Source organism: Nicotiana tabacum, chromosome 13 (assembly GCF_000715075.1).
Source record: "Nicotiana tabacum cultivar K326 chromosome 13, ASM71507v2, whole genome shotgun sequence".
In the NCBI taxonomy this organism is placed as follows: Eukaryota; Viridiplantae; Streptophyta; class Magnoliopsida; order Solanales; family Solanaceae; genus Nicotiana; species Nicotiana tabacum.
In genome coordinates this window covers 101,184,556-101,256,644 of record NC_134092.1, presented here as the reverse complement: position 1 = coordinate 101,256,644, position 72,089 = coordinate 101,184,556, and the positions used below count along the sequence as shown (strand labels likewise).

The window sequence follows — 72,089 nt, the reverse complement described above, 5'->3', positions numbered from 1 at the left end:
GCCATTCTACCAGCAGGGTTCTTTCTTATATGAAGGTTCGACACATGGTCGAGAAGGGGTATCTATCATATTTGGCCTATGTTCGTGACTCTAGCGTGGAGGTTCCTTCCATGGATTCAGTACCTGTTGTGCGTGAGTTTCCAGAGGTCTTTCCTACAGATCTGTCGGGGATGCCACCCGACAGAGATATTGACTTCTGTATTGATTTAGCTCCGGGCACTCAACCCATTTCTATTCCACCATATCGTATGGCCCAGTCGGAGTTAAAAGAATTGAAGGAGCAATTACAAGATTTTCTTCAAAAGGGATTCATTAGACCTAGTGTCTTACCCTGGGGTGCGCCCGTGTTGTTCGTGAAGAAGAAAGGTGGTTTGATGAGGATGTGTATAGACTATCGGCAGTTGAACAAAGTCACTATCAAGAACAAGTATTCGTTGCCAAGGATTGATGACTTATTTGATTAACTTAAGGGTGCCAAGGTACTTTCAAAGATTGATTTGAGGTCTGGCTACCATCAGTTGAAGATCGGGGCATTGGATGTCCCTAAGACAACTTTTCGGACTCAGTATGGACATTATGAGTTCCTAGTGATGTCATTTGGGTTGACAAATGTCCCGGCAACATTTATGGATTTTATGAATCGGGTATTTAAGCCATATTTGGATTCTTTTGTGATCGTATTCATTGATGATATCTTGATCTACTCCCGCAGTTGAGAGGAGCATGAACAACATCTTCGGATTGTACTGCAGACTCTGAGAGATAGTCAGTTATATGCCAAGTTATCAAAGTGTGAGTTTTGGTTAGACTCGGTTGCCTTTTTGTGGCATGTTGTATCGGCCGAGTGCATAAAAGTGGATCCTAAGAAGATTGAGGTAGTTCAGAACTGGCCTAGAACTACTTCAGCTATAGAGATTCGGAGTTTCCTGGGTTTGGCGGGTTATTATTGCTGGTTCGTGGAGGGGTTTTCATCCATATCAGCCTCATTGAAGATTGACCCAGAAGGGTGCTTCATTCAGGTGGCCAGATGAGTGTGAGTTGAGCTTTCAGGAGTTCAATACTGCTTTGACTACGACGCCAGTGTTGGTGTTGCCCACAGGTTCAGGATCTTACACGGTGTATTGTGATGCAGTGTAGTATTGATATAGGATGGCAGGGTGATTGCATACGCGTCGTGGCAATTGAAGGTTCATGAGAAGAATTACCATGTTCATGACCTAGAGTTGACAGTCATTGTTCATGCGCTAAAGATTTGGAGGCATTACCTCTACGACGTGTCATGTGAGGTGTTCACGGATCATTAGAGTCTACCGTATTTGTTCAAGCAAAAGGATCTCAACTTGAGGCAGAGGAGGTGGTTGGAGCTATTGAAAGACTATGATATTACCATGTTGTATCACCTCGGGAAGGCCAATGTGGTGGCTAATGCCTTGAGTAGAAAGGTTGTGAGTATGGGTAGCCTTGCGTATATTCTAGATGGTGAGAGACCACTAGCATAATATGTTCAGGCCTTGGCCAATCAGCTCGTGAGGTTAGATGTTTTAGAGCCCAGTCGTGTTCTAGCTTGCACGGTCTCTCGGTCTTCTTTGTATGAGCGCATCAGAGAGCGTCAATATGATGAACCCTATTTGCTTGTACTTAAGGACATGTTGTGGCATGGTGGTGCCAAGTAGGTTACTGTTGGAGATTATGGGGTGTTGTGGATGCAGGGTCAGATTTGTGTGCCCAATGTGGATGGGCTTCATGAGTTGATTCTTGAGGAGGCCCATGGTTCTTGGTATTCCATCCATCTGGGTGCCACCAAGATGTATCAGGACTTGCGGCAGCATTATTGGTGGAGGAGAATGAAGAAGGATATAGTTGCCTATGTAGTTCGGTGTTTGAATTGTTATCAAGTAAAGTATGAGCATCAGAGGCTTGAGATTCCTGAGTGGAAGTGGGAGCGTATTACCATGGATTTCGTTATTGGGCTACCACGGACTCAGAAGCAGTTGGACGCAGTATGAGTCATTGTGGACAGGTTGACCAAGTCAGCACATTTCATTCCAGTGGTAGTTACCTATTCTTTAGAGCAGTTAGTTGAGATCTATATCCGCAAGATCGTCCGTCTTCACGGTGTGCCCGTGTCCATCATTTCTGATCGAGGTAAGCAATTCACCTCGCACTTCTGGAGGGCCGTACAATGTGAGATAGGCACACAGGTTGAGTTGAGTACAACATTTCACCCCTAGACGGACGAACAATCCGAGCCCACCATTCAGATATTGGAAAGAAGGGCAAGTTGAGCCATAGGTATATCGGACCCTTTGAGATTCTTGAGAGAGTGGGTGAGATGGCCTATAGACTAGCATTGCCACCTAGTTTATCAGCATTCCATCCGGTGTTCCATGTGTCCATGCTCTGGAAGTATCACGGTGATCCGTCCCATGTGTTTGATTTTAGCTCAGTCCAATTGGACAAGGATTTGACTTATGAGGAGGAGCCGGTGGCCATTCTAGCCCGGTAGGTCCGGAAGTTAAGGTCTAAGAGTTATCCTTCAGTTCGAGTTCAGTAGAGAGGTCATCCCGTCGAGGCAGCTACGTGGGAATCTAGCATGCGGAGTAGATACCCGCACCTTTTCACCAGTCCAGGTTCTTTTCTATGTCCGTTCGAGGACGAACGTTTATTTTAGAGGTGGAAAATGTGATGACCCGATAGGTCATTTTGATATTTAGCTTCTATTTCCGTGTTCCGAGACCTCGATTAGCTTCGTTTAGCATTCCTCGACTTGTGTGCGCAGTCCGAGTCTTTTTCCAAAAATTTAAGAAAATGTGAACTTTTGTCTTTAAAATGACTTAAGTTTACTACGGTCAACATTTTTGTAAACATATCCATATCGGTGTTTTGACGGTCTCGATGGGTCTGTATCATGATTTGGGACTTGGGCGTATGCTCGGAATTGAATACGGAAGTCCCCAACTTGTTTTGACTGATTTTACCGAAAACTAGCATTTTTGAAAGTTGAAGAATTATTAAGTTTGACCGTAAAGTTGACTTCTTAGACAACGGGTTCGGATTTTGATGTTAAAACTTGGAATAGTTCCGTATTGCTATTTGAAACTTGTCTATAAAATTTGGTCCAATTTGGAATTGATTTGACATGATTAGAACACTTAAACGTGATTCTAGTGTTCTTTTTGAGGATTGATTTGTAGATTTAAATATTATTTTGGTGATTTGATTGTGTGAGCAAGTTCGTATGATGTTATTACACTTGTGTGCATGTTTGTCTTAGAGCCCGAGGGGCTCGAGTGAGTTTCGGATGTGTTTAAGATGCGTTTGGTTAAGGTTAGAACAGCTGGTGCTGGTGCTGGTGCTCTGCTGCAGATCTCGCATTTGCAAGGCCTGGCTCGCAAATGCGAGCGTCGCTTTTGTGAACAATGATTTGCATTTGCAAGCATGGTCTGGATTGGGTGAAACTCGCATTTGCGAGATTTTGTTTGCATTTGCGGACCTTCACATTTGCGAAAGAGGTGGTCGCAATTGTGTTCATTGACCACTGTTGACTGCTTCGCTTTTGCGAAGAGCTTGGTCGCATTTGCGACGACTGTTTTTCTGAGATAGGGTTCACATTTGCGACCCCCTTCTCGCATTTGCGATGTTCGTAATTGCGAACATCATATTGCAATTACGAAATCCGTAGCTCGGTAATAGAGGGAAAAACGGGATTTAGCTCATTCTCATAAACTCTCAACCCTAAACACCCTAGAGGCGATTTCCAAGAGATTTTCTACCTAAATTCATTGGTAAGTGACTTTAATCCATTTTTTTTTTCAATTACTCATTACATTTCATGAGATTTCAATATCAAAATTAGGATTTTCATGGTAGAAATTAGGGATTTGGGTAGAATTGGAGGTTTTTGTAAAAATTGAGATTTAGACCTCGAATTGAGGTCGGATTTCGAAACAAATCACATACCCGGGCTCGGGGGTCAATGGGTAGTCGAGTTTTGGTCCGAATCTCGATTTTGACCAAGCGGGACCAGGGTTAACTTTATCAAAAATGATCTAAATTGAACCTCTTTCATTTGTGGGTAGTATCTAAAGCTTATTTTGAATCATCAATAACTTGCTAGATTTGGTTGGTTTGGAGGCTTGTTCAAAAGGCAAGGTCGTGGTTGATTGATTTCTTGAGCTACGGAGTGAGGTAAGTGTTGGGTTTAACCTTGATTTGAGGGAACTAGGACCCTTGAATTATATGTTATGTGAATTACGTGCGTAGCAGTGTATATGCAAGGTGACGAGGGTATGTACGCTGTCAAAATAATTATTTCCATATCTTTTTCGTATTTCATGAATTAACTCACTCTATGCCTTAACTGTTACATGTTTTAATTGCCTTCTATGTCGTAATTTGTTACTTGTCATTAATTATTCTTGTATTACATTGTTCGTTCCCTCCATGACTCCGTGATTAACTGCTACTTGTCTTAATTGTCTTACTTGCACACCTTAACTGTCATTACTTGGCTTGTCTTGTTGCTTTTGTATTAATTGTAGCATTCTTTTGATTAGTACGGGGTTCCTTTATTGTTTTGATTTCATTTTCCTTAATTGTAGAGGTTCTTTTAATTTTTTTATAGCAAATTATATTACTAGGCGGGCTGCCTAGTAGCTATTTTTATTAATAATAAAAAAGAAAAACCACAAAGGAAGAGTACAAGTAAGGGGAGAAAAAACTACAGCAATGTTGCCTCTATTGCCTTGGCTATATAATTATTCATGTGCACCTCCATTGCCTTATGATGGCAGCCTCATGAAATCTCATGGTGTGGTTGTCGGCAAAGTCTCACGAGGGTGAATGATCTCATAGCCGTTTGGATTATTCCCAAAGGCATAGGATATATAGCAAATACTTACTGAGCTAGACCTTACCTTACAATTCCTATTGAGGCATGAACAACCTCATCTACTAGCAAGCCTATAAGAAATAAGAACTAGATATTGTATGATCATCACAGAGTTTATAACATACTCTGTGATGATATTACATAAGATGATACCAATAAAATGGTAAAATAAGATGATGTAGAAATTAGAATCTTGCCCCTTTTTCTTCAAGCTTGTGAGTTCTTCAACTTGTAGATCATTGCCTTCTTCTTCAACTACCTTAAAAAATTCTTCAAACTTCGCCATTTCTTCTTGGATCGATTGAACCTTGTAGATGTGGTAGGGGCAGCCCCTTTTTGCTTTGCAACTCTCATTGGGAGTTGCCTAATTGTAACTCCTTCATTCACCTTGATATCCCAACTTTTCTTCCTCATGTGTGCCTTCTTCTCTTTCTACTATGCATAGGAGATAAATCTCCACTTCTAGCCACCTCTGCCCGACAAAACTCAAGCAATTCTTCCTCCTCTCCTTCTTCATAAATGTCAATACTTAAGTTTCCATCTTGGTGTTGATTTGCAAGTTCTTGTTTAACCATTCCACTCGGTTCATGCCTCTTTGCAACTATACTAATTGGTTTAACTACTGTGGCTTGGAATTGAGCATTTTTCTTGAGAGACTTACCTGAAATTTGCTGCTCATGTGCAATCAAAATTGAGCCTGCCGAAGATGCACCTTTGTGAAATTTTGGACTCTCCAAAGCATTAAGAAGTGCTCTATCATAATCTGAAAATTTCCCAGCCTTATTTGAAGAGATATCCACAAGCCGTTTGGTACTTTGATCACTCATACTTGCAACCAAACCTGGAGAATTTCTCGGAACAAAAATAGGAGCTTTTGAGTTGAGTTTTCTCTTAGTACTTGTATCTGGAGAGCTTTTGTTAGATTGTATTGTTGGTGTTTCAGTTGCTCACAAGATTTCATCCTCAAATTCTTCACCATCAGCGGAGTTTAGACCATCCTCCTCAACTTGGCCAGCCCAAGTTTTAAGACTTGGCAAAATTCGATCACCAACTTGATCCTCTTGTCGACTTGTTTTTTCATTGATCACCTCCCTCAAGCCTTGAATTCTCTCTTTAACCACTTCATTGTCATTACCTGTAGATAGTAGAGGCTGCCCAGAACCACCACTATGCTCACCAAAAGACTCCATAATTTGGGAAGGAACTTCTTGTGCCAATGTGTTCAAAGTGACCAAAGGTTGTTTGATCATGGGATTGACATTCATCATCATAGCAATCTGTGTATCCTTGATTATTCTCTCCACTTGTGGACTGGAGAAATGCATCTTAGGCATGCTGGAAAACATTACTTGATCACCCTTTAAAATCCCAGCTAAATTGTTCTCTGAAGCATTACGTCGAACACTCAAATCCTTAGAAAAAGACAGACTGCCTCGTTTGTTGTTGTCACTAGTAGTAGTTGGAATTATTTGCTGCAACAATTTAGGATCATTTAGAGTCGATGAGTTTATATCAACACCCTTCTCTTTTGGTAGGATTTCAAATCCGTTTGGACTGTTGACAGTTTGTAGAGCATATCGTCGATCATCTGAACCCCTCATCTTTTGCTGTTGTATCTTCGCACTTGTAGGTGTGTTCTGCCTAGTAGAATCTCTCATTACCACAGTCCAATCATTCCCAGTTGTGCTCTTATTAATTCCATCTTCATTAGAGGAAGTTGAAATATGTTCATGTCACTCCAAATTAACAGATGTAGCATTCAAAAGAGCTGTTTGTGCACCAGCGTTGGCCTGAACATCTACAAGTTTTTGAGCGTGCTTATCCTCTTTAGTCACTGCCTTTACACATGTAGTAGCTGTACTATCCAAAGCATCACCACCTTATTGTTTTTTCCCATCTTCATTCACCATTGCAGCTCCAACACCTGCTGATTTTTCAGTTCCAACGAGTGCAACAATAGGTCGATCATGTACTCCAGCACTCTTTTTAGCACATCTTTGCTTTCTGCTTATTGGACTGACCCTGGCCATCTCGATCAGCTGTAGCTCGATCCTCTTGCCTTTGAACAACACCAGATGAATTCCCATACAAATCAGTTGAACTCGCATAACCACTAGCATTCAATGCCCCAGTAGTAGCATTGTTTATTTGTGCAGTCCTCAATGCACCAGTAGTAGCTGTGTACATCCTTGCAAAAACTGTAGCAACAGGGATATCCTTCAACCTTCTATCCTCTCCAGTTGGCTTTTTCTTGACCTGCTCCTGCATCAACACCTCCACGACCTAATGCAACACCTGTATTAGTCACAATCTGCTCAGCACCAACAACTGCAACTGGAACTGTTACAACACCAGTAACAACTGGTATATGTTGGGCCTTACTAGCATCTGAACCTCGACCTTCACCGTGTGTTTTTTCTACTGATTTTTCTCCTTTGCCATCAGCTAACTGCTGTAATTTTTTAATTGTGTCTGGATGATCATTAACATTGGGTAAAATAGCTCTTTGATCACCAGTAACGAGGCCTCTTTTTCATTCAAAATCCGCTTTGAGTCCCCCCGAAACTTATCTCCTACAGATTCAACTTCATGTACCTCCATCTGATTTTCTTTTGGATATTTTATCAAAAGTAAATGACAAACCTCCTCTTCATGACCTTGGTGCTTGCAAACATTGCAATATGCAGGTAAGTTATCATATATAATCTCCTGGAAAACCTCCAAAACCTTACCAGTTGAATTATCAATATGCTACAATTGTACCCTCTTAGGCAACTTATCAGAAAGGTCAAGAATTACCTTAACCCTAGCAGTGCTAGGTCTTGATCTTGTTTGAGTAGCTTTATCAATTGCAATAGGAATACCAACTGCTGAAGCTATAGATAATAGAACCCTCTTCGCAAACAGATCCGGCGCAAGGTTTGGCAGTGATATCCACACAACTGCCTTTGTTGTTTCTTCCTTGGGATTAAATCCAATAGACCATGGGAAGATTCTACATTGATGCTCCTCTCTCTTGTGCACAAAATATATTACTGATCGCATCAAAGATATTACAAAATCTTCAAACTGATCAAACCTAAGTAAAACTTGTCTTGGCGCTAATAATCCAATCAAACAATGTCCCTTAACTCCAAGTTGTTTGGGCAGTAGAGTTCGAAGCTCCTTCAAGTCTGGTGCTCGTGCAGATACTTTAACCATGATTGCCTGGTGCAATCCTTTTTCTTTTGCAAATTATTTCCGCTCCTCCATGTCAAACCTCAGCGTTGGTTCTCCATGAACAAAGTCGACTATTTTTATTTGTCTTTGATTCAAAATACATATTGGTTTGGATTGAACAAGGCATCCATCATATGTAGTTGTATTTGTAGGGTTTATGGTTCTCTCTTTAGGGTTTAAACATGTCTCTCCCACAACCAAAGGCTGGGGAGAGATAGGCGCAACCATGGCTGCCTTAGAGCTTCATGAGATTACACAAGCTATTGAATTGATTGCTTTTATTGGCAAAATTTATGGATGGGGTTGCACGCTGCAACTGTTGTGATATGGAGGAATAAGGGAGGATTTTGATATTGATTATAACAATACGGTGGGATCGTGTTGCGCGCTGTAACGGTTGTGAATGTGATAGTTGATATTAATAAATTATGATACGGTGTAATAAAGGAGGAATATGACATTGATTATGATGATATGGTGGGATCGGGTTGCACACCGCAATAGATTTTATATGTGATTCTTGACATTGATAAAACATATTATGGTGGAATAAAGGAGGATTGTGTATGTACGGTGGGATCGGGTTGTGCGCTGCAATGGATTTTATATGTGATTCTTGACATTGATAAAAGAAATTATGATGGAATAAGGGAGGATTATGTATGTATGGTGGGATCAGGTTGCGCGCCGCAACGGATTGTATATGTTGTACTCATTATGTTATTGTGTTAGTTTTCAGCCTTTTTATATGATATTTTGAGGTGTGATATTCTGGGTTCTTTGGTTGCGAGGATTGAGCTCATTTTCATAACTTAATGTTGTACCGTCATTTCCTGTTTCCTTCCCTGTTATTATTATTATTATTACTGCATACAGGTTATTGTAAATGGCCCGCCTTAGCCTCGTCACTACTTCATTGAGGTTAGGATGGACACTTACAGAGTACATGTGGTCAGTTATACTCATACTACACTCTGCATTTCTTGTCCATATTTTGGAGTCGGTCTTAGCGGCGGTCAGTAGATTGCTCAGATCCGGTGCTTGACAGAGACTTGAGGTACAACTGCACAACGTTTGCAGCCCTGAAGTCCCCTTCTACATTACTCTAGCTGTTTATTTCAATTCAGACAGTTATGCTTTCATTCAGACTATTATTTATAGTACACTAGACGCTCGTATATTCGTGATACTAGTTCTAGGATTTGTATTTGGATATCGCCGTTTATCAGATTTATCTATCTTATTTCAGCTTATTAGTTTTTTTTTGAATTGAATTGTTAAAAATGGTTAATAATTACATCTAACGTTGGCTTTCTTAGCAAGTGAAATATTAGGCGCTATCACGGTCCTGAGGGTGGGAATTCCGGGTCGTAACAGTGTTAGTTTAGGCATTCTACTAGCGTGCTTATTTGTTTTCTTGATTACGGTCTTGTAGTAGCAACTTTTTTTCTTACACTTTAGCCCTTGGTATACCATAGGTTATAGCGGTTGTGGTTGATGATGGTAGCTTAAGGACATGTCCTCGGGTGGGAGAGGGGGGCAGGGGTTGGCAGGGGGCAAGGATTGTAAGGGGCACAAAGGAGACATTAGGTTGAAAATTGGATCTTGGAACATATGGACTTTAATAGGGAAGTCTATTGAATTGACTAGGTTTCTCCAGAAGATGAAGGTCAATATAGCTTGTGTCCAAGAGGATAGGTGGGTGGGGACTAAGGCGCGGGAGGCGGACGAGTTTAAACTGTGGTACTCCGGAGGCATGAGGGGTAAGAACGGAGTTGGCATCTTGGTGGATAGGGAACTCAATGAGCTAGTAGTAAAGGTTAGGCGGGTGAATGATAGGTGGATGACTATTAAGTTAGTGATTAGATGGTGTACTTTGAATGTTATTAGCGCTTACGCATCCCAAGTAGGGCTGGATGAGGAGGTTAAAAGGCGCTTTTGGGAGGGTTTGGATGAGGTTGTGCGTGGTATTTTTCCCACTGAGAGAATATAGGAGGGGATTTTAATGGGCATACCGGGAAGACTGCTGAGGGTTATAATGAAGTGCACGATGGCTTCAATTTTGGGGATAGAAATGAAGGTGGTACTTCGCTGCTGGATTTAGCTAAGGCATTCGATTTAATGATAGCGAACTCGAGTTTTTAGAAGAGGGAAGAGCACTTGGTTACCTTCCAGAGTACGACGACCAGGACCCAAATTGATGATCTCTTTCTTAGGAGCTATGATAAAGGTCTCTGCACAAATTGCAAGGTTAGCTTGAGTGAGAACCTCGTGACCCAGTATAGGCTTTTGGTAATGGACTTAGACATCGTGATAATGAGGAAGAAACGGGTTTGGTGGGTCGATCAAAGATCAGGTGGGGAGTCTTGACTAAGGACAAGGCTCAGGAATTATAGGAGAAGTTGTTGGCTTTGGGGGCTTGGAGGAGTAGTAGGGACGCAAGTGGTATATGGATGATGACAACGAACTACACTAAGGAGGCTGCGAGAGAGGTGTTAGGGGTTTCGAAGGGTTATGTTGATGGCCAATACGGGGACTGGTGGTGGAATGAAGATGTCCAAAGGAAAGTAGAAGCTAAGAAAGTGGCATATTTGAAGCTAGTAGAGAGCACGAACGAGGAGGAGAAGAGGACCAACAGAGAAGGGTATAAAAAAGATAAGAAGAGGTGAAGCTAGCGGTCACGGAGGCTAAGGCTGCAGCATTTGCTCATCTATATAATGAACTAGGGGACAAAAAGGTATTTCGGCTGGACAAGGTGAGAGAAATGAAGGCTCGTGATCTGTACCAAGTGAGGTGCATCAAAGACGAGGAAGGCAGAGTTTTAATGGAAGTGGCACAGATCAAGTGAAAGTGGCAAACTTACTTCTATGAACTCCTGAATAAAGATGGGGGCAAAAATATTGTGCTGGGCGATTTGGAGCACTCAGAGAGTCGTCGTGATTTTCAATATTGTAGGCGCTTTAGTATTGAGGATATCACTAAAGCTGTGCGTAAGATGAGTTAGGGCAGAGCGACTGGGCCAGATAAGATCCCAATTGAATTTTGGAGGTATGCGGGTAGGGATGGCTTGGAGTGGTCGATTGGGTTATTTAATGTTATTTTTAGGACGAAGTAGATGCCTGAGGAGAAGAAGTGAGTATGATAATCCCATTGTACAAGAATAAAGGTAATATCCAAAATTATAAGAAATATAAGGGTATCAAGTTGCTTAGTCATACTATGAAAGTTTAGGAGAGGATGGTAGATTCGAAGGTAAGGAGGACTGTGCCTATTTTCGGGAATTAGTTCGGTTTCATACCGAAACATTCGACTACGGAAGCCATCCATCTTGTTAGGATATTATTGGGACAGTACAGGGATAGGAAAAAGGATTTGTATATAGTATTTATTGACGTAGAGAAAGCATACGACAAGGTCCCTAGGGAGGCCCATTGGAGATGCTTGGAGGCTAAATGTGTTCTTGTAGCATACATTAGAATGATTAAGGACATGTATGATGGAGCTAAGAATCGGGTGAGAACAGTGGGAGGAGACTCGTATTCTGGTTAAGATAGGGTTACACCAAGGATTTACGCTCAACCCGTTCTTATTTGCATTAGCGATGGACGCACTGACACATCATATTCAAGGGGAGATTCGATGGTGTATGTTATTCGCTGATGATATAGTACTGATTGATAAGACATAAAGCTGCGTAAACGAGAAGTTGGAGGTTTGGAGATAGACCTTAGAATCTAAATGTTTCAAGTTGAGCAGGGCTAAGACAGAGTACTTGGATTGCAAGTTCAGCGGCGAGACGGGGGCAGCGGACATGGATGTGAGGCTTGACTCGCAAGTCATCTCCAAGAAAGGAAGTTTCAAGTATCTTTGTCAGTTATCCAAGAGAATAGGGAGATTGAGGAGGATGTCACACACCGCATAAAGGCAGAGTGGATGAAATAGAGGTTAACATCCGATGACCTGTGTGTCAAGAGTGTATCGCCAAAACTTAAAGGTCAGTTCTACAAAGTGGTGGTTAGACCGACTATGTTGTATGAGGCAGAGTGCTGGCGAGTCAAGAAATCCCATATCCAAAAGATGAACGTAGCTGAAATGAGGATGTTGAGATGGATGTGCAGGCACACTAGGTTAGATAAGATTAGGAACGAGGATATTCAAGAGAAGGTGCACGTGGCCCCCATAGAGGATAAAATGCGAGAAGCGAGGCTTCGATGGTTCGGGCATGTGAGAAGGAGAAGCCTAGATGCTCTAGTAAGGAGGTAGTGGGTATGGGAAGAGCTAGAGGGCGCCCTAAGAAGTATTTGGAGAGGTGATTAGGCAGGACATGGCGCGACTTCAGCTTACCGAGGACATGACCCTTGATAGGAGGGTATGGAGGTCGAGGATTAGAGTAGAAGGGTAATAAATCACCATGTATTTTTCTCGGGTTTATTATGGCTAGTCTGTTAGTATCTTGTCGTTGTTCTTAGATTTCTAGTATTATGTCTGTTTTCGTACTATCTTCTGCTTTGATTTTCTAGTACATTGTCGTTGTTACTGATTGTTGCTATTGCTATTATTTTCCTCCATCTATTTTTTTGGTTCATACATTGTTGGTATCATTTTTCTGGCTTTTATTGTTAATAATTGCTTGTTTCTATTCCTTCTTTCGAGCCTCACTATCGGTACTGTCACAGGGCCAAATTTTTTGCAATAAGGCACTGCGCGGCAGCAGCCTGACACTCAAGCTACTCAGCCTTTTCCAACACTTAGCCAACTTTTTAGCAAGTTTGGCCTTTTCCAAAATTTGGCAGCAACATAAAGAGAACACAATCAAGTACGGTAAAATCCCAACCTTTGTATTAATATCAAAATATGCAATGGAACCCTCACTTTGCTATGAATACAAGTCGTTCACAGCCCACTTCGACTAGCCAAGATCACAAGTCGATCTTGTCACACTAAAACCTGCCCAATGCCCAGCCTTAGCCCCTTTTTAAAATATTTAGAAACCCTCATGTTTCTCTCTTGTTTCCCACTTTACTATGAGCACAAGTCGTTCACAGCCCACTTCGTCTAGCAAAGATCACAAGTCGATCTTGTACACTAAAACCTGCCCAATGCCCAGCCTTAGCCCCTTTTTGAAACACTTAGAAACCCTCACGTTTCTCTCTTGTTTCCCACTTTACTATGAACACAAGTCGTTCACAGCCCACTTCGTCTAGCAAAGATCACAAGTCGATCTTGCATACTAATACCTGCCCAATGCTCAGCCTTAGCCCCTTTTTGAAACACTTAGAAGCCCTCATGTTTCTCTTTTGTTTCCCACTTGGAAGTCTCACAACTAAACTCCCTTTTCTTTGAAGACACTTTTCTTCTTTGAAGACCCTCTTCTTGCCTCTCCCCTTAATTCCACACGAAATTCCCACCTATTTATAAGTATAGATGCTGCCACTGGTAGATTTGAAGGGGCAAATTCCATCCTAGTGCTTTTCTCAGTCAAAGCACTAAATAAGCAATTAACCATTTAATGGGGCATTACCCACGAAATAGCCCTCTTCAGCACTTAGTTCTGTTTTGTGGAGCACTCAGCCTTGTTGGTAGAGCACTTAGCCCTTTGGTGGAGCACTGGTCCCACCTCCCACTGAAACATACTTTGCACACAGCTTTGCTAAATCTGTCCTAACTTGTAGTTGACATCCCCAGCTACTTAGGCCTTTTTCCACATGAAATGACCTTAGATACAAGCACTAAACAGACATGGGTATAAGTCATTACAAAAATACAACGCCCCACTGCTTTGGCATGTGCACTGCATGTGTCCTTTTTCTTGGTCAGCTATTGCACGTCCAAGGCTGGTATTGCACCCAGCCTTGGCTGATTTTGACATTGCTCCACGGCAATGCCTTGTCCGCAATCTGTTGTCCATAATTTTGCCGCACACGCCCGACACTCCTGTCGCTCGCACATTGCCTTAGCCGCGTTTCTGCCTTGTCCTTGTCAACACTTGTTTCACCCGTGCCATTGCTTGTCTTTTGCCTCACATAGCCTTGCCTTAGCTATTGAGACCCTTTGCCATCATTCCGCGCTGTCGTGATTTAGCTTAGCCTGTACTTGGCGCTCCCACAACTTGAATTGTCCGTACCTTTATCTTTGACGCGCATGTCATGTCATGCCATGCCGCCCTAACTTGCCCACAGAGCCTTATCAAGTCTTTGCCAAGCTTGTCTTGCATGCCCCAAGACCTTGGCCAATACTTGTTTGCATGAATCAAGCCCTAATAGGTACAACCCCATATCCATCTTGTGGGACTTTTGTTGTTATTGTTACTTTACAATAATTAGTTACTCAACTAATCACATTTTTTAGTCAACCGCTAACTCCAGTTATCTAACCTGAGGTTACTCCATCCTCAATATTCGACATATCCTTTTCTGCAAATTATCTTGACAGTGATCACAAAATCTATGGCTCATTTACTAGGAGGATTAGCTACTCCCCTTCTCTGCAAACCCATTAATGCTTCTTCTTCTTTCAACAACAATTACACTTCCGCTTCCTCTTCCTCTCTCCACGCGCTTGATTCTCTATACATCAAACGCGCCGCCGAGCTAGCTGACAAATCGGCGGGATTCACCGCTCCTCATCCTAACTTCGGCTGCGTAATCGCCCATCCCAATAATGGTGGAGGTACGGTGGTCGGAGAAGGTTACTTGTACGCCGAAGGGACAATTCCGGCGGAGGTGCAGGCTGTTGAAGCCGCCGGCGAGCGGTGTCGAGGTGCCACTGCTTATCTCAATATGGAACCTGGAGATTGTCACAGCAATAGCAGTGCTGTCTCAGCCCTGATCAAGGTATATTTACTTAGTTGACTTTCTCTCCTTCAATATAATCTGTATCTTTACTCAAATAGTGCCAGCATATAGAAGAAGGGTATCGCAAATGATATTTCCTTACACATATAAGGCAGTTACTAGATTAGTTTGCTGTATTTTACTAAACAAGATTGAGAAAGCAATAGATTACTTCAATTGATCCTGGTCGCGTCTCTTACTTTTCGGAACATATGTGTTTCATGCATTTGGGACTGTCCAGATTCTCATCCTTTTGCTGCTTGACTGACTGCACCTCCGTTTTTAATGGAAGATGGACCATGATGCTATGATGAATAGATAATAGTTCAATTCTTGGCTTCAACGGAAGTCCATGCTTGTCCACCCAGCCAACAGTGGTGGAGGTAAATAATGGAAAAGGGATTCAAATTATACTGTAAAAATAGGGTAAAAATGTATTTTTATGGTTATGTATAAGCTATTGAATCCCCTTGATATAAGGGAAAAATCTAATGGAGTCACAAAGCGACTCAAAAATTGTTTTAGGTCGCAGCTTCAAATCCTAGGTGTGACATTCTATTGTTTTTAATCCCTTTGTATAAATTCTTGGCTCTGCAACTGCTAGTCAATAGTTAATTCTGCAGTTAACAACTTGTGTTTTAATTGGAATGCATCCAGCTGGCGTTAACCTTTTCACTTTTTATAGTTTTAAGGAGCATGGTACCGTAAATGCAAAGTTGCTGAGGGGAGAAGTTCATGTAACACTTAAAAGTTCATCTGTTTATTACCACCTTATTAGCCAGGAAGACTGATTGCAAAAGTTGATTATATGCATGCTTTTGTGTTAAAGTTTAGCTGGAAATGCGATTGATACATTTTTGTTAGGCAGGAATTAGTAGAGTTGTTATTGGAATACGGAATCCATTGCAACACCTTCGTGGCAATGCCATTCACGCGTTGAGAAGTGAAGGCCTTCAAGTTGATGTGCTTGGGGAAGATACACAGAATAAGATTATTGAGGTAAAATTTAATATGTAGTACATCCAGGACAATGCACTTGATGAGCTTCTGTGTGGAAATTTAATTCTTTGTTAGTTCTCAATTCTTAGTGTCTGGAGTAATTAAAACATTCTACATGATACAAGGAAACCATAGCACTGACTGCACTTCTGATTTTATTCATCATATGTGTCCTTGTTTTTTTACCTTGCAGTTATGGTGAATATCTATCTGCTTTTCACATTTTGATGAGATTAGAAGTCTCTAGAAAAGAAAAAAAGAGAGTACCACATTAATTGTATGATGCTAAATGTTTTTGTAAAATCAGACCATATACTCAGTTTGCTACCTCTAGAAGAAATCTTTTGACAAATTACTTATGATTCCCCAGAATTCAAAATATTCATGATAATTCTCAGAAGTGGAGGCATGCATTTTCTCTCCTTAGTTCTCCCAATCAAAAGTTGCAGGATATCGTCTTCGAAAAGAATCATACATCATGTTCACTTCAGATTATTAGCATTTATATTCTATCACCATACTCAATTATATACTAAATTCCACTTCTCCGATTCAGACTCCTCCTTACCAAGAATTTTCACTACTAAAATTGCAAAACAAACTAAGATATTTAAATATGGCGAAGAATTAATTCAAGTAAAATAATTCTCGTCAGTCGTCACTGTGTAACATAGGTCACACCCGAAATTTAGCAAATTGCATAAGCTTTTCATCCCCCTAAGTTTATACCTTCTTCAATTGTGGAATTATCAGTGTCAAAGGTTTGGATTATCTGGGATAAAGAAGCTTGCGAAGGAACAAAAGCTCTTAGAGGCCAACATTCTATCTCAGTGCACCTCAGGAATCTCTTCACTTGTTTTGAATGGGTGCTTTCAGTGATTTAAGCCCCCACAAACAGAACTGAAGGTCTAAAACTTGGCTCGAGTTATCTGCAGTTAAGGTCCTCATCACCGAGCCATGGGTAATCTGTGGTGACTTTAGCCATGGGTACTCACTGGTGGTCAATTCACTTGGTTTGAAATATGAGGTTTTTGAGGAATTGGTGAACAATGGTGGAATTACTTTTACATTTATGGCAGCCCGGACTTCATTTTTGCTAAAAATTTGCAGCAACTAAAAGCAAAGCTAAAGGAGTGGAATCATCTCATCTTTGGAAGGTTGGAACATAGGAAATCTGAAATTTTGAGAGAAGTGCAGTGGTTTGGCAAGGAAGCAAAAACCAGGAAACTCACTGAAGATGAAAAACTCCTCAAAGATGATCTTCCATGGAGTTGGAGGGAAGTGCAAGATTAGAGGAAATGTCATGGAGACAAATGTCCAGGTGCTTATGCGGTTCTACCTTGAATTAGGAGACAAAAATACAGTTTTCACAAGATGGTGAGTGCTCATTGGATATACAATCACAATAATCGATTAGAATCAAATGGGATGTTAGTGGAAGATGAAGAGCACATAAGCGGTGAAATATTGAATTTCTATGAGCCTCTATACAAATCCTCAATCCATTGAAGGCTTTCATGGTACAAGACAACACTCCAACCATTTCAGATTAAAAAAATCAGCTGATGCAAAGACCCTTTGATGAAGAGATTCAGGGGTTATTAAGACAGCAGTGGGGATAAGGCACCTGCCTGGATGGTTTTACAATGGAATTTTACAAGAAATGCTGGGCCATCATCAAGTCTGATCTTATCATGGCCATCAACCATTTTCACACTCGTGATAGGTTTGAGAAAAGTTTTAATGCTTCTTACGTTGCCCTAATCCCTAAGGAGAATGGTGCTATGGAATTACGGGGTTTCGGGCCAATAAGTCTAATTGTTACTTTGTACAAGGTGCTTTCTGAGTTACTTGCTAACAGACTTAGAGCAGTTATGGATCAGTTGGAGACACAATCTCAAATGGCTTTCATCCTAAGAAGACAAATAACGGATGCTTCCCTCATTGCTTATGAGTGCCTTGACTCCAGAATGAGGAAGAAAGAAGCTGGAATTGTTTGTAAGGTGGACTTGGAAAAGGTGTATGATCATGTGAACTGCCAATTTTTACTAGAGGCACTAAAATTATGGAGATAGGCATTAAATGGATGAACTGGATAAAAGCTTATATTTCCATAGCCTACTTTTCAGTCAGTAAAGGGTAGTCCATAGTGATTCTTTCCATCCCCTAGAGAAATGAGGTGTCGTTTCTATTCAGTAGAGGTGGTTTGAGGCAGGGAAATCCTCTTTCTCCTTTTCTCTTCCGTATAGTTATGGAAGCTTTCAATTGAATGCTAAATAATGCCATGGACAGGGGATGGTTAAAAGGGTTCACTGTGCTAGAAGAGAACAATTGGAAGGTGAAGATATCTCACATTTTCTACGCAGATAACACATTGCCTCTATATGGGGCAGAGAAGCAGCAAATCATGTATCTGAGAGCAATGCTACTAATATTCGAGGCTGTTTTTGGATTACTGATCTGTCTAAGAGCTCCATGTTTGTGGTGAATGAAGGCAGAAACATACAGGCATTGGCCAGCATCCTGGAATGCAAAGTAAGAGCACTATAAATTTCTTTTACAATCATGTGACAAAATTCTGATACTTAGCAAACCAAGATGCTCCTACTTTGGATCCCAAGATACATGCCAATGCCTCTGTTTTCCTTGCCATCTTCCACAACAGGCTAAAGTGTTTAATTGGATTGGTCCAAGCTTTATTACAGAGGATCATCAGAAACCTGGTAGTCTGCTGTCTTCCTGACGTCTGTATTTGAGGTTGGGGGATTGGAAACTTGTTCCTTTTTTTTTTGCTCAAAATTACTTGTGGCTGTTTGATATTGGTTGACTTTCAGATGCATTAATCTTCAGACATATATCTAAGAAATATAAGTCGTGAGTGAAAATATTGCTGTGGACAGCAATATTTTTGCCTGAGGCTTCTTTCTGTAACCTTCACCTCCCCTGTAGTTTTTAGATATTACAGTAACCTTCCTTATTTTAGGTTTTGAGTACCCAAACTTGTTTTTGTATGTCGATCATCCTGCTTGCCCTTTATAATATAATAGTACTTTCTCAAAAAGTTGTGTGTGCGTGTGCGCATCGCTATGAAGTGTTTAAAGCTTTATTTTTATTCTAGAGACGCTTCAAAATATGATATCCTGAAGGGAAAGTTGATCAGATAAATAAACTGAGTTTGATTGCTTACTGAAAAAATAGGTTTTATCACTATCAAAGCTTCGAAGAAGGTGACTGCTATGTGGATAAACTTTGGGGGAAATCTTTTGTAATTTAACCCTTGTTTAGATGCATAATATTTGACATAACATTAGAAACTAAAACCGCTAATTTCAAGACACAGCAAATGGTTTAGTATTTGCATTAGTATGATCAGTTCTAGATCTTTGTTGAAGATAATTGAGTATTTGTTTTATAAGACTCAAAAAAGAAAAAAGAAGAAACGTAAACCCAATACACTATTAATGTCTTGCTTTAATAAATCATGGGAGTTTTTTTCCTTTTAGAGCTAATTCATACATTCTATAATTTCTGCTCTGTGTAGAGTTAATACTTATGGTCTATAATTTCCAGGAGGCTGTGAAATCCTGCCTTTTTGTCAATGCTCCTTTGCTATATAGAGCTGCGTGTCAAGTTCCGTTCTCTGTTCTCAAGTATGCAATGACACTTGATGGTGAGCGCTATGATGTTGTTGCAGCAGTGTTATGGTAACAAATCACAATTTTCATTAACAAATTGGACAATGACCCGTTGTCACATTATGGTGTATACAGGGAAAATTTCTGCTAGTAGTGGTCATGCATCATGGATCAGTAGCAAAAAGTCAAGAACTCGTGTTTTTGAAATGAGGGGTAGAAGTGATGCTGTTATTGTTGGAGGAAATACTGTGCGCAGAGACAGTACGACTCTTCCCAGTCCTATATAAATGTCCGAATGTTGTTAATATACTGTCAGCTTTATTAGAGATGCTGTAAATGGCTTTATGCTGCTTAACTTTGATGAGATGCCCCAGATATTTTACTGTTACTATACTTTTGATTTTGGTTCCCAGATCCACGTTTGACGGTTAGACATGGTGGTAGCCATCTTCCCCGACGTATTGTATTATCTCAAACTCTTGATCTTCCAGAAGAAGCGCATATTTGGAATGTTTCTGAGGTCCCCACTATAGTTGCTACACAAAGAGGTGCAAGGAGGAGTTTTCAAAAATTGCTTGCATCCAAAGGCGTTGAAGTGGTTGAATTTGATATTTTAGATCCTAGAGATGTTATGGGGTATTTATATGATCGTGGTTACCTCTCAATTCTGTGGGAGTGTGGAGGGACACTGGCTGCATCTGCTATTTCTTCTGGGGTCATACACAAGGTTTGCTCTCATAGTCTCATATTTTTGACTCTCCTGCTGAGCTTTTATTATTTGTAAGGAAGATAAATATTTATCCTCTTTAATTCTTAAATGGAGAGTATACAACTGAAAGGCTAATTTTGATTTTCTATTTAAACCGTTTTAGAAGTTTTTGTTCTTTTACACCAGTGAATGACAGCGAGCTGCCTGATTCAGGGGCCTTTTGCATCAGATCAGTCCAATGCAAGGATATATCTCATTGTGTTTTAACTAAATAAGAGCGTCAGTGTGACTTGTCTAGTGCATGGATTCCTTTTGGTTCATTTTTTATTATTCATTGTACTATCAAAAGTTTCTGTCAATGCTCAGAGCATAGTCTATCAAACTCCAGCAGTTTGTGTATCTTCCTTTGCTTTGCTTACAGTTCAGCCTTTAAGGTCGTCTTCGTCTTATTAATAATTCATCAGTCCTGTTTGTTGGCAGCTCTTCTAGTTGACTGAGTTATTAAACACTTTTTTCTGCTCTGCTAAAGGAAATTTCAGATAGTTTGCATATGGATAGGAATTTTTAGTTTTGTTTTGCAGTTATATATTTCAAACCTTACTGCAGGTACATGCATTTGTTGCTCCCAAAATTATAGGTGGGAAGAATGCACCGTCTCCAGTTGGTGAACTTGGAATGGTAGAGATGACCCAGGCTCTGGAACTAATTGATGTTTGCTATGAGCAGGTCGATATGCTTCTCCTTTAAAATCTCTGATGATGTGCATAATAGATGCATGTATTGCTGTCACTTATCCGCAAACCCCCCCCCCCTCTCCCCCTTCCCCCCCCCCCCCACCCCCACACACACAAAACAAAAAAAATTAAAAAAATAAGGGAAATGCATGTTATGCTGTCTGGTCTGGCTTAATCCTTAATTATGTATCATGTGCTATTGCACGAGTTACAACTTGCGCGTTTTCCTTGTTTTGGCCTTGTCCAAACTTCTGGCAGGAATGGCAATGGGGCGGGGTAGGTGCGAGTTGGAGCTTAATCCGCAAAATTTCAACCCGCCCCGGCCCGCATTTTTTTCGTTTCATTTTGTTATTTTTGCTAAGAAAACACAAGTTTAATATCTCAGTTTTTTTCGAGTTTCTCAAATCCCTCATATGAATTCAAATATTATATTTCTATTTTCAGAGATTGTAATAGAAAATAAATAAATTGAAACGCGTAAGAACTAAAAAATTAAATGAATTGAAAAGCATAAAAACTAGAAAATAAATGAATTGAAAAGAATAACATTAGCTTATCGTATACCTAAATTTACGTAGTAACTTATACTTAATAAATTACCATATAATAAATATTAATTTTTTTATAACTAGTTTATAAATATAATATGTAAGCTCATATATGTTTGCTGATACTTTAAGTGAAATATGATATAACAGTAGTGGACAATGTCCTTGGCACGAATAGGTGAATGTCTTGTATATTTAACAGTAATAATTGCATAGTCATATTCTCTAGTCACTCTATATTATTGCTTGCCTTATTTTGTACGATCTATAGTGATTTCCATGGTGTAAACCCGCAAGGAAACCTGCAACCGCCCCACATTAGATTTTGGAAAAACAGTTTCAACCCACCCCGCCAGATTTGAGGTGTTTGGTCAACAAGAAAAAGTATTTTTAGGTAGCAGCAGAAGAAATAATCTCTTTCTTTGAGAAAGAAGCTACAAATTTCTGCTTCTTAAGCAGAAGTAGAAAATTATTTTTTTCAAGATATAATATCGTTATAAAAAACTTATATTTACCAAACTATCCCTCATTATATTAGCCCATCTATCTCTAAATTATAAATACAACCATCTTCTCCTTTTTTTTTGGTTTTACTATATTTATATTGTTTTTAAATCATTTTTCTTATTAAATAATACTCCCTCCGTTTCAATTTATGTGAACCCATTTGACTGGGCACAGAGTTTAAGAAAAGAGAGAAGACTTTTGAACTTGTGGTGTACAATGAGACACATATTTTGTGTGGTTATAAACAAAAGATTGGTCAAACACAATATGTTTATCAAATATTGAACAAAGTACTTCTCGAATAAATTGGCCAAACACAAGTTGTTACTTTGCAACAATATTTCTCATATTTTGACAAAGTGCTTCTCAAAGTAGACAATTTCTGGGAGTTTGACCAAACAGGCTCTAAAAGCCATGACTTTAAGCGCTTTATCGCTTAACGCAATGAAGCTATGTGAAGCCAGGGCTTATCGATTAAAGCGATAAATGGTAAATGCTAAGAGTTATGTTGCCTTTTCAATTGCTCTACTTTGATGGATTTTCAACGTCAATTCTCTGGTATTATTTCTTTGGTGAAGCTGCAGGTAGGGTTTGCTATTCACCATTTTCAAAAAATGACAAAGATATACTTTGATCGCCGAGGATGCCCGAGTTTTCTCTCCCCCCCCCCCCCCAAAAAAAGTGTTTTTCTTTCGACTTACCTTTCAACACTAGTTCTCTTTTAGTTAAATTTTAAATTCTGAAGCCGTATGAATGTCCAGATTGGACCCGACATACTTGTTAGTGGGTTTCTTCAGCCAGTTCCTGATCTGACACCTACAATTCCATCGATAGAAGAAACTTCGGCCATTGATCCTACCATTTCTCCTTATGAATCAAGCATCATATTCTTTTACAAGACATGGGATCCATATGGTGGCTTCTCAAACTTCTCTCTCCATCCATTTCAAATGCCTAATGAAAATGGAGAACTTGTCATCTGGTCCAGTGTAGAGCATTATTACCAGGTCATTTTCTTGAAAAGCATAAAGATAAGACTTTATTATTTGCAGCACCTTTCAGACATTTGATAACTAGTTCTTTAATTGCAGGCACAAAAGTTTGTTGGGGCATCTGATCCTGTAGCTAAAAGCTGCATGGAAGAAATACAATGTGCAAAGAGCCCTGAGGAAGCAGCACGAATAGGAAGGAGAATACAGAGGCAGCAACCTAATCTGGTATTCTTTACATTCTTCTTACAACATATTCCTATTGCTTCTCCATATACTATCATTTTCCCGGTAATTCTTTCTTTCTAGGCTGCTTTATTCATGTGTTCCAGAAAGCATAAGCATGCCACTTCAAACTGGTGGAACAACATGATCAATTGTATTGTAAATACTTGACCGAAAATTGGGTGAGGTCAGAAGCTACCTACCCCCTATTAGATAGTATCTCCAAAGTGGCTTACTGAGCCAAAATAAATAAATTTAAACCCAACAGAAAGTGTTTTGTTTGTCGTTACGAGGTAAAGCTAATTAATTCAAACAATGAAGTTTTATAAAATAAAAAAAGGAGTTTTGGAAAGATCGCTGGCAGACAGCAGATCCCCAGTAGTACTGGTGTACTATCCACAATCCCAGGGTCTAGGACGCAGTAGGTCAGATTTCGGAGAAAGATGCTTCAAAAAAGTAGTGACGCTGATACGTGGTGGCAGTACTATGCAGAGGACAATTTGTAACATGGAAGTATTGCCAGTGTGCAACGAAGAGTTGTAGTTCAGTAGCAAACATTACCTTGGGATTCCACACTTTAAAGTTTGGCAGAATACCTAAAGACCCCCTTGAACTTGGCGCGTTTTGTTCAGGTCCCCCTTCAACTTTACCTAGTCCTAATTACCCCCTTGTACTTGGTTTTTTCATCGTCTTTACCCCCTCAAATGGCCACCTGGCAGAGAAAGTGGTTTTACTCGTCCTTTGACGCGTGAGAATGAAAAATAACAGCCACATTTATTGTTCAATTGGGAGAATACAGATTAAAATACCATTCCTTTACTTTTTAACCATTTCAACGGCCATTTCTTTATATTCTTCAATATAACTTCTTTCATCCTCCACTAAAGTACTGTTTTTTCTTCTTTTCTCATTTTTCTTTTTTTTCTCATCCTCCACCAATATTGTCTCCCTTTGCTTTGCATCTTTCTTCTGGATTTCATGGTGTTCCTATTTATCCTATGATTGTTATTGTGATACTAATATTGTCTCCTTTTTATCATTTTGTCTTTTTATTTTTTTGAGCCGAGGGTTTTTCGGAAACAGTCTTTCTACTCCTTCGGGGTAGGGGTAAGGTCTGCGTACACACTATCCTCCCCAAACCCCATTAGTGGGATTTTAATGGGTTGTTGTTGTTGTTGTTGTCTTTTTTTTTATTTCTTTCTTTATTAGATACTTTTTATTCACTCGCTTCCATTACTTATTATATTATTGCCTGTTGCTTTATTTTTACCATTCCTTAAGCCGGGGGTCTATTGGAAACAACCTCTCTGCTTTTATAGGGTAGGGGTAAGGCTGCGTACACACTATCCTCCCCTGACCCCACGTATGAGATTAAGCTGGGTTTGTTGATGTTGTTGTTGTTTGTTAGTCTTATTTATTGGTTGCCTCTGTTAGTGGGTTACTATTGTTTATAAAGAGAGTTACAGTGATGAATTGATTGGAATTTTTACTTTTGAGAGCAAGAAACTCAGATTTTCCAACTCCCTAAACCCAAACCGAAAGTCAACAGAGATGGGTCGGAAGTACGAGCTTGGGAAATCGTCTGAGGAAAGCCCTAAAATTTCTCTAACAGATATAAGAGAGTGTCTCTTTTGAAACTTAGAAAAGAAAAATATCGATGCTTTGTAATTTTTAGTTTGGATTTTTTTTTTTTTTGAACTTTAGACTAAATTATTTAAGTTCAGGTAATTAAAAAGTTATTTTTTTGCCAATGTGGACAGCCACATCAGCTATTATTCCAATCTGGTAGGCGTGTGATTACACGCTTATAAGCTTGTATGGGTTAAGGAGGTAGGGACTATGAAAAGAGTACAAGAGGGTAATTAGGACTAGGTAAAGTTTAAGGGGGACCTGGATAAATAAAACACGCCAAGTTTAGGGGGTCTTTAGGTATTCTGCCGTTTGTTTCTAAATTCCTTTTCTATTTCGAGCATATTTAAGAAATTTGGACATGGATGATCCATCTTAACGTAATCTTTCTGATGTACGCAAGAAATACTTGGTCTTTACGATTTAGGCTATTGGTTTGCACCATACTCTTTTTTGCTGCATCCCAATGGGACATTTTATACCTTTATTAATGGTCCGTAGTGTATAATGCAGTTAAGCTCTAACTTCTATTCATTCCCCTCTTCTCTTCCTGTGTATTCCAGGTAAGACCAGACTGGGAATCTGTCAAGATTGACGCCATGTATAAAGCCTTAAAATGCAAGTTCGCAACATACCCCTATTTAAACTCTTTGTTGCTCTCAACTGCGGGCTCTGTTCTTGTGGAGGGTTCACCACATGATCTATTCTGGGGAGGAGGTCGAGATGGAGAAGGCCTAAACTATCTTGGAAGGTTGCTGATGAAGTTGAGATCAGAGTTCCTAGGTGACTCTTCAACAAGTCAAAATTCTTTGCTTCATCAAACATCAGAAAATAAATACTAGTGAAATTTCCATCCTAATAATGTTAGACTAATGTTGTAATCTAGCAAGAAAAGTGATCCTTTTGATCATCGTTTATTTATGTATCCTTGAGAATCTTTTCATTCTTGAACATTGAGAAAGCTCCTACTATTGGTCCTATTTGTGTGTAATAAATCCTATTTTGGTTCTCGTGGAATATTACTGTATTTTGAGTTTGTGGCTCATTAATGTAATAAGAGGATGAGTTTTGATTATTTTAAGTTATATGCTGATACTTACTAATTTGACATTATAAAGAAGTATTAGAGTAATTGCACCACAAATATTGCAAGTTAAAGCAAATATGCATTTTTTGATTTCCACAAGGGAACTGCTATTTTCATTTGAAAGTAAGCTTATCCACGCCCTCTTTAATTATCATCCATCGTACTAAACCAAAAAATGCCCTTGTTAAAGCCTAGTTAAGAGGTTACTTTATGGTATTATCTCAAAATGATTTTCACTTTTCATTTCGTGAAAGGCAAATTTAAGTGAACTTGAGTAAAAGCTTGATCCAATTCTCTTTCCTATTATGTATTTCGAACCCATACTACAATCTTATGTTCTGTGAAATTAAACCTAATAAAAGCAAACTGGAACACTATTCAGCCTAATTTGTGTGACACAAGAATTAAGCTTTGATGGAAAATGTCAAATATTGGATGATAAGATAAAATAATATGTCAAAAAAAAAAAAAAAACTGGAAATGTAGTCATTAAGGTAGATAGGATGTTTATTATAGTTTCAATTACTGAATAATTACTTTCTAAATACTCCCTCAATTCACTTTTACTTGTCCAGTATTCTAAGAATAAATCTTTACTTTTACTTGTCACTTTTAGCATATCAAGAGAAGACAATTTTTTTTTCCATGTTATACCCACAGTATTAATTACTCATTTCAAATTATTTTCTCAAATCCATTAAAAATATGCATCAATTAATATGGGTATCATGGTAAATTATGCACTTCATTTATTATTTCTTAAGGGGCGTGCAAAATCCATAGTGGACATGTAAAAGTGAACGGATGGAGTATCTAATGATGGATAATTTTGACCTTAAAAATCAAACAGTACTAAATAAAACGAGATGGATAAAGATAGTGATTAAAAAGTGAAACTTTAATTTAATAGGAGTACTAAACAACATGTTTTTGGCAATTATAAATTTTGAACTTGTACCTAATAAATATGCTACATATTTTAATAAGTAAAAGCTTTAATATCTAGGGGACAAGAATCTGTCAGCTTAAGTGGCAATTTTCTTGCCGTGTTCTAATTAATTGGTAATAAACTCTATTTTGTTCCACAAAGCTATAACAACACGCAATCGTTAAACCTTAGAAATAATGTTTAAAGGAAAAATCTGAAACTAGTTGAATGAGAATTAAGGGGATGAAAGAAATCTTCTACTGCTAATAATTTGAGTTTAGTGTTCAGATTCTACAGTATATATAGCACTAAACGATCCTTTTATTGCTGGATAAAATTTGAGTTGATTAATGTTCAGATTCTACTATTTAGCACCAGAAATAAGCTTACATCAAAATGTTGGAATGTGATTATGCTATTCGTTTTGGAGTCTTTTTCATGGAAACTTTACAAATTTAACTTGTTTTATTCTCAACCACAAGGGATTTTTAAAAAAAATTATATATATACTTAAACCACTCATTAATTGGTTAAACAAAAGCATCCAGTGTGATTTCATTATTATTTATTCACCGTTCAAAATAGTTTGACAATTACGTATTTACATATTTACTAACTCAAAAGCAAAAGAAACCTTATTATATTTGAAACATCAGAGAAACAGTAAGAACCAAATCATTTTATAAGAAAGCTAGCTCATTAATTGATCATTCTAACTCTTTTTCACTTAAGTATTACTATAATTATGGTCTAAACACGTATAACATGTGGGAAAAAGTTTAAATTAGAATTTGCTAATCGAATTGACAGGGATTAAACACAATGATCAATAATGATGTTTTTCCCTTAAGGTCAAAATCATGTCGTGTGATAAGAAGTGCTTTTGGACAAGTCGGTTTTATTTTGCTTTTTGTTTTTTTTGTTTCTAACAATGTATATAAAACGTGAATAATGAGGTTTGTGAATTCATGAAAGCTGACATAGGTTACTTTTTTTCTTCCTTTATTTTATAAATTCTTCAATTATTTTTTTGGAAGTACATATATCTTTCAGCTCCACCTCAACTTTTAGGTGATTAGCTTTCCGTCATTTATTTGCAGGTTTGGGAATTTAAACAGTAATCGTAGGAGGAGAGATCAAGGGTTACAACAATTTGCAATAACTGAAATTTTATTGAATTTCTATCCTTTAAGTTATTATATACATAGAAGGTGTAAAATAAATTATATATTAGCGTAGTTTAACTTATTATAACATGTTACTTATCATTTATTCTACTACTAATCAATGGTACACTTCTTCTCTTCTTCCCTAACATCTAAAAGAAAATAAAAAGTCTCTTCGATTTGGCGAAGAACTTATGTGAAATATTCCTAAGAATATTCATTCGAGAAAAAAATAAATTCTCTGTAACTCAAATATGATCATAGACGGTGAACTTTTCATTACAATCCGTATTTATATACATGTGATTATGATGAGTTTAGAATAGAATGTTCGCAGTGTGAAATTAAGATGTTTGTTTTAAGTCCTTTTCGTGGGAACTTCATAAACCACTTGAATTATTCTCAAATCACATCCCTGGATTTATTTTTTAAATGAAAAAAATGAATTGATTAATTAAACAAAAGAATCGATTAAATTAATAATATTTTAGTCAATACTTAAACTAGCTAGTTTGACAATTAGATATTCACATATTGACCGTATGTTATTATTATTTGTTTAATATTTTGTTTAGTCATGTTGCTTAAAAGCAACAGAAACCTTATTATATTCGAAATCCACAAACTACTTCTTGATTACTGAAATGGGTAATGATAGAACCTGATCATTTTAAAAGAATTGCAAGCTCATTAGTCATTGCAACTCCTTTTCACTTAATATTAATATTAATCCTATGGTCCAATCAAGTATAACATGCTAGAACAAGTATAAATTAAAATCGATATAATCCAATCGACAAGTCTATATAGTTTAAACAACATGATCAATAATGCTGTTTTTGTTTTACAAGATCAAATCATGTCGATTGTCTACAACTTCATCAAGCTTTTTGACAAATTAGTTTTGTTTTGGTTATTATTTTTTATTTTTAAGAGTGTAGCGTGAATCATGAGGTTGTCTTAGAAGTATAATGGATCTTTCAGCGACAGTTCTAACAATTTGATGGCGTTTTAAAAATTCCAAATCCAAATAGAAAATATGTGATGTAATCATATGATCTCCCTGCAATTAAAACACCGTCCAACTCTAGTTTAATATTTATCTTTAAACTTTCACAATTAGATTTTTGCACTAGTTATGTGTTTATTATTAATGCTAAAAATAAAAATGTAAGCAAGCGGGTTGACGAGGACAAGTCAAGGAGAAATATTTGACAAATTTATGGGTAGCAAGCTTCCAAAGAAGGATGCATATGACACCTTAGACAAATTCTAGATTGAAAATCAAAAGGAGAGGAAAGTGAAATGCCATAAAAGAAAGGGGAACTTTCAGAAATGACTATTGTTTGGAGGCTTATTGTTGGGTGTAGCTATAATTTAGCTAATTATATTTCATAGCTACTAATTGCTTGTCATGTGATGTATGTCTCTGTATTCAATTCAGTTGTATACACTGTATTCAATTCGGATGTATTCGTTCTTATATAGTTTACATTCTATTTAATTTCACTGTATTGAATTCAGTTGAATTCAAACAACAAAAAATCAAGAAGTAAGGTGTATAGAGCTCTATTCAATTCGGCTATATTTATTATTAACTATTTTACATTGTATTCAATTCGACAAAAGACTAGAAAAATAATGATATTCGTCTGTATTCAATTCACTGTATTTATTCGTAGCTGCTTTTACATTGTATTCAATTCGCTGTATTTATTTGTAGCTGCTTTACATTGTATTCAATTCACTATATTTAATTCGGCTATTTACAAAAAACTAAAATTCAAAAAATAGAGGGATATGCCATAGAAAATGATGTGTGTCTATAATTCATGGTTTCGCACATTATTCGCCTTGCATTTTATACGCTTTAATGATAAATTACACTTTACTTGCTCGTAATGAAGTCCATTTTATGTGTAGGTGAATTGGAGATGAAAGTAGAGCAAAAGGAATACTTAAAAGTCGAAAGCGTGCTCGGGAGCAGTTGAAAAGGAGAAGCTGGCAAAGCCAGGCCTACACCAGGTGTTATACCTGGCTAAGCCAGGCCTAGAGCAGGCCTTATACCTGGCGACGCCAAGCTTGTAGCTGGCGAGAGACCTGGCGAGGCGGGGCAGAAGGTGAGCTTGACCAGGCAGTATACCTGGCGACGCCAGGCTTGGGGCGAGGTCCACCAGGAGTTAGGCCCCACGAGGCCAGGTCTGGGCGTGTACAGTCCAAGTTTTGAAGACTTATTTCGTCTCCGGGTTTGACTAGGACTTTGCTTACACGTTTAGGTCTTTTCCTACACATATAAATAGACCTAAAATGCCACTTTTGGAGGACTTTTGCAACCGGAGGCAAGAATAGCTTGTGGAATCACCCTTTGGGAGTTAGAATCATCGATTTCTACATCCTTTCATCTTTACTTTGTAATTCAATTATGCAAAATATTTGGGATATTGTTACTATGAGTATAAGTAGCTAAACTCCTAATCTAGGGTTTTGATGGAACCTATTGAAGGATGATTTTCTTGTTACGTTAATATAAATTTGCCGTAGTATTTTCTCTATTTGTTCAACTATATTATTCATGTAGTTGATTGAAGGGCCCTCAATTAGCTGTGCCTATTTAGTATGTATTACTCGGGAGAGAGTGCATATTTAGGTAGTTGTTGAATGACATCAGTCTTAACGTATATGAGGGATCAATACAAAGGGTTTAAAGGTGGGATTAGGGATAACGAAATCTTGGTGCGATCTGAGTGAGCAGTACTTAATGTCATCTAGCGTAATTCGGGAGAATATGTCTAGTAAATTGTGGTAATTACTCAGGAAAGAGTTACGACAGTCATAGTGCTCATGATCGATAGAGAAGACTTAGGCGAATTTATAGAAAATATAGCAGAAAAGATTTCAACAATTGGGGAAATCACAACCTTAGATCATTCCAATTCTTGTTTACAAACCATTCGTAGTTAGTTATTTATTATTGCATTTTTATTACGTAATATTTAGTTAATAAACATCCAAAGTGTTATTTAAATATTTTTGAAGATTGATTGCGTGAATTTGTGTGAGTCTAGCAGCTGTAGTTGATAGGTTAATTCTCTGTGGGATTCGACTCCGGACTTATAAGCCAGGATATATTTGCGACGACCGCTTGTCCTTTTATAAGGCATAGTTAGGCGTGATCAAATTTTGGCGCCGTTGTCGTGGAGTTAACGGTGTTATTAATTGCAGCTAAAAGAAGTGCTAGAATTCTTAGTGTAGTCAATTTTCTTCATTCTAAATCAAATACATTGAAATTCTAACGTTTGTAGTTTTGGGTATTACAGGTTCATGCCTAGGAACTCCTTAAGAACTGGTGAACTGCTAGTTTTGGGTGTTACATGTTCATGCCTAGGAACTCCTCAAAAACTGGTGAACTGCTCGAAGCGTTATCAGATCCTGAGAAAGTTTTCAAGGCACTAAATCGTGCAAAACAAGAAAAGCAAACAGCAACAAAACTTAACAGAACAAATCAAACCAGACATGGATGACGGAATAGAAAATCCAATCAACAACAAAAACAATGCGAATGAACCAAACAATCAGGGTGTGGTGCCTCTTGTACCAGAAGCAGAATTATATGATTGGGTACAACACACTGCCGACAATCTGGCAACCGCAATTGCAGTCTCTCAAATACAAGCGAAATCATTTCAAATCACAAACAACATGCTACATTTGTTGCAGAACAAGGGACTGTTTTCAGGGTCTTACATTGAAGATCCTCAGCAACATCTAAAATAATTTCCTGTCGATATGTGTCACAGAAAGGCAACCTAATGTGACACCGGAAGCAATAAAGTTATTATTGTTTCCATTCTCGGTGATGGGAGAGGCTCAGACGTGGCTTAATTCACTCCCCATAAACTCCATCACTACTTGGGAGGAATTAGTCAAGCAATTCGTAAACAAGTTCTACCCACCCAATAAGACTGCCAAACAAATTGATGAAATATTGAGCTTCAGACAGAGACCAACAAAAACACTACAAGAAACATGGGAGAGGTTAAAGGGTATGCTTGTTAAGTGTCCACATCATGGAATTTCAGAGCAAATGTTGGGGCAGAGGTTCTACATGGGATTGGTAGACAGCTTAAAGTCCAATGTTGATGCTTCAGCAGGTGGAGCATTTTTGAGCAAAACATTCAGAGAATGCAAGATCCTACTTGATAAGATGGCCCAAAACTCAGGATAGATAACAAGAGACTTTACAATCACTCATGTAGTTCATTTAGTAGCTTTGGACCCAAACAACTCCATAGCTGAAAATATGGCTACTCTAATGACGCAAATGAGTATTCTTACCCAAAACATTGATGAATCAGGCCAGAAGCAGCAGGTACACATAGTAGAGGTAGCTAATAGGGGCTTATGTACACCATGCATTAACCAACCATATGTTTGCTCGTGGAGTGCGGAAGGTGACAACCAGCACTATCAGGAAGATATGAACTATGTAGCCAACTATGGGGGACAAAGGCAAGGTGGTCAGAATTGGGGGCAACAGAATCAACAATATAGACCAACATAGCAGCAGTACAATAACAACAACAATCCTGGAGCTATGCGACCACAGAGTCAAGTGGTGCCTTACCAAAGGCAACAAGGTTACAACCAGCAAAATCAGCAGCCGGCTTATCAACAACCTCAACAACAACAGATTGTGAGACAAGATGATGGGTTCACAGAACTTAAGGGAATGCTGGACAACAACAATTGAATGTTTCAACAACTGATTGGGTCCTCTGAAAAAATGCAAGAGAGAGTAGACTCACATGAATCAGCGATAAAGGGTATTGAGGTTCAATTAGGACAGATTTCTATGGCTCTAAACAATCGTCCCCAAAGGACGTTACCTGCATACACACAAATCAATCCAAAAGATCAGAGCCTGAAACAACTTATGGTAGTGAGTCTACGAAATGGTAGAGACCTAGATCTGGAGCAAGAGATTGCTCGCGAAAGCCGACCTACTGAAACACTTGTGCCAGTACCCATTGAGATCAATGATTCAATAGGGTTAACTGAGGTGACGGTACAACAGGCACAAGAGAGCACAAGTAAAGAAAAAGAGGTTGCAAAGGAGACTGAGGTAGCACAAGAAACGACAGTAGAAGTAGTGCATAAGCAAGATAAAACTTAAATCACAGGAAAGAAGCAACCTCCAGCACCATTCCTGCAGAGATTAGCAAAATATCATAAGGATGAGCAATATAAGAAATTCATGGAGATGTTGAAACAAATACAGGTGAACATTCCACTGATTGATGCGTTGTGAGAGATGCATGGGTATGCCAAAATGATGAAAGATTTAATGTCTCAGAAATTCGACTTCCAAAACCTATCCACTGTTACATTGACACAGACCTGTAGTGCTATTGTGACAAGACCCATAGCTGAGAAGTTATCTGATCCAGGGAGTTTCACAATCCCATGCACAATAAGCAACTATGCATTTGCCAAGGCACTTTGTGATTTGGGGGCAAGCATAAACTTGATGCCCTTGGCTATCTACAAAAGGTTAGGCATTGGAAGAGCTAGACCCACGTCCATGTTACTACAGCTGGCCTACCGAAAAATGAAGAGGCCCTCTGGTATCCTTGATGATGTATTAGTACAGGTTGGGAAGTTTGTGTTCCCAACAAATTTTGTCATTCTAGACTGTCGGATTGACGAGGAGAATCCCATAATTTTGGGAAGACAATTCTTAGCCACTGGGAGAGCTTTAATTGACTGTGAGACTGGAGAGCTCAAAATGAGACTAAATGATGAAGAAATAACATTCAACGTGCAAAAATCTATGCGGCGACCAAGTGAATTTGCTAACTACTCTCTAATAGAAGCCGTGGATGTAATTTTGGAGGAGGAAGTTGAAACCTTGAACGCTAAAGACCCTCTATCAGCTTGTCTCATGAACTTAGATGAAGTAAATAGAGAGGATTTGGAGGAATGGGTGCTGGCTCTTGAAGGCCAAGGGTTTTGGAAAAGAGAGCTCGAATTTGAGCCTTTGCACTTAGAAGAAAAAAAAATTCCTCCAGCTAAGCCATCGATAGAAGAGCCACCAAAGTTAGAGCTGAAGCCGCTACCACCTCACCTCAGGTATGCTTTCTTGTGACCTAACTCAACTTTACCTGTTATTATCTCATCTGGTTTGTTAGATGTGCAGAAAGAATAGCTTTTGCAGGTATTGAGTGAGTGCAAAACTGCAATTGGTTGGACCATCGCAGACATTAAGGGTATCAGCCCGGCCTTCTGTATGCATAAGATTCTACTGGAATATGGACACAAACCTTCCAAAGAACATCAAAGAAGGCTGAACCCCAACATGAAGGACGTTGTGAAAATGGAGGTGATAAAGTGGTTAGATGCGGGAATCATTTTCCCATCTCCGACAACAACTGGATCAGCCCAGTCCAATGTGTGCCTAAGAAAGGTGGGATGACTGTAGTGCAAAACGAGAATAATGAGTTGATATCAACAAGAATAGTCACGGTATGGCGAATTTGTATGGACTACAAAAGATTGAACAAGGCCACCCAAAAAGACCATTTTCCCTTGCCGTTCATTGATCAAATGCTAGATAGATTGGCGGGGAAGTCCCACTTTTGCTTTCTAGATGGATACTCGGGGTATAATCAAATCTCCATTGCCCCGGAAGATAGAGAGAAAACATCATTCACTTGTCCTTATGGCGTCTACGCCTTTCAGAGGATGCCGTTCAGCCTATGTAATGCACCCGCCACATTTCAAAGGTGCATGATAGCCATCTTCACTAATATGGTTGAGGACATCATGAAGGTCTTTATGGATGATTTCTTGGTGGTGGGAGACTCATTCGATGATTGCCTAAGGAATTTGAAAAAGAGTGCTGAAAAGTTGTGTCGAGACGAATCTGGTACTCAATTGGGAAAAATGCTATTTCATGGTACATGAAGGTATAGTCTTGGGGCACCTAGTGTCGAGTAAGGGCATTGAGGTAGATCGTACCAAGGTTGATGTGATCGAAAAGCTTCCACCACCCACGTCCGTCAAAGCAATAAGAAGTTTCCTGGGCCACGCCGGCTTCTATAGAAGATTTATAAAAGATTTTTTCAAAATTGCTAACCCCTTGTGTAAATTACTTGAAAAGGATCACCCTTTTGTGTTTTCTGATGATTGCAGGGTAGCTTTTGAGGAATTGAAAGAAGAGGCTGGTGGCAGCACCCATCATAGTTGCACTTGACTGGGAGCAACCGTTTGAGCTAATGTGTGAAGCAAGCGACTATGCTGTGGGAGCAGTGCTTGGACAGCGCAAATACAAAGTCATGCATCCAATATACTACGCTAGTAGAACTTTGAGTGGTGCCCAACTAAATTACACGGTGACCGAGAAGGAGATGCTAGCATTGGTGTTTGACAACTTCAGGTCATACCTGATAGGCTCTAAGGTAATTATTTATACTGACCATGTTGCTCTCAGGTACTTAATTGATAAGAAGGATTCAAAGTCGTGCCTGATTCGATGGGTGCTACTACTGCAAGAATTTGACTTGGAAATCCGTGATCAAAAGGGAACCGAGAACCAAGTAGTTGATCACTTGTCCAGGCTGGAAGGAGCCAATAAGAAGGTTGACGTGGAAGAGATTGTGGAGACCTTCCCGGATGAACAACTACTAGCCACGAGTCTTGAGGTAGCGCCATGGTATGCAAACATTGCAAACTACCTGGCAAGCAGTATTGTCCCCTATGACCTTTCTTCTGTTCAAAAGAAAAAGTTCTTTCGCGACTGTCGCATGTATTATTGGGATGAGCCTTATCTGTTCAGGATTTGTGTTTATAACATGATCCAGAGGTGTATCCCCGAGATAGAACAATCTTCTATTTTGCAGGCGTGTCATGCGTCACCATATGGTGGCCATTTTGGGGGAGTAAGGACAACAATGAAAGTCTTGGAGTCAGGCTTCTACTGGCCGACATTGTTCAAAGATGCATACTTATGGGTGAAAGGTTGTAATGCATGTCAACGAACCGGGAATATTTCCCGCCGACATGAAATGGCTATGAACCCAATTCAGGAGGTAGAAGTGTTTGATGTATGGGGAATCGATTTCATGGGGCCTTTCGTTAGCTCATATGGCAACAAGTACATACTTGTAGTTGTGGACTACGTGTCCAAATGGGTGGAGGCTGTAGCACTCCCTACAAATGATGCAAAGGGGGTAATTGGTTTTTGAGAAAGAATATATTCACCCGATTTGGCACTCTAAGGGCAATAACCAGTGACGGAGGCACTCACTTCTGTAATCGAGCCTTTGTAAAGTTGTTAGAAATGTATGATGTACTCCACAAGGTCGCCACCCCATATCATCCACAAACGAGTGGGCAAGTAAAAGTTTCGAACAGAGAGATAAAGAGCGTTTTAACAAAGACTATGAATGCTACAAGAACGGATTGGGCGAGAAAGTTAGATGATGCACTCTGCGCCTATCGTACCGCTTTCAAAACTTCGATTGGCATGTCGCCATATAAATTGGTGTTTGGGAAGGCGTGTCACTTACCGGTGGAGTTGGAGCATAGAGCTTTGTGGGCATTGAGGCAGTTGAATCTCGATATAGAAGCTGCGGGTACAAGTAGAGTCACAGAGTTGCACGAGCTTGATGAGTTTCATTACCACGCTTTTGAGAGAACAAGATTATACAAAGAGAGAATGAAAATGATGCATGATAAAAATATTCTTGAGCGGAGTTTTAAACCCGGAGATATGGTATTGCTATACAATTCAAGATTGAGGTTATTTCCGGGTAAATTAAAGTCAAGATGGTCAGGACCATTTAGTGTGGTAGAGATTCACCCGACCGGAGCTGTAGAGATTGCTGCAGTAAATGACTCTCGCACGTTTAGAGTCAATGGGCACAGGTTAAAACATTATTTGGGCATGGAAGATGCGAAAGTAGTGTCGGTGACTCATTTGCTCGAGCCACCAAGGTTAAGCGAGCCTTAAGTGCAATTATATGCAGCAAGCCTCCAAGCTGGCGAGGCGAGGTATTACGCGAGGTTATGCACTAGGCGACGCCGGGTAAGTTTTTTTTTCTGGCCTCTTTTAATTTTTCTCCCCTTATTTTATTCTAACCTCCTCACTTACGCGCCCAAAACACTGAACAAAATACAAAAACCCTAACCTAACATAGACCAAACACACAGCAAAAGAAAAAAGTCTCAAACGCCCTTCACCCTTCACCAGTTTTGCTCTCACTACTGCATAACACTGCACAAATCTTCCCTTGTCTCACCAGCAATTTTCAGGCAACTCCTTCCCCTCAAAAGCTTCTAAGGTATGATTTTTCTCTCTTTCCCTTGCAATTTTGAGTTGGGTAAAGGTATGCAATTAGACACAAAAATTTGGTGGTTGTTCTTCATTGTAGTATTATATTCGTGTGTCCCAACCCCATGAACCCCATAGGAATGGTGCTGCGATTGTATGAACATGTGGTAGTACAGAACCCCGAAGTCGATTTGGGAGGGTGAGGTAATCCCTCACACCTATAAGCACTCCTATGGCACTAGTTGCATGCTAAGTGTTTGCTATAATGCCTCAATGGCATTCTTTGTCCCCATTGGAGCCCGAGTCTCCGGGATTAATAAACTAGTGTTATGTAGTCATGCATCACATTAAAATCTTAAGTGTGGGGTGGCTCAGGGTAGCCCATATGTTGTTGTTTGACTCTAATGTTAAGAAAATACGAGGTAAAGTCTGAGTAACCTCGGAAAGTTGGGCAAGACTATGTGTGTAATGTGTAATACAGTTTTAATTGATTAATGATTAATTGTGTAGGAATGAAGATGCCTCCGAGAAAAGACACAGGCAAAGGAAAGGCTACTTCCACTGCTCTGGCTAAAACAAAGGCTACCTCCGCACCTCCCCAAAGAAGAGAAAAGGGGGAGAAGCTACCTCCAGTCTGAGTGAAGCACACACTGTGGAAGCTGTAGCAGCCATGCGTCCATAAGCCCAAGGCCAACGGGAGTTTGGAATCAATAGCATACCCCCGCATGCTAAGGATTGGTATAGGCGCTGTAGGCCTAAACATGTATACCCGGAAGTAGCTATCCATGAACGCAACTTTAAAGCAAAGTATCAGGCAATTTGGAGGGGCATCCAGGATTTGGGGTTGAGCTATGTATTCAAGAACACAAGGGATATTAATCTCAATCTAGTCTGGGAATTCTATGTAGGGTTTAATCCACAGGATACTGAACAGCCGGTTTCGATTCGTGGACGATTGATAGATTTTTCAGCCACAGCCATATGTAACTTTTTAGGTGCTCCGGATGGTCCTGTGGAGCCATTGGACCACTTCATTTGCCGGCCTACATATAGAGAGCTGAGACACACGCTTTGTGGTGTCGATTCTACGGCAGCATGGGTCCGGGATAAGAAAACAAATCGGCACAAGAGGTTCCCCAAGAAGAAGATGAGGGCAGAAGCTCAAGTGTGGCTTAAACTGATAAATGCACGGCTCCTACCGTGCAATCATGACACTCTCATTAGCCGTGAGAGGACATGTGCGCTCTACTTCCTCATGACGAGTCAAAAGGTGAATGTGGGTCATCTGATCCGCTACCAGATATCTTTAGTCAGAACGAGTAAGAAGGTCGATCGAATGCCATTTGCCAATTTTTTAACTCAGTTCTTAAGACACGAGGAGGTTGCGGAGGAGCCAGAGTTTGACCACACCATTGATCAGCTCCTATGACAAACGGACATCATTAGTCTACGGCTGAAAGATGAGACTGCTATGACATCTTTGACAGGTGCTGAGCGCAATGCTCATGATGATAGTTTTATGGCCCATCTCTATGGGATGATGGATTTGCAGCTGAGGATAGGGGGTCGACCGGCTACATCTAAGGAGAGGACCTTATTGGAGCAGCGGTACCCTCTCAATGCTCATGCCCAACAGCTGGTTGGGATAGGTGATGGCTACAGATTCCCCGATGATGAGGATATTAACACACCTGAGTAATCTGAGGCCGAGCCGGAGTAGTCTGATGATGAGGACAATGATGATGATGAGGAAGAAGCATAGGATGAAAAGTGGAGAGCCTCAGAGGATGAGGACGCAGTTTGATCAGGGAGTTTCCTTGCACCCTACTCATTTTTCTTGTTTTGTCAATTTGTGCATGCACTGAGGACAATGCATGATCTAAGTGTGGAGTGGGGACTTGTAGAAATTACTTATAATTGCTTGTTTTTGTTGTTTTAGTAAGTGTCGTTTTCGTTAGATAATTATGTTAGGTAGTGTAGCAATTCCCCCTTGGTTTTTCTTTGGGCCGTGGTTCTTTTCCAAGGGTTCTTAGTTAAACCGGGTGTAGTTAGTTTTAATTTTTTGGAGTAGGAACTATGGGGCTATGCATGTAATTGCAGCAATATCTCTTAGCTTTGTTATGCCTTGAGAATAGTTAGTACTATGGCTGTGACGCTTAGGATCGATTTTTTACTCTAGTATAAGTACCTTAAATCATAGATTCTTAATTTTTCTTAACTGCTTGGACTGGAGTGTCGCGATGAAACCAATCCTAAGTGAGTTATGTTCCATGTCTGTGTGAGTTTTTGTATGTATTTTGTGCATTGCATTTGATGTCTAGAACTTGTCCTGTGTGTGTGCAAAGAGAAAAAGTAGTCTTGTTCAATCTAGGAAGTGATATAGGCATTTCTTTTTAAGCCGGATATATATAGTTTACCCACCTAAAAGTTATGAATCGTAGTTAAACCCTTTGAGCCTATAATCCTATTTCTTTGATAACCACATTACAAGTCGTACCCCTTTGTTTGAATTGACCATATATTTGAACCTTATCACCTCTCATGAGCACTTGAATTGTGATGAATTATGAAAAGGTTAAAGTGTGGGGTGGCTTTTGAGTGGAACAATTGAAATAAGGAGAAAGGTGCACCGTTTGAAAAACAAATGTCAATAAAAGCCACTTGGATTAAGAGAAAAGAAAAGAAAATATAAATAGTTGTATTGTAAGAAAAACAATTCTTGATGTTGGTGGCTAGTGATATACTGGTGCTTAAAGAAGTAGGGGCTAATATAAAGTGAAGTTAAGGTGGAGTTTTGGTTTGACATAAGTATGGGCTTGAATGTTAAAGTTTATGTATTAAAGTGCTCAAGGGAGGTATAGTCACTTATATCCAAATGTATCCTACCCGATCCGTAGCCTACATTACAACCAATCAAAGTCCTATTTGATCTTAGACTGAATAAGCTCGATTAGTAGAGTATTACACTACGGGCAAGCATATGATGCATCATTTGTGGCATATGAATGTTATTTCTGAGAGCAAGTGAATTTTTCCTATCTTGAGTTCCTACGTTCTTAAAATTCATTGTGTGTGGAACTGAGCTCTTTGTTGGGTGAGGGCACGTGATTCATAAAGGATAGGTAATGTCGTTGACCTCCATGTTAGAGTAAGTAAGCGAATTGTGAATAAGTCATGGTATTTGTGAGTCAAATATTGAGGCGAGGATGTTACACCTTGGTGCTTAGACTATTTTAAAGATTCTTGGTATAATGAGTTAAGGGAATTGCTTAATAGGTTGTGTCTATAAGTGTAGTTTGATTGCTCAAGAACGAGCAATGTTTAAGTGTGGGGTATTGATGTGTGGCTATAATTCATGGTTTAGCACATTATTCGCCTTGCATTTTATACGCTTTAATGATAAATTACACTTTATTTGCTCGTAATGAAGTCCATTTTATGTGTAGGTGAATTGGAGATGAAAGTAGAGCAAAAAGGATACTTAAAAGTCGAAAGCGTGCTCGGGAGAAGTTGAAAAGGAGAAGCTGGCAAAGCCAGGCCTACACAAGGCGTTATACCTGGCGAAGGCAGGCCTAGAGTAGGCCTTATACCTGGTGACGCCAGGCTTGTAGCTGGAGAGAGACCTGGTGAGGCAGGGCAGAAGGCGAGCTTGACCAGGCCGTATACCTGGCTACGCCAGGCCTGGGCCGAGGTCCACCAAGCGTTAGGACCCACGAGGCCAGGTCTGGGCATGCACAGTTCGAGTTTTGAAGACTTATTTCATCTCCGGGTTTGACTAGGACTTTGACTACACGTTTAGGTCTTTTCCTACACATATAAATAGACCTTAAAACGCCACTTTTGGAGTACTTTTGCAACCGGAGGCAAGAATAGCATGTGGAATCACCCGTTGGGAGTTAGATTTATCGATTTCTACATCCTTTCATCTTTACTTTGTAATTGAATTATGCAAAATATTTGGAATATTGTTACTATGAGTATGAGTAGCTAAACTCCTAATCTAGGGTTTTGATAGAACCTATTGAAGGATGATTTTCTTGTTACGTTAATATAAATTTGCCATAGTATTTTCTCTATTTGTTCAACTATATATTATTCATGTGATTGATTGAAGGGCCCTCAATTAGCTGTTCCTATTTAGTATGTATTACTCGGGAGAGAGTGCATATTTAGGTAGTTGTTGAACAACATCACTCCTAACATATATGAGGGATCAATACAAAGGGTTTAAAGGTGGGATTAGGGATAACGAAACCTTGATGCGATCTGAGTGAGCCGTACTTAATGCCAGCTAGCGTAATTCGGGAGAATATATCTAGTAAATTATGGTAATTACTCGGGAGAGAGTTACGACAGTCATAGTGCTCATGATCGATAGAGAAGACTTAGGCGAATTTATTGAAAACATAGCGGAAAAGATTCTGACAATAGGGGAAATCACAACCTTAGATCATTCCAATTCTTGTTTACAAACTATTCGTAGTTAGTTATTTATTATTGCATTTTCATTACACAATATTTAGTTAATAAACATCCAAAGTGTTATTTAAATATTTCTGAAGATTGATTGCATGAATTTGTGAGAGTCTAGCAGCTGTGGTTGATAGGTTAATTTCTTGTGGGATTCGACTCCGGACTTATTAGCCGGGATATATTTGCGACGACCGCTTGTCCTTTTTATAAGGCGTAGTTGGGCGTGATCAGAAAATAACCTTCGGAATACATAAATACATGCAAAAATACAAAAAACGTAAACTCTATTTGCATTGAAAAATACAGAATACACTCAAATTTGAGTGTATATGTATAGAATATAATATATTTATATCATTGTATGTGATTCAACAATAAAGAAGAGAAGAAAGTTTGCCGGAGTTGGCGTCTTACGGCCATTCAAATCACCACCCTCCGTCATCTCCAGACATCACCACCCTTCATCATCTCTGCAAATCACAACCGTCAAACCAAACCCATCACCACCCACTTCCAGATCTGAAATCACGAAGTCGCCACACACCGCCTGTATCTGGATCTAACCTTGCCGGATCTCGATTGGTACATAAAAGAAGAGCAACTAAACTGTGAAACTAAAAGCATGGGAAAAAGCTTACATCTACTAAGGACCCTCATACTAGAAGACATAGTTGATTAAATCGAGAAAGTGGAAGAGACCTTCTAAAAGCCAACTCTAGGCGGCGGCCGAAGAGAGGGAAAATGAGAGAGAGTTGAGGGAGAAGAGATAAAGGATTGAGGGAAAAGTTAAGGGATCAGTTGTATATATTTGGACTTTGCTATAAAATATAAAAAATGACTATAAATAATAATATTTTTAAAGTGTTTTGATTTATACTAAATATGGTACATTATTTAGCTATAGCATATAAAATAAAAGCACAAGTCTCATGAGATGTGTGTTCTTGGACTCGATGTTATGTATTAGACAAAAGGATAATTTTGTGAGGTTTGTTGGACCAAATTGGACAATACGTGCAATGGGCTTGAATTGTGATAAACATAATATTAGAAGGGATCTTTACACAAATAGACTTTTGGATTTAGTATTTACTTTTTTCTAGAGGGTATATATAGATTATTCATAGATTATACAACTACAACAAACTCAGTATAATCCCACAAAGTGAATGAGAGGGTAGAGTGTACACAGACTGTGCCTCTACCTTGTGAAGGTAGAAAAAGTATATTTCAAAGACATCCGACTTAAGATATATTGATTATACATATATGTATACATACACACACACACACACACACACACACACTCTCTCTCTCTCTCTCTCTCTCTCTCTCTCTCTCTCTTACACACACACACACATGCATCCCCCAATATATATATATATATATATATATATATATATATATATATATATATATATATATATATATATATATAGAGAGAAGAGAAGAAAGTTCGCCGGAGATGGCGTCTTCCGGCCTTTTAAATCACCACCCTCCATCGTCTCCGCAAATCACAATTGTCGAACCAAACCCATCACCACCCACTTCCATATCTGAAATCACGAAGTCGCCACCCACCGCATGTATCTAGATCTAACGTCGCCTGATCTCGATTGGTACTCAAAAGAAGAGAAACTAAACTATGGAACTAAAAGCATGGGAAAAAGCTTACATCTACTAAGGACCCTCATACTAGAAGACATAGTTGATTAAATCGAGAAAGTGTAAGAGATCTTCTAAAAGCCAAGTCTAGACAGTGACCGAAGAGAGAGGGAAAAAAGAGAGACAGTTGAGGGAGAAGAGATAGAGGATTGAGGGAAAAGTTGAGGGATCAGTTGTATATATTTGGACTTTGCTATAAAATATAAAAAATGAGTATAAATAATTATATTTTTAAAGTGTTTTGATTCATAATAAATAGGATGCATTATTTAGCTATAGCATGTAAAATAAAAGCACAAGTCTAATGAGATGTGTGTTCTTGGACTCGATGCTATGTATTAGACCAAAGGATAATTTTGTGAGATTTGTTGGGCCAAATTGGACAATGCGTGCAATGGGCTTGAATTGTGACAAACATAATATTAGAAGGGATCTTTACACAAATAGATTTTTGGATTTAGTGTTTACTTTTTTCTAGCCGGTATAGATAGATTATTCATAGATTATACAACAACAACAAACTCAGTGTAATCCCACAAAGTCAGAGTCTGGGGGGAAGGGGGAGAGGGGAGGGTAGAGTGTACGCAGACCGTGCCTCTACTTTGTAAAGGTAGAGAGAGTGTTTTTCAAAGACCTTCGGTAAATGATACATTGATTATACACATATGTATACACACACACATACACACACACTCTCTCTCTCTCTCACTCTCTCTCTCTCTCTCTCTCTCTCACACACACACACACACATACATACATACATATATATATATATATATATATATATATATAGAGCAAAGAAGAGAAGAAAGTTCGCCGGAGATTGTGTTTTTCGGCCAAGCAAATCACCACCCTCCATCGTCTCCACACACCACCACCCTCCATCATCTCCACAAATTACAACCGTCGAACCAAACCCATCACCACCCACTTCCATATCTGAAATCACGAAGTCGCCACCCACCGTCCATATCTGGATCTAACGTCGCCGGATCTCGATTGGTAAACAAAAGAAGAGCAACTAAACTGTGAAACTAAAAGCATGGGAAAAAGCGGAAGAGATCTTCTAAAAGCTAACTCTGGACGACGGCCAAAGAGAGAGGGAAAAAGGAGAGAGAGTTGAGGGAGATGAGAGAGAGGATTGAGGGAAAGGTTGATGGATCAGTTGTATATATTTGGACTTTGCTATAAAATATAAAAAATGAATTATAAATAATAATATTTTTAAAGTGTTTGATTTATAATAAATATGGTGCATTATTTATCTATAGCATGTAAAATAAAAGCACAATTCTCATGAGATGTTAGTTCTTGGACTCGATGTTATGTATTAGACCAAAGGATAATTTTGTGAGGTTTGTTGGGCCAAATTGGACAATGCGCGCAATGGGCTTGAATTGTGATAAACATAATATTTGAAAGAATCTTTACACAAATAGACTTTTGGATTTAGTGTTTACTTTTTTCTAGCCGGTATACATAGATTATTCATAGATTATACAACAATAACAAACTCAGTGTAATCCCACAAAGTGAGAGTCTTGGAGGGGTAGAGTGTACGCAGACCGTGCCTCTACCTTGTGAAGGTAGAGAGAGTGTTTTTCAAAGACCTTCGGCTCAAAATACATTAATTATACACATATATATATCTTATTTCTACACACACACACACACACACACACACACACACACATACACACACACACACACACACACACACATATATATATATATATATATATATATATATATATATATATATATAGCAAAGAAGAAAAGAAAGTTCGCCAGAAATGGCGTTTTCTCGCCAAGCAAATAACCACCCTCTGTCGTCTCCACACACCACCACCCTCCATCATCTCCACAAATTACAACCGTCGAACCAAACCCATCACCACCCACTTCCATATCTGAAATCACGAAGTCGCCACCCACCGCCTGTATCTGGATCTAACATTGCCGGATCTCGATTGGTACACAAAAGAAGAGCAACTAAAATGTGAAACTAAAAGCATGGGAAAAAGCTTACATCTACTAAGGACCCTCATACTAGAAGACATAGTTGATTAAATCGAGAAAGTGGAAAGAGATATTCTAAAAGCCAACTCTGGACGACGGCCGAAGAGAGAGGGACAAATGAGAGAGAGTTGAGGGAGAAGAGAGAGAGGATTGAGGAAAAAGTTGAGGGATCAGTTGTACATATTTGGACTTTGCTATAAAATATAAAAAATGACTATAAATAATAATATTTTTAAAGTATTTTTATTTATAATAAATATGGTGCATTATTTAGCTATAGCATATAAAATAAAGCACAAGTATCATGAGATGTGTATTCTTGGACTCGATGTTATGTATTATACCAAAGGATAATTTCGTGAGGTTTGTTGGGCCAAGTTGGACAATGCGTGCAATGGGCTTGAATTGTGACAAACATAATATTAGAAGGGATCTTTACATAAATAGACTTTTGGATTTAGTGTTTACTTTTTTCTAGCAGCTATACATAGATTATACAATAACAACAAACTCAGTATAATCCCACAAAGTGAGGGTTTGGGAGGGGTAGAGTGTATGCAGACCATGCCTCTACCTTGTGAAGGTAGAGAGGTTATTTTTGAAAGACGTAAGCAAAATACATTGATTATATATATATATATATATATATATATATATATATATATATATATATATATATATATATATATATATATATATATATATATATATATATATTATTTTTAATTTATACGGTTGCATATGCATTTAAGTCAATTCTTCATATCAGAATTGGACTCATGCAGTATGATGGAGCAAACCTCAGTAAAGAAACTATGTCCCTAAGAGCAGATATATGTAATGTTCATGATGAAGGGCGAGCTGATTGAGTGTGTCAAAGAGAAGGACTAACATATATCTATGTTGGTAAGATTCCAATGAAGGAATGCATATGACACCTTAAGCTTAGTCTTTATCAAAAAAAGGTAGGGAAAAGTAAAGTTTAATATAAAATATATTACAATTTAAAATGGTATCCTCGCTTTTGGGTTTTAGAGATTTATACAAATAGGATTATTTAGTGCCATTGTTTATATTTTGATCTCGTTAAGAATTTTTTCTAAAGAAATAGCCCCAAAAATATAAAAGCACGTTGTCGGGACTTTGAAACACACCGTCAAGGTTTTTAAAGCTAAAATTTTAAAACATACTGCCATAATTCTGAAGCATGCTGCTAGAATTTTAAAGCACGCTGCAAGAATTTGAAGCACACCGCTAGAATGTTAATGTATGCTGCTAGAATTTTGAAGCATGCTGCCAGAGTTTAAAAGCACACTACCGGAATTTTGAAGCATGCTGCCAGAATTAAAAATTATGAGAGTGTGCTTTAAAATTATGGCAGCAAACTTTAAAATTCTGGCACGGGTCTATTTAATTAACAATTATCTTAATGGGATCAAATTTTAAAAGATGATTGTAAAAAGGTTCATTTAACGTAATTTCCTATTTCAGTTTAATATGACATAACCTAAGGGACCAATTTGTATATTAATCCAAAATAGACAATTCGTGACATGACTTTGGGATGTGACAGAAAATGCTAACGAAATGTTTTTGTTGTATCACGTATGTTATGCATGATATGATGAGATGCTGTATGTCACGACCCCAATTTTCCTTTGTAGGATGTCGTGATGACATCTAATCTCAACCACTAGGTAAGCCTAACATTAGATAACAACTTGACAGATATAATTAACAAAATGCTAAAACAAGTCTCATCAACTCATATAAACTTCTGAAAACAGAATCTCAACAATACACTCCCCAAGACCGGTGGAATTGAGTCATAAGCTCTATAGAGTGAACTAAAATGTCTACTACATCACTGTCTGAATGAAAATACAATAGGAAAAAAGGATAAAGGAAGACGACTCTGAGGCCTGTGGACGTGGAACATGTATACCTTGAAGTCTCCCAAAAATAGCAACTCAAATCATCTCTAGCGTCCGACACGAGTAAACGTACCTGGATTTGCATAAAAGATGTGTAGAAGTGTAGTATACCGCAACAGTACCCGATAAGTATCAAGCCTAACCTCGGTAGAGTAGTGACAAGGCCAGGTCAAGACACCTACTAGGATATAAATAGACAGAATAAAAATATAAGAATGAATACTAATGGAAAGCGGAGAAATAACTGATATGAAATGAGATAATAACATGAACTAATACCAGAATTTAAGCATGGAAATAACATAAAAAAAGCAATAAAAGAGAACCACAACGATCATATACGGACAACAACCGATAGAACAAGGAAGAACAAAACAATAAGAAATGTTCCTACCAAAACTCTTTGTAACATGAGATAAACAATAAGAATCACAACAAGGTACCACCTCGTGTACAATAAGAATCACAACCAAGGTACCACCTCGTATTCATATTTTTCAATTTCAATCACAATCTTCCCTTATCTCGCCACATGAGCTTTACATTTGAAATAGGTTTTGAAAATAGTTTTTTTGAAATAGCTACATGTACTTTAGCCCACCTTATGATGCCGCGTGGCTTCACGTAGTTCCCTTATAAGCAACACGTACATAAGTCCCACCTTATACCATCGCATGCATATTAACCCCTAGCCTTATACCGCCATATGCACGTCAACATCACATCACAATAACAACTCACACAATAAGTTCTCATATATCACAACTTGCCAACAATCATCAATATAATATTTCTACAATAATAGCCCAGGGCTCCACCACAACATGTACAAGAATATCAACAATAACAATGAATGTAAAATTCTCAACAAGAAGATATCTCAACAATTGTCAAGTTCGCCTCAAAGTGGTACGACTTTCACAGCTTCAACACCAATAACTCAACAATGAGAAAGATAATGTGTAACTACGAACTAAATACAAATAACTCGCAATGGAAGAAATAACATGACTTCAAATCAGAATAATAGCAGCGAAAGAGGTGTAACAAGGACTTCAAATAATGATAATTAACACTGAAAGAGATAACACGTACAATGGCTTCAAGTAATGATAATCAACAATGAAAGAGATGACATATATCAAATAAAAGGGCAACAAGTTCAACTAAAGCATGAAAACAATTTACCAAGTAGGATGCAGAACAAGTGTTAAACAAGTCAATTAAGGCATGTAAGGATAGACTGACACAAATAAGAATAGATTGACTATGAGAAGTTAGAACATGATATGGTATTTCAATTAAAGCATGAAAATAGTCTAAGTAGACTAAACTAGTCAAATATCACGTACAACCCATGTACCCACTCATCACCTTGCGTACACGGCTTTCACATAGCACAGATGAATCAATCAATACCAATCCTAAGTCGTAGTTCTCCCACATAGAGTTAGGCAAGATACTTACCTCAATTAGCCCAATTCAACTCTCGAAAATAGCTTTTCCCTTAAATTTGCCTCCACACGGCTCAAATCTAACCAAAATCGACTTAACATCATCAAACAATGCAAGAGAAATCAATTACAATAGATGAAGCTATGATCTTTACACTTTTCCAAAAAATCAACAAAAGTCAACCCCGGACTCGCCCGGTCAAAACCCAGGTCCAATGGTAGATTCCGACTAGCCATTACTCACGAGTTCATATATGTGATTAGTTTCAAAATTCGAGTCCAAATCGACTCTCAAAACTCAAATTCTTATTTTTCAAAAACTTGACAAAGTTTCACAAATTTTCACTTTGATTCACTTGATTTTGATATTAAAATCTACGATACATTGATGGAATATGATTAGAAATAGATTATAATCATTTACCCAAAGTTTGTAGATGAAAATCCCCTCTCCAAATCGCCTCCTACCGAGTCTAGGGTTCTAAAATTGAGAGAATGTGCTTAAAATCTCATCTCCCAGCCCTTTGTATCAGCTGTAATTGTCGCATTTATGAACCCTCACAATTGCGGACCAGGGATCAAATTTTCAAACCCTCACAACCTCAGTCAATATCGCATTTGCGATAAAAGTCTTCTGATCCACATCCAATCCACACTCAATAGTGAGTAAAAACGGTCGTTGGAAGAATAGTACCCAACAAGAGTCGGGGTCGATTTCCACAGGGAGTTACTATGGGTGTTAGGGGTATACACTTGACAAAAGCAAATGGAACAGCTAAATTGCACTTCCAAACAAAGGGTTTTAATTTCTAATTCTAATTTTACTCTAACAATTATAAGCTAAGAGAAGAAACTAGAAGCGAATGATTTTTTTAGGTATTTTTCCAAATAGTTAAAAAGCCTAAGGATGTGACCTTAACCTAGGTGTTCGCCTAATGGGTTAAGTACATTAACACTTGTTTTGTTGATTGGGGTGTATTATAGCTCTCAACTCTACGTTACTCACTCAATACATCTCGATCATAGAGTAATTTTGCCCAATTTGGCTTTCTCAAGCCCAAATGGGTATCAAACTAAATAGTTGATATGAGCTCAAGTCAGGTTCTCACTATCTATAGTTTGAACCCTTTAATTAGGCTAATCAAACCCTTAATTAGCCCAATTTCTTATTAGCCAAGTTATCCTAGTCTAGGTCCCTCTTTCTCAAGTAAAGACCAAGTCAAAAAGGCATGAATCAATATTTACAACCATTAATTCTAAAATTAAAGCATAAACTAGGCTAAATAATCAACACCCAATCATAAACAACCATTAAATTAAATACCCATAAGGTTTACACAATAAGGTTGGGTCACAACCAAAGTAAGAATCTAGCTACTCATACTAATAAATGAAGGAAACAAAGAAGAAATACTAATTAAACTCATAATCAAAGATTAATATGATTAAATATGATGTTTAAATCCTAAAATGGTCACAAACTTCCTAAAATAGCAAAATACAACGGCTACAATAGCTTAAACTTCAAAACTTGACCTAACAATGTGATTCTCGTCTATTTAGAGTGGCTCAAAATTTGCTGACAAAAATGCCCCTCGGGAGGTTCTCCGGCCGCACAATTCCTTGTGAGGTCTGCATATTTCTTCAGCTGGCAGGGTCTTGAATTGTGCAGCCGTACAATTCTTGTGCGGTCCGCACTTCAGACAAGGCTTCAAATCTTGTTCATTTGCACACTCTCTGAACTTTGAATTCTTTGTCAGTGCAAACCTTGTTCTGCGGCCGCACAATTCATGTGCGGTCCGCAGATCAACTAAAACTCTGATGGCTTTCTTCACTTGTTCTGCGGCCACAGAGGGAATTCTGCAGTCCGCACTTTCTTCTACGACCGTAGAAATCTTTCTGCGGACCGCACTTCTTAAGTTCTGCGCCCCTTCTTGCCTTGTGAGTCGGAACACTCCTTTTTGAGTCGGATTTTATCATGGGAGCCCAAACTTCCAACATTCCTGTAATTTGCACACTTTCATTAGTTTTGGAAACTTAAATCAATACTTTCAGACTACAACAAAAGGTGCTAATAAGTGGTCAAAATTCACCTCCTCAGAGTTAAGGGTCATTTCAGCGAGTCAATAGTGAGCCATTCACACATCATTTGGGACCAACAATTACCCACACTACTCGTGCATTATCAACAAGGTGACAAGTCAAATATTCATGCACATATAGTTCTAATGTGACATTTGAGCTTCAAGAATTGACTTTACTCATCAAGGACTCTTGTTCTATCATGTAGGTCATGGTGGACTCCAAACTCTTCCTCCTCAACTTTCCATTTGCCAAGCTCAATTAAGAAATTAGCACTCAATCTTAAGATTCATGAAAGGTTCACTCATCTCTCACAAGAGAAAATCATAAGTACGGCTTCAAGTACCATAGGCGTGCCCTTCATGTAGATCGCCACTAATATAAGCTCACTTAGTGCAAAATCAAGTAGAACTTCTTTCGGGTTGTAATGAAGGCTTTTGGATTAGGGTTGAATACAATATGGGTAACTGGTTACACCTTTCCTTAAGCACTCCACATTTTTTATTTCTCGGCTCACAATTACGAATTCTTAAAGGCATTTTCTTTTCATTGGGGACTAGAGGGACTTAACATCGCTCTTTCTTGTTTATTTCATTCTTTTTCTCCCTTTTTTGATTGCTCATATTAGGGATCATTACCTCTTTTTGAATCCATCAACCCTTCCACTTATTCACTTTTTGCATTTTTCTTTTAGTTCTTTTCTTTTCTTGCCTTCTCTTTTCATAGAGATCATTTCTTTTCTCTTTTTGTGCCTTGATACCTTTTTCAAATTCCTCATCTCTCCCCCAAACTTATGCGTTAAGCCACTTATTTCACAAGAGTGTTAAGGAATGTCCGAGTACCAAGAGAGGGTCACGACAAAACGGGTAAAGGCTTATAACATTTATCAAATGAGAAAGGCTAGAAGCTCAAAGGGGTTGACTAGGTATAACGACATTGGTTGGCAATAGAAAGCTCAAACAGACCAAGGAAAGCCTACAATCACTTCTCAAACCAAGCAAAACTTAGGATTTCGCCATGAAACACATTCGGGGCAAGTTCTAGACTATTCGCACAAATACTTGGACTAGCAACAATTCATATCACCCCTCACACGACTAGATTGTAAAAGAGGATAGAGTAGAGAGCCTACAACGACCACATTCAAGTTTAAAGATCACTATGGTTCAATTAAACCACTCGATGTTTGCCAAAGTCAACACAAGAGTCACAAAGTTACTAACTAGAGTTATTTCTTTCAAAACCTTGTTTCTAACCATAAGCACGTAGCTAAGTGTATTGGTACCAAATGAAGCATGATTAACTCATCGAGAATGACTTGATTATGTCTTTTTATTCATTACTACTACTATTATTATCTAAACACAAAAACTGACTCATTCCCTTAAGAAGGTTGTCACTGTTGATACCCAATTTTGCCCTCATATTTTTGCAAATAAGCGTATATGCTTTCAAAATATTAACTTGAATCATTATTTAATTTACAAGATTTATGCAAGCATCTTCTATAATTTTTCATAATTTTTAGGGCTTTTAAATTGATTTTTGTATTTAAATTGCTTAAATAATTATTAATTATTCCTTCAAATTATTTTGTGATGACTCAATTACCTAAATCCTTATTTTGCATCTATAATATTTTCTTCAGGTATTTTACTCTATTTTCTTATAATTACATTAGTATTTTCAGGCTATTTGCACAATCTCGCAATAATAGCCTATATTTTACAATTGTATTGCATTTGTCAATTCATTCAGGGTCAAAATAATATATTATATTTTTATAATCTTATACTATTGTTTTAAGGTATTAATTTGCATAAACAACATTTTTATAGTTTATTTAACTATTTTATTAAAATAGTTTTTCCCTTAATTTCTTATTTAAAGGCTGGCTCAAATTTTGAGCTAATATTCGGACCAAACAAGCCCCAAATCTCTGGCCCAACCCCCCAAAGCCCAATCTAAATGACCCCTATAATTAACCCGGTCGATACCCGTTCCAAACGACCCGCCCCGCTTATCTCTTAATCTCGGCCGTTGATCTTTCAAGATCAACGATCTACAATCAACCCACCCTTTTAATTACCCTAGACCTGAAACCCTAACCCATTCCCCTCTAACCTGCCGCCCCTAAACGCTCTTAACCTCTGCTTCTCTCTTCTGAAGAACCCTAGCCGCCTCCCCTTAATTCCCTCTCCTAATCCTACTGATAATGGGATTCGACCATTATTTTCTTACCATATTTGAGTCCCTTTGGTACTGGTCGCCCGTTTGTGGTGTTACTTAGGTGCTTGCCTAAGTTTGGCAAGCAAGATCTCCTGATATGGAACCAAAGTGGTTGAACCTTTGATTCTGATCATTATTTTGTCTATATATATTCAATACCACGCTATGTAAGTAATGAGATATCTGTTGATTTGTGCTTTCCCTCTTGAACTAGGGTTTATCCGTTTTCTCTCCTAAATTGATTTGAATCAATTTTGCATGCTTTCTTTCCTTATTTTAGGTTTTATTTACTTTGTTTCCTTGTTTATTCGTCTAATTTTGCTACTATATAAACCCCTCCCCATTCCCCTTTGGGACAGACTTGAATCGATATACTTTCACTAAAAATTGGAGCTTTGTTCTGTGATTCCCTCATTCTCTTGTTCTGTACTTCATTTCGGCTGGATGAAAGCCAAGGCCACTGAAATTCTGTAATTCGAACTTTCTCTTGGTAGGAGCATTTCCAGGAGTTCTTTTGAAGCTCTTGGGAACTTTGGCGCATTGAGATTCTGGGTTCTTGTGAAATTTTTGCTGTTGTTTGTTTAACTGGTAAGTTACTTGACTTTTGTAATTTCATCCCTATGTGTCTCTGATTTGCATGTGTTCTTACTTCTGGAATCCATGGATTAATGTGTTTCTGGGTTACTTTTATGCACCACTCTGTTAACTTTACACGCGTTTTAAGTCTCTTTAGTATTTAACTACTCCTAATGCTGCTAAATCTGAGATTATCTATGTCTAACTTGGATAATCTGAACCTTTCTAAGCTCGTTTAGCTAGTGTATTGACGCCTGAATGTTCATGAATATGCTTACCTGCTTTGTCCTGAATCTCTATAATGAATGCCTCACATTTGTAAGACTTTCCTTGTTAATTATAACTTGTCTCTCTGCTATTGTGTCACTCCGCATGCTCACTCGATCCCATACCCCTTTAGTGATTGCTTGTGATTTTAGAACAGTTACCTTAGCTTGTTATCTCAACCATGTTTGAATTATTGTTTTATGATATTAGGATGAATTCTTGGTATAACTTGGACTTTCTTTAGTTAATTAGTCTACTGTGTCAATGCCTGAATGCCTACATTTGTTATTTGACATGAATTTACTTTCCACTATGTTCTGAATCTCTGTAATGATAGTCTTGCATATGTAATATGTTTTAACTAGTGATATAACTCGCGCTTCGCGCGATTGTAAATGAAATTAGTAAATTTATATCTATTCATGTAGTTGTAAATTTATTTAAAATATAATAGATTAAATTTTATTGTATATTTTATATATTTGATCATATCACAGATATAAATAATTCTATTAGAAGTAGAATTGCATTTCTTGTTAGCATATTTACAAAAGATAAATATGTAGGCGTGTGAAGCCTAACATGAATCTTTTATGTACATGTTATTAATACTGGCATTTAAGTATTTTGATATATTTATTGCGTTAGATAATAGAATATTTGTTTGTTAAAAATTTTCATTTATTCAAAAAACATGCTGATGAAGTGAAAAGTAAAGAAATTTAAAGTTGACAGAATACAAATCAAAAGAAGGAATCATCCATCTAAGTCTCGTGCATAAAACAATAATCGATCAATCAAGAAGGCATCCTACCAGCAAGCAGTGTTATCAGCTTAGAATGGAACTTGTTCATGTAATATAAAACTTTTACTCTGATTAATTGCAAGAAGCTCTTTGCTACTTAGTATTTTGTAGTCAGTTCTATCAATCGATCGTGTATTACATTCATTTAACAAAGGCTCATATTAATAGAATTGTGGTCCATTTGTAACGGTTAAGATAAGTAAAAAAAGGTGACAAAGGCTAGAGATGAAGATATAGCACAAGGGCATAAAGCATGAGTCAAATTGATAGCACTTAAATAGGTCTTATTGATAGTCCCAATCACCAATGAAAAAATGTATAAGCATGACTAAGATAACAATTAAAAATGCGATAGCTATACTCTAAATCACCAATCATTCTAGCATTAGGTAAATTAAGAAAAATGTAGAAAAAAGAACAGATATGAAAACAAACCATATTAAACAGAATAGTTATGAAGAAGAAAAATACGAGTATGACATGCTACAACAGAAAAGAAGCAGGATGATGAAGCGTATATTATAATGCTATTGCAAAGGAGGTAATAAGTCATTATGTCACAAGAAAACGGCTATTTCAAGTTGATATAGCAATAGGGTTTGTACAAAGAGTTTTTTGGCTTTTACTTCCCTCAACTGATTTAGATGAACTTTCTCTAAGCCGGCTTCATAATTCCAAAAATCCAAACTATAAAGCTACACGCAACGATCGAATGTATTGAATCATATGAAGTGTCAAACAATTCTCAAACAATTATATCCAAGAAGCCAAAACAATATGAGTGATACCATAAGTTTGACCGACTTAGATCCTCGGAGAGAAGACATTCCATTCCATGTTGAAGTCCATTTATTGCTTCAAAATAACTAACGTCGCTGAGAGAAGCTACCTGAATGTACACAATAGAATTCAGCCATCTCACTAATGTTTAACTCCCCATCATTGGGAATATAAATTTCATCTCATGCTAATTATTTTGAAAGATTTCAAAAAGTAAGGTTGGAGATATTTTTTTAAAAAAAGTTTGCAAAAACAGATCAAACAAACACCTTTCCAAAAACTCGAACACTAATTAAGTTTGCAAAGTTAGTTTTTGCAAACTCTAAAATAAACCATCTAAGTAATTTAGCTCATCTTGGCCGTGGAAGGATTGCACATTGTTAATATCTCATCAAGCATCACAATTTTTCTAATAACTTATAAAACACAATAAGCTTACCATATCAGAATTCAGTATACTTTCTCTTAAAATTAATAGAGCACATAAAGAAGTATTCTCTTGCTTTATTGCAAAGTGGTAGAAGATCTTGGGGAAGCTTCATTCATTCACTAATTTTCTCTGTTTTGACATGTCCAATCAAAAGAATGAGTAAAAAAGCAGTGTAACTCGATCGAAATACATCAAAATAAAATTTAAAAAAATTAATCATACCTTTTCAGCAAGACAGGAGACAAATCCAAAATTTAAAATTTATAGGTTTTGGATTATACCCCTTTGAAGTTACTGCATTGAATTTTGAAGACAAATATAAAGATTGGACAAAAGCTATTGATTTGGCTGAACACGTACCGTTATGGTACATACGCCCCTGAGCAGGACTATAGGATCTGTAGTGTGGCCCCTTCTTGCTCTCATGAATATAATCCTATGGTGGCTCTGTAGGCTTCTAATTATCTTTATTTTTGCTTTCCATCCCCTCTGGCTGTATGTTGCATCACTTCTTATCATGTTCCTTTGCCTCTGTAGTGTATGTAGCACTTTTCTTTTTTCATGAGGCTTGCTTTTTTTGGCTTTGATTCATTATTTTCTGTAAAACCTGCAGATAAATAAATAACATCTTTTTCAGTTTACAAATTATGGTAATTAAAATTAGATAGTGGAAATCGAACAACTCTGTGAGAGCATATCCTGAAGTTAACTGTATTATGCTTGTCCTGTTACCTAGTTAAGGAGTAGCCATAGTTAAGAAATCATACAATAATCTAAAAGAATAGCCGTTTTTCATTTAAGATATTGATGAAACATTTGGATGGCACTGGCTTTGACCCTTTGTTATTACTTATTAGTAATGCGGCTTCATGATTTTACAACATGCTTGCTCAGGTTACTTAAGCTCTATAGTCTATATATAGGGTATAAAAACATAGTAATGAATCTGCTCGTAGACATAGGGATTAGTAGTTTAGTACACATCGATTAATCATTTTTATTAGAGAATATTAGATACTGAAAAGGATGAGCAGATTAATTAATTGGAGAAAACTACATACGATAATTAACAAAAATAAAAGTAATAACTATTTAACAGTTAAAAGAGTAGGGAAAATACGCAACATTAAGGAAAAGAAGAAGCAGTTAACAAAACAAAGACGAATAGGAAAATATATGTAGTTAATAAATTAAATCGAAAGAAGCCAAAAGAAAAGAGAGGTATTCTTGGCCAATGCGTTATGCAACGTCGGTTAGTTTCAAGAGAACTGGATTTCTAATTATGCCAATAAAAAGAGGACGAAAATATGGCAAATTAGTCCACTTCTGACAAAAAGAAGTGGAGTAAGTGTCTTTAATATTCTAGAGAGGAGGCAATGTCATTCAAATTGCCTGTACCTGAGAGAAATTAATCAGAATAATCTATCAAAATTTTATTAATTGCGGCAAGCAATAGAGGTATCTGTTTTGGTCCCTCTTAACACACTTCAACATTGGCTTCCGTATTAACATATCTGCTATATTTCTTGTGTATTATCAGATATAGTATTAGATATGCCATAGCCCACAAGGTAGTTGCCAAAAATAATACCAAGCAAAACAAAGAAAGGAACAAAAAGAGAAAAGTTTTGAATTATGCTTGTTGAGCTTGATAACAGAGTTAAAAAAGATTGAACATGAAAAGCAAAAGAAGAATTCAATAATTACAAGATTTAATATGAAGTGCACTAAAAGATCAAGCTTCAAGAAACATAGATAAGGATACTTTGAGGAATAAAACACTTGAGGGAGAAACCTAATAAGATAAGAAGCTTAATATGTTTGAATTCCACTCCCCTATTATGAAAAATACTTAGTAGTAGTAACCATGTACTACATACAGATCATAGTGGTAACAATAAAAGTTTTATTTTCTAAAGAACCAAATGTTATGAATTCAACAACAATTGCATTTAATATCTGTTACGCAGAAGAATTCCAAGCATAAAATTTATAGGTAGGCAGCGTCTATCACACTCAATATATACCAAGAAAGTAGAATCCTAGGAGCATATAACAACACAACTAAATTATTTAATGAATATTCCACAAATATAATCAGAACTGAAGCAAACCATACCATGAACACATTCTATATTGTGATTTAGTTTGAAAATATTACTATATTGTTGAGGAATAGCTATCAGTTGCTACTGACATTTTAAATAAAAAAGGAAAAGATAGGACAAAAGAGCTACTTTATAGATGGGTCATATATGTCAGAAATAATGAATCCTTCAAACCTATTCATTGCAAAATCAATAATCTGGAGTTTCAACTGCTCCCAAATTCTGTTAGAAATCACTCGAGGGTGATTCTTGCCCACCCAAAACTGCTCAATTGATGAAGGGTAGAGATGACTGGTACATCCAATAACTGTGTAAAGACAAACAAATAAATACATAAGTTTTGTACAGAGTAAAAGAACAAACCGTAGCTTTTGCTAATTCAGAAGAGAACGACGTAAGATAAATTCACTAAATTTAATCACTTCAAAGAGAGCATTTAGTAGATATAGGTACCACATTCAGGCGTAAGGTGTTTTGCAGCGATGAGGGGAAGAGATGTCGACTGTATCAAGCCGCCGGAGTAAGCATTCGTCATGTCAATTTGAAAAAGATGTTGGATTCAAATTTCCATAAATTGCAGTCTACTAATCGTGTCACTCTTACAAAGATGTTCACTTTTAAAAAAAATCAAAGAATTGAAAGGGAGTGAAGAATCGAACACCTGGCTACACTGCTTCAGGAGCGGAGAAGTGGCCTAGAGATATTTTTATTTTTTGTGCTCTGCCTCAGGGATAACCATGAATTTGTATCGTGAGGTAACAAAAAAATAGCAAAACCAATGTTGGCTGGGAAAAGGAAGAAGAAGAGACGGAGGGCAATTAACAAAAATAAAGACGTGACTTTTCATCTTTGTAAAATTATAAATATGACGGTTAGGTACTTTTTTCCCGCAGGTTAAAATGAAAAGCATGGTCAATTATTTGAAACAAAAGATAAATGAGAATGCTGCTCGATCAAAGTGCCACGTCAGACTTTTATGGCCCTGCATTATAATAATATATAGATTTGTATTGAGACCTTTCTATTGACTATGATCTTGCCTCTTTGCTGATATGTCCCTCAGTATGTCTTTGACTCACTTGATGCCCTGTTCCTTCTGTGATTACTTGGCTCATCACAATGTGCGTTCCCCATCATGTCTAAATGATATCTTGTTTCTTGATAATGACACTAGGATGTATACTTAGCATAATTCCCTCTTAGGTTTCAACTTGTTTAGTATTGTGCATTTGTGCATGATAATCTTTGTCAATCCTGCAAACTTGTTCTTTCCTTAACTCTTTCAATATGTGACTGTCCATGTGTTAAGTGTTGAACCTCCTTCTAAGTCCCTACTGAACTTGCTTCTAAGTCCTGTGACTTGTTTGATTAGATGTTCTGTATGCTCAACTTTGCTATGTCTATTTTAAGTTATAAGTGTATCCCTCAATTCCTGTCCCTCAACCATTGTCCACTCTCCCTTATTTGTTATCTATGCTATCTTTAACCTCTCATTCTTAGCCGGCTGAAAGCCAAGGCTACCAAGGCTCTAACTACTGACCTCCCTAGTGTGAGCACTGTTCGGGGTCCATTTGAGACCCTTGTGAACTCTGACACACTAGGATTTGGATCCTTAGTCATTCCCTGAAACTTAAACTACTCCCTTCAACCCCTTTCTTCCTATTATCTATAGTACATCTACGTCGTTTGGTTTAGATGATGAAATGCTTGGCAATATAGTTAGATGAATTGACTTTGGGCTCCTTTATGGATTCTAGGGTTATGTTGATGAATACGGCTTCTTGTTAAAAGTCTGGGTATGCTGTGTGAGAATTGTTGAAGGCCCAGACAGTGCTGGGTATTTCATTTGGGCCTGTTGTGGGCCTATTGTCATTATTTGTATAACATTTGTATCTTACTCATTAATGGGCCTGTAATAACTTTGTATAAACGATTGGGGTGTTAGTGAAGTGGGGAATGGGTAGATTTCTAATATTTGCATACCAAATGGGTAGATAATATGCCTATAGGACTCAATAATTTACTTGTTATATATATGCTATTCCATCACTATATGCACTATAGAAACCATGTCATTAGAATAAACACACACACACACACACACACACACACACACACACACACACACACACACACACACACACACACACACACACACACGGTCTGCTAGCAAACATGAGTTCAAAGTGTTGCAATTATGCTTACTGCTACGTGTTACTAGAAAACCTGCCTATAGGAATAAATGTCAATGATTTCAATTCATTTCAGCATATTCATTAGAAATCATGCCTATAGGATTTTGATCACCTCATTTGCTATTATCTCGTACTGTTCACTAGAAACCACGCCTATAGGAGTTTAATCATCTCATTTGTTACTGCATCGCACTGTTCACCTAGAAAACATGTCTATAGGATTGAGCGTAATGATAAAATCAGCTCCAAGTGCTAAACATTAGAGATCTTGTCTATAGGACAACACTGTTTCATCTTAATAAGAGTCAATGCTGCACCTCTCAATATGGTTTATTATGCACTTATGGGATCTCCCCAATGGTCCTTTCATTATTCCTTACTGCATAAGTCACCTAGACACAGCATGCTTAATAACTAGAAATCTACAATTTCATTAATCAGCATGCAAATCGTATAATCCTCTCTGTGAGCAACGCTTGGCCTTTGAAACTATTTGCAAGCCCTGATGCCTTGTCACATAGAAATCATGCCAATAGGGATTTAAGTTTCTTAATTCTAAATTGCTTAACATGAAGTTTGTCTTGCGTGCATTTGTTGCTTAAGTGTGGAGGCAAACTTGAGCCCTTAACTGCCATATTTGAAGTCCAATATGTGTTTTGTTTGTCGCCTAGTTTTGCATTTTTGAGCAGCCTATATAAGGTCTAGAACTACCTAAATAGAGGTCCAAAGCCTCCTGGACCATAGGTATGGGACGGGCAGTGCACGCATAGGGAACGACTTGGAATTGAATTAGAGCGCTCTTAGGTAAATAACTTTAGCATAGTTATCGGGTAGCAGGAGATAATAGTCTGTGCCCGCTGGATAATATGAGTAACACCCTATCTTAAGGGAGTTACGGAATATTATTTATGTTGTACGGAGTGATCCTTTAGGCTAAAAAACTTAGGACCTATCCCCCCCTTTTTCTTTCTTATCTATTAGAATGGAAAAATAGTTGTACCTCCCTATTCAAGATCTCTTTGTAATAAAATTCTTAGATTTTGCACTCTCTTTGCTTACTTGATCACATAGACTAATCCATATAATTTAAGTTCGGACGGGACCCACAGTTGTGGACCTCGATGAATGCCTAACACCTTCTCTTTGGCGGAGTTGACTAGTTAAAATAGAGTTATTTGCAAATAGGTGCCCTAACGCACCTTAAAAATTATTAGGTGGCGACTCTCCTATTTTAATACCTCCATAAAATAGTTGTCACATGTCAAAGCCCGATTTCGCGAGAAAAAAGGGGCGCGATAGTCACGCCATCCATTGTTGGGACGAGTCAACCGATTCACACCTTTGGAAAGAACCGTGGCGTTAAGAAAACCAAAGGCTTATTATCTACTAAAGCATATAAAGAAGTTACTTAAAAAAATAAGAACTAATATGGAAAAAATAAAGAAGCCAATGAGTAATAACTACTAAAGATAGATAAATATACATAAGAAGAGAGAGAGAAGATAAATAAATACAAATAAGAAAAAAAAGAGTATCATTAAATTATTATAGACCAAATGCATCCAAAGTGTACCAATGTATCAAATAAACTCCACCCCCTTGAATAAAAGTAAGCATTGTCCCCAATGCTTAGCAAAATAAGAGTAAAAGAAGAGAGGGTGAAGAAAACTCCCTAAGGATCCTTGGACATTTCAGTGTCCCCAGCAATATCTCTCCCTCAGGATCAGCCAACTGAATCGCATCATCATCAAATTTAGGCATGGCTGGGTTGTAGAACATGGCACGCACTGCCTCATTAGTGTTGGCAGTAAGGTCTGGCTGGTCAGACTGGCCAGCTGGTGCTACTAGTGCAGATGGTGCTGAAGGATATGGGGCAGACTGGTGCGGGTCAAGCAGCATATCAAAAGGAAGGTCTCCAGTTGTAGCAAGTCTAGTAACCTCCCTCCGGAGCTTGTCCACTGATTTCTTGCTTACCTGAGACTTCCTCATCTTCTTAGTTCCTTTCCCAGCTCCTCAATAACTGACTCTTGCTACATCAATGTGTCCATGATAGACTTCTAGTTGTCCAGGATCTTCTTCAGCGTCTTATCAATGTCAGAAGGATCTTGTGGTGCTTGTGTAGTGGATTTTGCAACAACAACACTGGATAAATCAGACAGTTTTGCAGTAGTTGTCTGCATCCAATTATTGAGACTCACTAATTTTTGGGAGACTCACAGCACAGATAGTGGAGCAGTAGGCATGGGCACTGGCCTCGCAGATGTGGTAGGAGTTGTGGATGATAGCGGAGGCATAGCAGTTGTTGTAGAAGCTACCACCGTTAGCTCATCAGACTGGCTTGTGGTGGCAGAAGGCTGGACTTTCTTATTTGGGTTGCTCGCGTCCATCAATGAATACCAATCGAAGGTCTTCTTCGCTTTCACCTTGGTGTCAAAATCTCTCGGCTCTACCTTTGCATCGGTGAGGTACTCTGTGATAGTGTTAGGATAAGGGTAGGCCGAGATATCCTGCCATGCAATCACTGAAATGTTGGTCGACATCACGGAACCCACATTGATTGGGTACCCGGCCATAATGGAAACCACATGAACTACCCGAGGAATAGGAAGGTGAGTCTCGTTCTTGCATGGATCCAATCGGCTACAAACAAAGGTCTTCCACCCCTTTGCCTCAAAGCTCAAAGTACTCCGCTGAATGGGAACCCAAGAGGTAATACATGGTAGTGGTGGCCCCGATGGTGCTAAGATCTCAGCCAACTAAGGACGGACTTCCTCCTTCATTGCATACTTCTCTAGATACTCATTTGGCTCAACATCCTCGAAGCCCAATTATGTGTTTAGCGTATGCTGATCAAACCTCACCTTGAGGTTGCACACTTTGGTCACCTTCGTCCCTTTCTTTATATGAGCAACATTGGCATAAAATTCTTGGACGGGGTATTTTTTGGCATCCTTCACTCTCTCGGTGAACCACATCCAACCCTTTCTTTCTCTGAACTGCCTCAGTATTTCCGGGTTGTATTTCTCCAAATCTTTTAAAAGAAACTGTTGCTCAAGAGTCAGCGGTCTCACTGGCCACCACATACGGAAACTAGTGTAAGCTCACTCGACTTGAAATAAAGTAGGACTTCTTTCGGGATGTAATGAAGGCTTTTGGATTACGGTTGGATACAGTATGGGTGAGTGGTTACACCTTTCCTTATACACTTCATTTTTCATTTCTCGACTCATAATTTGCCAATTCTTTGAGGCACTTTCTTTTCCTTAGGGAACTAAAGAGACTTAACATCACTCTTTCTTGATCATTACATTCATTTTCTCCCTCTTTGATTTCTCCATGTTTGGGATCATTACCTATGTTTGAATCCCTTCAACTCTTCTACTTATTCACTTTTTTGCATTTTTCTTTTTGTTCTATTCTTTTCTTGCCTTTCCTTCTCATCATTTCTTTTTTCTTTTTGTGCCTTTATACCTTTTTCAAGTACCTCGTCTCTCCCCCAAAACTTACGTTTTTAGCCATTTGTTTCACAAGAGTGTTAAGGAAAGCTCAGTTGTCAAAAGAGGGTCACGACAAAACGGGTTAAGGCTTGTAACATGGTTGTCAAATGAAAAAGGCTTGAGACTCAAAGGGGTTGACTAGGGATAACAACATTGGTAGGCAATAGAAAACTCAAACGGGCCAAGGAAAGCCTACAATCACTTCTCAAGGCAAGCAAAACTTAAGATTTTGCCTTAAAATACATTCGGGGCAAGTTCTAGACATTTCGCACGGGTACTTGGACTAGCAACAAAGCATATCACCCCTCACGCAACTAGATTGTTAAAGAGGATAGAGTCGAGGGCCCACACCGACCACAATCAAGATTGAAAATCACTATGGTTCAATTAAACCACTCAATGGTTGACAAGGTCAATACGATTGTCACAAAGTCACTAACTAGAGCTATTTCTTTCAAAAACCTTATTTCTAACCATAAGCACGTAGTTAAGTGTGTTAGTACCAATTGAAGCATGTTTGACTCTTTGAGCATGGATTAATTAGGTATTTTTTGTTATTACTACTACAATTATTACCTAAACACCAAAAACGGACTCATTCCCTTAAGAAGGTTGTCACGCCATCCATCGTTAGGACGAGTCACCCGGTTCACACAAAAATTACCTTTAGAAAGAATCGTGGCATTAAGAAAATCAAAGGCTTATTATCTACTAGAACATAAAAAGAAGCTACTAAATCAAACAAAGAAGCTACTAACTCAAACTGAGAACTAACAAAGGAACAAAAATAAAGAAGCTAATAAACAAAAACTATTGAATACGTATAATGAGAGGAAAATAGAGAATATATACAGAATAAGAAAGAAAACGAAAATAATATCAAGTTATTTACATGCTAAAATGTCTCATAATGTACCAAATATTATCAAAATAAACTCCACCCCCTAAATAAATATAAGAATTGTCCCCAATGCTTACTAAAATAAAAGAGGGGAGAGAGTGAAGAAAACTCTCTATGGCTCCTTGGACATCTCCGTGTCCCCAACAATGTCACCGCCCTCAGTCTCATCCAACTGAATCTTATCATCCTCAACTCTAGGTATGACTGGGTTGGTGAACATCTAACGCACTACCTTGGCAGTGTCAGCATCAGAGTCTGGCTCCTTAGACTGGCCAGCTGGTGCCACCGGTGATGATGGTGCTGCAGGATCTGGGCTTGAAGGGTATGGGTTGATCAACATGTCAAAGGGGATATCTCCGGCTGCAGTAAGCTTGGTCACCTGTCTCCGGAGCTTGTCCACTGACTTCTTGCTGGCCTAGGATTTTCTCATCTTCTTTACTTCTTTTTCCAGCTCTTCAATCAGTGACTCGTGTTGTACCAAGGTAGCCATGATGGTGTTCTAGTTCTCTAAGATCTTCTTCAATATCTCCTCCACTATAGGGGAAACTGAGGTTCCTAAACAGTAGACTGTGCTGCAATAGCACTGGATAAGTCAGACAGCTTTGCAGTTGCTGTCTTCATCCAGTTGTTGAGGCTCGCCAATGTCTGGAAGACTCGCAGCTCAGCAAGTGGAGCAATTGGCATGGGCACCATCTTCAAAGCTGAAGTGGAAATTGTGGGAGGAACTACAGAAGGGGTTGTGGATGATGGTGGAGGCAAAGCTGTGGTACTAAAGGAAGGCTCGGCCGAAATGGATGGAACTTCAACTGCCTCCGCAACTACCATAACTGGCTCATTGGACTGGCCTGTGGTAGTAGTCGGCTGACCTTTTCTCTTCGGGTTGTTCGCATCCATAAGTGAGTACATTGAGAAAGATTTCTTCGGTCTCACCTTTGTATCAAAATCCCTTGGTTCTACCCCCGCATCCGTAAGATACTCTATATTGGTGTTGGGTACGGGTAGTAAAAGTCAACCTGCCGGGCGATCACTGAGATTTTGGCTGACATCATGACACCCACATTGATAGGGTACCCAACCATAATAGAGGTAACTAAGACTGCTCGAGGAATCGGCAAGTGAGTCTCATTTTGACTCGGGTCTAGTCTGCTGCAGACAAATGATTGCCACCCTTTTGTTTTGAAGCTCAGTATGCTGCGGTGGATAGGAACCCCAGCGATGATCCATGGTGGTGGTGGCCCTGTTGCAGCTAGAATCTCCGCTAACCAAGGACGAACTACATCCCTAAGTGCAAATTTTTCCAAGTATTCTTTTGGCTCAACATCATCAAAGCCCAAGTATGTGTTCAGTGCGTGCTGATCAAATCACACTGAGGTTTCGCATTTTTGTCACCTTTGTCCCCTTTTTGATATGCGCAACATTGTCGTAGAATTCCCAGATAAGGTATTCCTTAGCATCCACCACACTCTAGCTAAACCACGTCCACCCTTTGCATTCTCTAAACTGCCTCAGCGTGGCCGGGTTATACCTCTGTAAATCTGTCACTAAGAACTATCGCTCAAGTGTTAGCGACCTCGTCATCCATCATGTGTGGAAACTAGTGAAAGCTGCTAGGCTGACGAATCGGTCCTCCCAAACCTCTTTCTTATTTGTTCTTTCAATCCCAGCAGTTGTGGCATCTCCCCCTCTACCATCATCGGGTATGTCCTAAATGGGTGTATCATGTGTCATAATGACTGGTGCTGCTGAAGGCTCAGAAGCCTGACTAGCACTTTTCGACCCCTCGGAAGTGCTTTGTGATAAGGACAGCTCGTCCCTAAGTTGAAATCTCCCTGATGGCCTGGATTTTACTATCGGTTATTCCTTAACAGAGGCTGATTAACCCTCTGATACGTCCTTAGATGGGGCGTATGAACTCATCTTGGAGAGATCTACACCTCTCCCTCTCTCAGCTGTTGTCTTTTTTCTGATTTCCTGTTGTTGGGCAATAGGTAAAGCTCTCTTGCCTCATCCCCTAGAAGGTTCACCCCTCCCTTTGGAAGTGTCGCTTCTGCCTCTAGATCAAACCATTGTCTGTATCAAGCAAAGGCATTTGTTAGTTGCAATTCAATGTTAAGGCATACACAGGAGATAGGCAAGAATACACCAGAAAACATAGTGAGGGTCACAAACACAGTATGCTTTCCTGGTAAGGATCTGCGGTCCGCACAATTTTATTGTGGACCGCACATTTTATCTTTGCGGCCGCAAAAGTGAAGTGCGGTCCGTAAAATTTCACTTGCGGCCGCATCTCAGAAACCTAAAATATGCCAACTCTATGATGACAGAGAATTGGCTGATGTGCGGCCGCAACATGATTTCTGCGGTCCGCACAATTAGACATACGGCCGCACATTTGAATCGCATAATGCAGACTCTCTGATGATAGTGAAAATGTTGTTCTGCTGTTGCAATGGGAATTCAGCGGTCTGCACAATTTTCTTATGGCCGTAGACCCATTCTTTACTAAAGTTGCCCTAGAATCAACTTCTGCGGACCGCACAATTTCAGGTGCGACCGCAGAATTCAAAATATGCGAACAATTCAGTATTTCAATCTAGGGTTTGTAATTTTTGTGCAAATTTTGACATGATAACAACATAAAGGCATGAAAATACATTAACCCAGTCCCCATAGAACATGTACTAGTTAACCCACAACAGATTTATCCCCACATGAATGCACAATTGAATTCTATTGACAAATGGCCTCAAAATAATTAAAAAGCTACAAATTAAACTAAAAAAAGAAGAAAAATTCTAACAAGGAATTAAAGCATACCAGATGTGAATGAGTGCAAGGGATGAGTGATCACAATTGTTAAGTGTGTGGGCAGATGATTCGCCAAGAAATTTCACTATAGTTCAAGTTTTGTGCTCAGAGAGGGAAAAGTGTAATAGTTTCCCTGGCCCTCTATTTATACTATTGATTTTCTAAGGGAAGGAGGAGCGAGTGCGGCCACACAATTTCAGCTGCGGTCTTCACTCTGTTACCTGGTGAGCTTAAGTTAGTGCCTTGTCTGCGGTCTACAGAATTTTGCATGCGGTCGCAGATTTTCTGTTGCGACCGCAGATTGGTCATTTTTCTGACAGACTAACTTCAGAGAGTTGGCATTTTGAATCCTCCACTTGTGCGGTCCGCAAGGTAATTATGCGACCTCAATGCTCTTTTGCTACAACACTCTAAATTGTGCGGTCCGCACTTCTTTCAATACTTAGCCTCATTTTTGTCCACCGTTCCTGTAAGTCACACTCGTCCCTATAGCACACTTTAAATCAAGTTAGCACAAAAATAACACCTAATTACAAAAGAAAAAAGGAAAAGAAACATGGGTTTCCTCCCAAGAATAGCTTGATTTAACGTCGCGGCACAACGCAGAATACCATCAATTGAAATGAATGACCGCCACGACATGGAGGATTCAAGTCCAGAATACTTCACCCGCTGACCATTGACACAGAATACTTCATTGTTTTTGTTCTTCAAGTCCAATGCACCAAAAGGTGTTACACCCACAATTTCAAAGGGACCACTCCATTTAGACTTTAGCTTTCCGATGAACATCCTCAACCTTGAGTTGAACAATAATACGAGGTCGCCCACCTTGAACTCTTTGTTCCAAATGTATTTATCGTGAAGATATTTCATCTTTTCTTTGTACAAGGACAACCTTGTGTAGGTATTATACCGGAATTCATCCAATTCATTCAAATGTGCAACCCACAAGTTAGCGGCTACATCCCAATCAAGATTCAACTTTTTTAGAGCCCACATAGCCTTGTGCTCAAGTTCCACTGGAAGATGACAAGATTTTCCGAACACTAACCGGTTTGGATACATTCCGATAGGTGTTTTGTAAGCCGTCCGATAAGCCCATAATGCATCATCAAGCTTCTTGGACCAATCTGTCCGGTTAGCATTCACTGTTTTGGACGAAATACTCTTTATCTCCAGGTTGGAGACTTCCACTTGACCGCTAGCTTGTGGATGATAGGGAGTTGTGACTTTATGAGTAACACCATACTTGATAAGTAAAGTATCGAAAGACTTGTTGCAAAAATGTGACGCCACTACACTTCTCGCTTTATTGTTGGGTAGAGCAATGGCCTCCACCCATTTGTCCACCGCGGCCAAGATGTAGGTGTTTTCACAAGAACTCGCAAAAGGACCCATGAAGTCTATACCCCACACATCAAAAATATCAATCTCCAAAATGGTGGTGAGGGGAATTTCATTTTTGTTTTGAGATTCTACCGGCTCATTGACATTCATCACATCATTTCACTAGCTCACTAGCATCCTTGTAAAAAGTGGGTCAATAGAACCACGCAACTTAGCACTTTAGCCGACGTTCTTGCTCCATCACGGTGACCACCATATGGAGAAGAATGACAAGCACCCAGAATTTCACCTTGCTCTTCTTCCGGTACACATCTTCTAATCACCCAATCCGTACAAATCCGAAAAAGGTATGGCTCATCCCAATAATAATCTTGATAATCCCGTTTGAGCTTCTTCCTTTGGTTTGAAGAGAACTCATCGGGATGATTCCACACACAAGAAAATTTGCTAGATCCGCGAACCATGGAACCTCTTTCATTGAAATAGCCAAGAGTTGCTTATCGGGGAAAGATTCATTGATTTCAAGGCCATCATGCGGCCTCCCCTCCTCCTCCAAATGAGACAAGTGGTCCGCCACTTGATTTTCACTCCCTTTTATATCTTGGATGTCAATATCAAACTCTTGCAACAAAAGCACCCATATCATCAACTTAGCTTTAGAATCTTTCTCGCTCATAAGATAATGAAGTGCCGCATGATCCGTGTGGACAATAACTTTTGCACCCATCAATTACGGGCGAAACTTCTCAATTGCAAACACAATGGAAAAGAGCTCTTTCTCTGTAACGGTATAATTAACTTGGGAACCATTCATGGTCTTATTATCATAATAGACCGGATGAAAAGTCTTGTTGATGCGTTGCCCCAAAATAGCCTCAACTGCTACGTCACTTGCATTACACATGAGTTCAAAAGGGACACTCCAATTTGGAGCGGTGATGATGGGAGTTGTTGTCAACTTGAACTTTAACAATTCAAAGGCTCTCATGCAATCATCATTGAACTTAAATTAGCATCTTTCTCAAGAAGCTTGCACAATGGGTTTACCACCTTAGAGAAATCTTTGATGAAATGCCGGTAAAACCTCGCGTGGCCTAAGAAACTCCGCACACCCTTCACCGAAGTTGGAGCTAAAAGTTTAGAAATCACCTCAATCTTTGCCTTGTCAACTTCAATTCCATTCTATGATAGTTTTTGGCCAAGCACAATGCCTTCCTCGACCATGAAATGACACTTCTCCCAATTGAGCATCAAATTTGTTTCTTCACATCTTGCCAACACTTTATCTAAATTTGCAAGACAATCATCAAAATAATCTCCAACCACCGAGAAGTCATCCATGAAAACTTCATGGTAATCCTCCACCATGTCCATGAAGATACACATCATAAACCTTTGAAAAGTCTCGGTGCATTGCACAAACTAAATGGCATTCGCTTGAAGGCGAAAGTATCGTAGGGACATTTAAAGGTTATTTTCTCTTGATCCTCCGGAGCAATAAGGATGTGGTTGTAGCCCGAATACCCATCAAGAAAATAATAGAAAGCACAACCGGCCAATCTATCAAGCATTTGATCTAAGAAAGTAAGTGGGAAATGATCCTTCCTAGTGACTTTGTTGAACTGGCAATAGTTCATACACACTCTCCAACCGGTCACCGTTCTTGTAGGAATCAACTCATTCTTGTCATTGGTGACCGCCGTCATGCCCCCTTCTTCGGGACATATTGAACCGGAGAAGTCCACGAACTATCCGAAATGGGATAGACAACCCTGGCATCCAACAACTTGATAATCTCATTTTTGACAATGTCACGACCCAAACTGATGGGCCGTGACGAATGTCCAAGTGCTACCTATCGAGCACCCATAAGCATATGTCTAAGATATGAAAATGAAATAAGTGTATGTTATGTATAACTTCTGGAGATAAACTACGGATTCATATGAACAATATACGTGGGAAAACATGCCCAAAATACATACATACATACATATATATATATATATATATATATATATATATATATATATATATATATATATATGGAATACAGTAGGGCGAGCCGACAAGGCCACATACTATCTTCCAAAGTAATGTCATAAATTATTAACCAAATGGGCTAAATTATATGCTCATGCCCAAGCCCGAAATGCACTGTAAATATAGATGGAAAATTCATGAATTTTGACATTAAAAAAATATCATATCATCGAGTTTTGGTACGATACGTTTGTATACATATGGGTATGACAGGGCCTAGTCCCGTCCACTATACAGTTGTACACTCTGTTAGAGGCCTGTAGACAGTCATGTATAGTGGGATAGTATGTGGTCTTGTCGGCTCGCCAACTATACATGACTGTCTACAGGCCTCTAACATAGTGTACAACTGTATAGTGGATGGGACTGGGCCCTGTCATACCCATATGTATACAAACGTATCGTGCCAAAACTCAATAGCAGCTCCGGATCAAATGGAGGACACCAACTCTTGCTGAGCAAGGATCCTAAGATGGGGGACGGTCAGCCTGTCTACCTGCACCTGCAGGCATGAAACGCAGGCCTCCAGGCAATAGGGGCGTTAGTACAAATAATGTACCGAGTATGTAAGGCATAAAAATCTGTATATAAAAGACATGAAAGAAATATGGAGTAAAAGACTCAGCCTATAAGCCTGAATAGCTCTGTGAATCATGAAACAACTATAATGTCATGTATATGCATATAAATGTCATATCATGCATAGGTATATACGTACATAATATCATCAAGCCCCTGAGGGCATCCCATCATATCATCTCAGCCTCTGTGGGTGAAATCACAAACGTATACCAGCTGATCAGGTGGTGGTGCGTATATAATGCCATAACCTTTCCCCATATCCCATATACATATACTATACGCGTATATAACGCCATCTGGTCATGGGTCAGTATACATATATAAATGGATGCAATGAATAATGAAGTAAGTCAATAATATCTCTCGGAATGTCATGAGACCCATGAATAGACAATATGAAAGTAGGACATATGGGGAATCCAAAACATAGGAACCCTAGTACTTCTATGAATAGAGTCATT

General features: G+C 38.6%; 1 protein-coding gene and 1 non-coding gene across 2 annotated transcripts; one reads left to right on the top strand and one right to left on the bottom strand.

Moving 5' to 3' along the window:
- Window positions 1-14,324: 14,324 nt before the first annotated feature.
- LOC107825400 (riboflavin biosynthesis protein PYRR, chloroplastic-like) lies at window positions 14,325-25,993 on the top strand. Its single transcript, XM_075228247.1, has 9 exons — window positions 14,325-14,943; window positions 15,808-15,942; window positions 19,513-19,612; window positions 19,713-19,838; window positions 19,991-20,304; window positions 20,893-21,012; window positions 22,837-23,082; window positions 23,167-23,292; window positions 25,482-25,993. Exons 1-9 carry the CDS (start codon window positions 14,557-14,559, stop codon window positions 25,758-25,760), a joined length of 1,833 nt encoding a protein of 610 aa, XP_075084348.1. The 5' UTR covers window positions 14,325-14,556; the 3' UTR covers window positions 25,761-25,993.
- Window positions 25,994-32,066: 6,073 nt separating this feature from the next.
- Window positions 32,067-32,173, bottom strand: LOC142168485 (small nucleolar RNA R71). Its single transcript, XR_012698343.1, has one exon. It is a non-coding gene; the product is annotated as a small nucleolar RNA R71 (small nucleolar RNA).
- Between the last annotated feature and the right edge of the window lie 39,916 nt (window positions 32,174-72,089).

Excerpts from the sequence above, each read along its gene's own strand:
- LOC107825400 (XM_075228247.1), top strand. The coding sequence starts at position 14,557 with ATGGCTCATTTACTAGGAGGATTAGCTACTCCCCTTCTCTGCAAACCC. Across the intron at positions 15,943-19,512 it reads CACAGAATAAGATTATTGAG|GAGGCTGTGAAATCCTGCCT; the intron begins GTAAAATTTAAT and ends TATAATTTCCAG. Across the intron at positions 19,613-19,712 it reads GTATGCAATGACACTTGATG|GGAAAATTTCTGCTAGTAGT; the intron begins GTGAGCGCTATG and ends TGGTGTATACAG.